The sequence below is a fragment of the Rhipicephalus microplus genome, chromosome X (genome assembly GCF_043290135.1).
Source record: "Rhipicephalus microplus isolate Deutch F79 chromosome X, USDA_Rmic, whole genome shotgun sequence".
In the NCBI taxonomy this organism is placed as follows: Eukaryota; Metazoa; Arthropoda; class Arachnida; order Ixodida; family Ixodidae; genus Rhipicephalus; species Rhipicephalus microplus.
In genome coordinates this window covers 146,605,921-146,678,009 of record NC_134710.1, presented here as the reverse complement: position 1 = coordinate 146,678,009, position 72,089 = coordinate 146,605,921, and the positions used below count along the sequence as shown (strand labels likewise).

Below are 72,089 nucleotides of genomic sequence, written 5' to 3'. Positions count from 1 at the left end.
TTGCTGCTGTGGCTCCCGCTGCTTTCGGCTGCTGCTACTAGCGCAGTAAAGCCGGGCAACATTGTCCATGGCAACAGTGACGTGAGTCGGTCCTGTCGGTTTGCTTTTTAAGGTGGGTAATTTGAAGTGCGCTAACTCGATGCGAACCACTAAAACGTGATTTTATTTCAAAATAGGTCCTTCCTTAGCACAAAAGTAACACTACGAGGTTGGCCGCTATTTTAACAATCAACTTTGACTTAATAGTTGCCTTTAGTGTCCCTTTAAGAACCTGCGGTTATCCTGCCTACGTGCTACGTGCCCAGCCCATGTCCATTTTTTCTTCTTGATTTCAACTATAATATTTCTAACACCGGTTTGTTCCCTGATCCACTATGCCTTCATCATGTCTCTTAAGGTTACACCTATAGTTTTCCTCTGCATCGCTCGCTGCGGCGTCCTCAATGTAAGCTGGACCCTCTTTGTAAACCTCCAGGTTCCTGCTCTGTGCCCCGCCGCGGTGGTGTAGTGGCTAAGGCACTCGGCTGCTGACCCGCAGTTCGCGGGATCGAATCCCTGCAGCGGCGGCTGTATTTCCGATGGAGGCGGAAATGTATGCCGATGTGCTCAGATTTGGGTGCTCAGAACCCCAGGTGGTCGAAATTTTCAGAGCCCTCCACTATGGCGTCTCTCATAATCATATCGTAGTTTTGGGACGTCAAACCCCAAAAATCAATATGCTCCGTAGGTAAGTATTGGCAAGACGCAGCTCTTATGTACTTGAGGACTTGGGGGTTAGAGGCAGATTACCATTCATGATTTCATAATGTGTGCCAAACGTGATCCACCCCATCCTTATTCTTCTAGTTATTTCACTCTCATATAGTTCAGTTTCGTCGTTACTACCTCTCCTAAGTAGACATATTCTTTTACAACTTCCTGCGTCTCTCCACCTCCCAGGCGGTCGAAATTTCTGGAGCCCTCTAGAAATTTCTGGAGCCCTCCTACGGCGTCTCTCATAATCATATGGTGGTTTTGGGATGTTAAACCCCACATATCAATCATCAAATCTCTCCACCTACCGCAAAGGGCTGTTTTATGCCGAGGCTGTTGCACATTACTTTAGTTTTGTGCATATTAATTTTAAGACCTACTTTTCTGCTTTGCGGGTCCAGTTCTGTAATCATGAGCTGTAATTCATCCGCTGAGCTGCTCACCACGACAATGGGATCAGCGAATCGCCAGCTACTAAGATACTCTCCATTAACTCTTATTCTTAACTCTCCCCAATCAAAGGTCATGAAAACCTCCTGTAAACACGCGGTGAATAGCACTGGAGAGATCGTGTCTCCCTGCTTTACACCCGTCTATATTGGGATTCTGTCACTTTCTTTACAGAGAACTATGGTGGCTGTGGATCTAATGCAGATTTCTTCCAGTATGTTTATGTAGGGTTCTTTGATGCCCTGATTTACCAGTGCCTGCATTACTGCTAATGTCTCAACTGAGTAAAACGCCTTCTAGTAATCTATCAAGGCTATGTATAGGGGTTGGTTGTATTCCGCGCAATTCTCTATTACCTGAATGATAGTATGAATATGATCTATTGTGGAGTAGGCTGTACGAAATCCTGCTTGGTCCTTTGGTTCATCGAACTCTAATTTTGCTTTAATTCTATAATATTTTACTATTGTAAATAAATTGTAGAGAACGGATCGTATGCTCATCGGCCCGTAAATTTTCAAGTCCTTGGCGTCTGGTTTTTTTGTAGATTAAGTTGATGTTGCGTTCTTTCAAGATTCTGGTACCCTTCCCGTCAAGAGACACTTCGTATATAAGGTGGCCAGTTTTTCTAACACAATTTCTTCGCCATATTTCAGGAGGTCTGTTGTTATCCGCACCAGTGGCTTTGCCTCTTTGCATCCCTTCTCGAGCTTTCCTTACTTCCCCCGTCGTTACTGGTAGGATGTCAAATTCCTCTGGACTCTTATTGTTTCGTATGACATTATTCTGGCTGTTTATGATTCTGTACAGCTCTCAGTAGAACTCCTCCGCCACATCGACTATTTTATCCATTTTGGTCATGGCATTGCCTTCCTTGTTCTTCAATGCATAAATCCGATTTTCTCCTATGCACAAGTTTGCCTTCATGCCTTTTAGGCTTCTGCCGCTTTTTACAGCTTGCTCAATTTTTTCCATGTTAACATCGGCTACCTTACGCCTATTGATCAACTCTGAAGCTCGACTAGCTCTATTTTGTCAGTTGCATTTGAGGCTTTTGTGGTTAGTGGCCTCTTAATAAGATATTTCGTCTCCTGAGATAGTTTGCCAGTGTCTTGTCTAGTGACTGAACCTCCGACATCTATGGCACACTCTTTGATGATACTAGTAAGTCTATCGTTCGTTGTGTCTACGCTAACGTCGGTTACCTCGTTTAGTAAATCGAATCTATTCTGAAGTGAAACTCTGAATTCCTGTACTTTCGTTCTCACCACTAGTTCATTAATTGGCTTCTCGCGTATAGGTTTCTGCCTTTGTTTTTTAAATCTAGGTGAATACGAGCTCTTACCATTTTATGGTCACTGCATTGGATGTTGCCAACTACTTCTACAACCTGTACAATGCCTGGTTGTGAACACAGAATTAAGTCTATTTCATTTTTATGTTCGCCATTAGTACTTCGCCACGTCCACTTACGGTTAGCTCGTTTTCTGAAGAAGGTGTTCAAGATCCGTAAGTTATTACGTTCTGCGCATTCCACTAGTAACCTTCCTCTGGAAGTTCTACAGCCGATGCCATATTCCCCCACTGCATGGTCGCCGGTCTGTTTCTTGTCAACTTTGGCATTAAAGTCGCCCATAAGAATAGTATATTATGACTTTACTTTATTAATGGCTGACTCTTCGTTTTCATTGAAGCGTTCAGCCATATGATTACCATGGCTCGATGTAGGCGCGTAGGTCCGTACCACATTCATCTTGTACCTTTTGTTACACTTAATTATTATGCTTGCCACCTTCTCACTGATGCTATAGTATTCCTGTATGTTGTCAGCAATATTCTTGTGTATAAGAAACCCCATCCCTAGTTCTTTTCTGTCAATTAGTCCATGGTAGCATAGGACGTGTCTGTTTTTCAGCACTGTATAAGTCTCACATGTCCTCTGAACTTTGCTGAGCCCTATATATTATATCCTATTGAACACCCTTCAATTCCTCGAATAGAATCGCTAGACTAGTCTCACTAGATAGTGTTCTAGCATTGAAGGCAGCGAAGTTAAGATTATTATTATTATTATTATTATTATTATTATTATTATTATTATTATTATTATTATTATTATTATTATTATTATTATTATTATTATTATTATTATTATTATTATTATTATTATTTAGTAAACCTCATTAAATAGTCCTTCTACGGAAGATAGCTAGGCGTGAAGGCATGAAGCAGCTCACAATCTATGAGATTGATTGATTGATATGTGGGGTTTAAAGTCCCAAAACCACCATATGATTATGAGAGACGCCGTAGTGAAGGGCTCCGGAAATTTCGACCACCTGGGGGTCTTTAACGTGCACCCAAACCTGAGCACACGGGCTTACAACATTTTCGCCTCCATCGAAAATGCAGCCGCCGCAGACACAATCTATGAGAGGCAAACCTTCTACGTTACATGCAGGATATACAGGTTGGTCGGTTGGTTGGTCAACAAACTTTATTCAGGTCCCAAGGAACTACAAAGTTTAAGTTGCAGGTCACGACCGCGTTGGGGCCGGAAGACTATTGTTCTTCACCCAATCGCAGCAGCAAATATACCATGGTCGAAGTTGCGCAGTTATAGGAGGTTCAATCAGTGGGTAGTTTGTGTTACAAAATGTTTCCACAATGAAGATATCCCGTGCGAATCTGCTTTTCATTCGTTGGCATTAAGGACCGCTGGAACTTTGTTCAGACCATTGCACAAAAAGAGAGAAAGGAAGAAGTTCACCTGGCCATTTATTAATATGGCAGCACTGCCTGCCTGATCGGGAGAAGAACCAGGCATCAGGGCATCAGTATGGTATGCCTGCATTGGAAACGGCACCGGTTATTAGCCCCCGCCTCTCTCTGTTAGCTGAACTTGTGACATTCGAAAAATTGTCCCGCTGCCCAAGAGGCGCAGATCGACGCCAGTATTTGTACGAACAAAGTACCACCTCTTGAATGAACGCTATTTATGTTAAAAAATGAAGAAAACACTCTTAACCATTTTTCTGAAGGGAGAAGGTTTGGGCATGTTGGTTATACATCAGTCTTTATAAAACAAAGCGCACATAAGAACGCGGGCCGAAAGGGACCCGGACAAGCTATCAGGAAATCACTTGTCCTGATCTTTCTCGGTCCCGTGTTCTTATGTGCGCTCGGTTTTATGATGACTTTTCTGGTCAGATAGATTCTTCCTTGCACGTCGCTCATATATAGTCTTCTTTCCCACAAGCATCTCTCGTGAGATTTTTTTTTTCGATCCACAAATATTTGATATTTACAAATGAAAAGTCAAAAGGCACTGAGATATGTAAACTATAGGGTGCCTATCATATCAGAATCGGGATAGCCGTGTCTTCCAACCAAGTTTCAAGCTTTCTAAGCACGTTCAGCCAACGAGTAAAGGTCGTGTTTTATATACCCCTCCGTGCTGCACTAATGCCATAGGCTCGACATCAATTCACAGGTGGCATATCACCATTCAAGGTATTTGTCGCTTCCGCTTTCATAAACACTTATGCAGCACAGAGCAAAAACGAAAGGTGTGTGCCAAATTCGTGCCGCCAAGCAGCCACCATCACGAGGACACAACGTAACCATGTTTTGCTTGCGCAGCAGTCGCATCTTTCTGATGCCACGAAGAGGTGTTCTACACCGTGAAGAGGAGGTTGAGGATACCGTACACTCGCCCAGGCTGACCCGGAAGCGCTGACATGCACTGCGAAACACCCGCTATACGCGTCCGTATACCAGTCAGACATGTACACGGTACGAAAAATAATTATCCGCTTTTATAACACTTCCCTTAAATTGCAATTGATTACAATAGTTAACTATACAGCCGCAGAAAAATGACTGAGCAGTCACAGAAGTGTAACTGGTTACTTTTGCGTTACCCTCCTTCAAAATTTTGTTGCAAGTTACTCCAACAACAACGAACTAAACTTTGCAGGTAGAAACAAGGTTGGAGGCTCGCGTGAAGGCTGGGAGTCTTATTGCGCGGCTTCTGTGATATAGCGTTACACGTCGTTAACTTTTAACGGGAGCTGTTTTTCAATGTTCCCGTCAATGATTATCCCTTGTTTCCTCGTCAAAGGATTCCTGACACCAATTTTAAAAACTCGAGATGGTTGTGTTGTTTTAGATTCCTGCGTGCGGGCGCACACCTGACCGATTGTTAGTGACGAGTGTTGCCCATAAGACATTTTAATTTGGTTTCAAATAAAGGGTGCATGCTCATCCGAGTATTCGCCCCACCGCGGGGGTCTATAGTGGATAAGGTACTCGGCGGCTGACCCGCAGGTCGCGGGCTCGAATCACAGCTACGGCAGCTGCATTTCCAATGGAGGCGGAAATGTTGTAGGCCCGTGTGCTCAGATTTGGGTGCACGTTAAAGAACCCCAGGTGGTCGAAATTTCCGGAACCCTCCACTACGGCGTCTCTCATAATCATATGGTGGTTTTGGGTAGTTAAACCCCACATATCAATCAATCATCCGAGTAATCAGGTGCAATCGACATTTTCTGTGGTTTGGCATAGACAGGGAGCCCCCTCGGGACGTTGCAGAGGCACGACTCGTTCACACCGAAGGCAAGGCGGCAAAAGCGGCGAGGCGGCAACGCGGGAAGCGGGAAAAGCCTCCTCTTCAGGCGGCGAAAGCGGGAGAAAAACCAGGCGGCAAGGCCGATCGCTCTCGGAGCCGCTTTGCCACAGCGGCTCCGACAGCCAATCAGAATGGCACGCAGCGGAAGCGGGGTGTTGGCGCGGGTGTACTTTTGAGGGAAGTATTGACACGCCAGCGCAGGAGGTGCTGGCCATGCCATAGCGACACGTGCGCATAAGCGCGAGATGCCCGCCACTTCTACAGTGTACTAGACTGTACCTCTTCTGCCGCGCGGCCAGCCGGAAGAGGCATGCGGTCTGAACAGGTTCACGCACTCGCCACCTCACCGCTTCAAAAAGCCCGCTTGGCCGCGCGTCTTCGGTGTGAATCAGCCTTTCAGTGGTAAAGCAAGTGTCTTGACTTGAATGATTGCGGGGCATGTACGAACGTTTGCAGGGCGAGGACTATCGTTCGTCAACCCTCTCGCTCTGTGGTCGGACTGCTGCCAAGGATGTCTTGGCTGTGCACGCCAGGAATGCTTTTACATTTTCTCAGGGGACCACGCTTGAAGCACAATCATATTTTCATTCCTCACGGCCCGCGGGTCCCCCTCTTTGAAAACGGCGCGTTCAGCGTTACTGAAGCTTGAGCTATGGCCTCCGAGATGGCGGCAGGCTCACTGGCTTGGAGGCCATGATTGAGCGCACGTAGTCGCACGCGCTGCCCAGCTGTGAAGCGCTAGTTTAAGCGGCTGTTTCGAATTGACACGAAATCATTCTGAATTAACAATGCTAGCACAAATATACGATTCATTAGCGCATTTACGATTTGATTTCAGCATTACTAGACGCAAAGCTACAAAAAAATTATAGTAAACATATGTCGCAAACAAAGCTCCCCCTGTTAAAGGTGGGTGAGGTCAGCTTCTGCATTGAACACTCTCAATGCATGCGCTGGAGTGAAGCGGAAGCAGAAAGAAGAGCGGTATTAATAACTATAAGCTTTATCGCGCAGATTATGCACACTGTAGCGATCGGGCTATGCCTTGACCCAGCGAGTCATTTGCCACGCCGGATTAGTGCAAAAAGGACAGTCTCGCCACGTCTGGACGGAGGAAGCTACAGAGGCCGGCCCCACGAGACGTCGCCTGCTGATTGACAGCGGCGCCAACGGGATGGAATGTCGCCAAAGAGGGTATTGGAGCCGCCACTCTATCTCCGGCCTGGGCCAGTCACGCATCGTTAGCGCGTTAAACGGCAGACGACGACAGCGCTGGTCAAAGGGCTCTCCCCAGAGGATTCCACGAACCGGGCACCTCTCAAAAGATCGGCGCTTGTTTAATCCATTGTCAAGTAGCCGACCGGCTGACTGCCTATGCCCGCCAGGCATTGTCCCGGAGTACGAGACGTAGTGTCGCCAAGACGCCACCAAGAGGACAACAGGGACGGCGTCTTCCTGGGGGAGACCGCGGCGGCTGCCGCGGATCGCCCCGCTAATTGAGCGAACATAATCGGCGGACCCTTTGAAGTATGCGGCCAGGATCATGGGCACTCTCGACTAAAGGCTCACACACGACGAGGAAGAGCCCTGCTGGCGCCACCAAAGTGCAGTGTTCACGTGGACCTTGCATGCTCGCCCCCCCCCCCCCCCCCTCACCTGTGTGTGCGTGATTGGTGGTCGACTCGTAGAGGAGGAGCCCGACAGGGCATAAAACGACGCGGCAGAGTGCTGGACGTGGCTCTAAACCTTGCTCTGAACTATGTAAAGTTTAACCACCACGCTTGTGGTTTGTGAAACCACTAGTTCTTCTCTTCTCTTCTGTCATCTCAACAACTCACTGTAAAGATGTAAATAAATCCGTTAAGTTTGCTCAAGCTCTCCCCTGGTCCTTGGCTCGATGGAGCGACGGCGATCGGCCCCGCTACCCGCAGACTGCGGTCGCCGCGACTCGCAACAACTGGTGGCAGTGGTGGGATGCCATCAGCAGCGACGTTCCTTCCCATCCTTAACAACACACGCACGCAGAAGTAGAACTGATATCACCACGCGGACACGAGGTCTCTCATTTAATTTCACCGCGCTCACGACGTATTCAATCACAGCCGCGTTGCCTAACGTGCACCTTGCGCACCAACTCGCATATTCGTGCCTAGCGCTTTCATGCTAGTGTCCATGTACTCTGTCAAGCATCGCGCTCAGCTCTTGCTGATACTCGGGCCTTAAAACCAAGCAAAAAGCGAAAAGTGGACCACTCGTCCTTCAGCCGTGTATCTCTACACAATGGTCGCATGTTTGCCGGGTCGAGAGACGGCTTACAAATTGGTCTTGAAAAAAGTTTCTGACGGTAACCAATTACAAGAAAATGTAATTGAGTTACGCGCAGTGGGCAGTTTCAGAAAAGTCAACACAGTACAATCATCATCGTCAGACTACAACCAATTTAAAGCTCTCAGCAGCAGCACGTGTTATGATGATAATTTTCTAAGAAAACGGCTTGGTGAGGTGTAGCGCTACCAAACATCGGACTTTCATATGCTCGATCGCTCACCGACCACGGCTATGGCGGAGCACTCGCTCGCTACTACTCTAACTCGGCGGGCGGAGCTCCGTAACCCGACATAGTAGCACCTCCTCCGAGCGCGCTCAAGCATAGCCATCAGGCACAGATAGCGTGCAGTTTTGATCCGTATCAAATAAATAAACAGCGTTACGGTCAACTCGCACACACAAACACGCTTGGGCAGACGCATTCAACGTTTTGTAGGCATGATCATTTCATATTACGACGCAAAAAACCTACAAAATTCACTTATCAGTCCAAGGTATGGTGGAGCCCATGAATTAAGAGAGAAAGAGATAGGGAGAAAGGAAAGGCCGGGAAGTTAACCAGATCTGGGGAATGTCCACAACTGCTATGTTGCGACTATACAGGATTCTTTTCCTTGGATTCTTTCGGTACAGCCTACCTGTGTTAACCAACGCAAGTAAAACAAGCATACGAATGCTTCAAAGTGTCCAGGCTCAAGCACTCCGGATATGTTTAGGCTTGCCCCAAAGTGCGTCAACAGCGGCAACTATCGCTATCACAAGGGACAGCCTCATCAAGACCCACATTAATGTGGAAGTGCTGAGGACACATATACGACACCTTGCTCGAACTCCTCGACATCACCTAGCCTCTCTACCAGTGGTCCGACCATGCACATCTTACTGCAAAACAGTGACCGCACATGGTGAGTCGATCCCAACTTCGTTCTCTCCTGCCGCTAGACTTGTGACTCCGCCATGGTGCCTCGCTCAACGAATGATTAATATTAACATACCTGGCGTCCAAAAAAAGGCCAATTTGTCGTCACCGGCTCTTAAACAGCTCACACTACTTCTCTTGTATGAGAAATATCAAGACTCCACACATATCTACACTGACGGATCGGTTCAGCCGGACAGCTCTACAGGAGCAGTAGTGATACCAAGGTTGGCCATGACAATTAAATTCAAGACATCTCACGCAACAACATCAATGGCAGCAGAATCGGCAGCACTTCGTGCCGCGTTGCAATTTGTAGTTGATCAATCTACACGCAAGTTGACTGTTTTCTGCGACTCGAAGGCGACACTGCAGTCTCTACTATCAGCCTTACGCCGTGGACCACACGAGCAGCTGGTACTAGAGATAGCAGAGGTTATACACCACCTGACTGAGAAAGGGCACCAAATTACATTTCAGTGGTTGCCCAGTCACTGCGGAATCATCGGCAATGAACGGGCCGATCAAGCTGCCCGTTCAGCCCACGCAGAAGATCATAAACTGCGACTACCACTTTCTAGGACAGATGCTGCACGAAAGCTCCACAGGCTTGCTCGCCAGCAAACCACATCACAATGGAATCAGCCACACTTCAAGCATGCCCGACTGTACTCGCTTGACCCTACGCTAAGTCTTCAAGTCCCGTCGAGGCTTTGCCGAGCAGACCAGACCCTGTTATGTAGGCTGTGGTTGGGCGTTGCGTGCCTACGCTTTCCGCATTGGGATGGCCGACACCGCAGCCTGTGGACACTGTGGCAAAGAGGAAACAATCCAACATATTCTTTGTGACTGCCTAGCGTATAGTAAGCAACGACTATGCCTTCGCAAGGAACTCAACAAATTAGATCAACCTCTGTCGGAGCAGGGAATTCTGCAGTATCGACATGATGCGACTTCACAGAAGGGGGCCCTGAAAGTGCTACTACACTTTTTGCGATCGACCGGCCTTACTGAACGGTTGTAGTTAGGACGCCCTTCCTGTGTGTGTTTTAGTTTTCTTACGAGTGCGCGTGCGTTTTTTTTTCTCTATCTACCCCCTCTTCCTTGCCCCTACTTCCCCGCCCCCAGCGCTGGGTAGCAAACCAGATGTTCATGAATCAAAAAAGAATATCTACTTACGTGCACTTTGTTCAACGATCATAGATATCTATAAAAGCTTACTCTGTTGGCACTGTGGCTGATGGTAATAGTTTAGATTACGGCTATTATAATTAGATATTGCTGAGTCCTTTAGTGAGTGGGCAGCTTTCAAACCAATCATTCGTTCCTAAATGCACATGGTATAATAATTGTTGGGGTCATCTCAAAACCTCCATATGATTATAAAAGGCGCCGTATAGTGGAGAGATCCGGAAATATCGACCACACGTGCACGTAAATTTAAGTACACGCGCCTCAAGCATTTGTGTCTCTATTGCAAATATGGCCGCGAATCAGCAGTAGAGAGCAGTAATTTCGTTAGACCACCGCCGCAGATTTTCTAGCGTTTCTCTACATGTGTGTCTTTTATTCCTGTTGTTGTTTGCTTTTTTTTCTATTTGTCCCTTTCTACCTTGATTCGTTGTTTCTTTTTCCATCTCTTTCTTGTGTCTGTTTTCTTCTTTCTCTCTCTCTCTCCATCTTTTTTTCCACGTCTTTCCATATTTTTTCGGTTTATTTCCCTTATTTCTCTCTATCTGTTTTTTCTTTATCTCCGTCTTTTGATGCATTTTGTATTTTTATCCGTCTTTCCGTTTGCTTTGTAATGTTACAATAAATGCTGTGCCACGTTTTTTTTTGCTTTTATATTTTATCTGATTCCTTATATCCTTCCGCTATTGTTATGTTTCTCGCTTTACTATCAGCCGCTACTCTTGCTATGAGGTGTTCAGGTCCCTAAGCCAAAGAGGGGGGGGGGGGCAGCTTTTCTCTCAAAATTTGGATTGTTTTGTGTTTTACCGAGGACACTTAATAAAAATTAGGGGTTTCTCAAAGCATTCAACAGGTGCCCCCCCCCCCAAATTTATGTATTTATTTTATTTATTTGTTTATACATACTGCCATCCAGCATTTTGGTCCAGGCAGGAGGAACATCAGAAACACCAAGTGATTCGTAACAACAACAACAAAAAACATGTATCTGTACGGTAACAGAGGTCACATGTCTGTGAAACAGCAACACAATTTATAATACATTTCAACACTTTTGTCACCAACTAGATAACTTTCTAGCGATATAGCAAAATTGTCAGCCGATAAAATCTCATGAGGCAGGGAACTCCAGTAATCAACTGTTCTGGGAAAAGAACTGTATTTGTGAGCATTATTTCATGGAAATATGGGTGCCGAGGATCAATCATGTATACGGCGGGTATTCCTAGTAGTGGCTGGCTGAACGCAACAAGGTACATTTAAGGCAACTTTCCCTCACATGTTTTTGTATAAAAACATGTGATTAAGCGATTAAATTTTCTTCTTGTTTCTAACAAAGGAATTATATGTAATTTCATTAACAAGTCAGGTGATTCTAGTCGTCGATACTTGTTAAAATAACTCTAAATGCTTTTCGTTGTATTTTTTTCAAGAAGCATAACATCTTTTCTTGTAAAAGGGTCGCATATGACTGCAGCGTATACTCTAGTTTAGACATAATGAAGGCGATATAAGCCGAAAGTTTTTTTCTAGAAGGAGCACTTTTCAACTTACTTTTCAGAAACCGTATTTTATGAAGCGCCTTTGTGCAAGTATCTGTTATGTGTGGTGTCCAGGTTAGGTTGCTGCTGAATATAACGCCTAAATATTGTCCCGATGCAGTAGTGGGATTGGGGCATAAAGTGGTAGAGGGTCTCTGCCTGGAAGAAAAGACTACGAGGTGGATAGAGACTGGTCCCAGCCCGCCAGTGTGCCAGCCATTGTCGTCGCGGGTAAAAATTGTAAATATCCGCAAATATACGTTTCCTGCTAAGATTATTGGTGGAGGTGCTGGGTACGCCTTCCTGGCTCTTCCGACAAACCAACACGCAACTATATTTATAATTATCTACTTGTAATACTGGACTATACCATGAAGGGTATAGTTAAAAGCGACGGGAAGTTTTTCTTTTTTTTTTCCTTGTAACGCATGACAGAACAGTATTTTTTTTTTTCGGAATTGAGCACGATATTCTACTTACACCATTAAGAACTGTCTGCAATACATTTTGATCAGCTGTAGACGATATTTTTTGGAACAAAATACAGTTGTCTGCAAATAATCGAATGCTTAAATCCTGGGGCACGACATCCACCAAATAACAGTGAACCCAGGACACTTCCCTGGGGAACACGAGAGCATCCTGGCCGCCTGGTCTGGAGGTGTTTGTTACCTAGCTTGGTTGCCTTTGTACAGGTGGTCCTGATACAGTCTCTCGACTATATTGCACCTTTTTCTCTATACTAAATGCCTATAAAACCTCATGCAATATATTTAATAATATAATTCTTTCTTTATATACCTTTCTTCCTCTCTATTGTCGTCCTCTTGCCCATGCGATCGAGTCATTGCATATCCTACGTGCGCCGGACAAATTGGCCCCCTTGTGAGAGCCAAGCGGATGATGAAAAGAACGAAGACAGCGCGTGCTGGCCGAGTTATTGCATTCTTATATTTTACCTGATTTCGCCTACGTAACAGCACTCAGATATAGAAAGGCTTGTTTGCACAAAGAAATAGAAAAATTATCATTGGATAAAGTCAGAGACTTCGTACATCTAAGATATTGCTGGAACAAACAGTGGTGTGTATCTCGGCAGTTAGAAATCACAATCACCAGATTACGATGCAGAATTCCGCACATAATTTTATCCTTCGGAGGGATTACATTAGGTTATAGCCACAGGGAGGTTTACTCTGCCATGTGTGAGTACATAATGGCAACAAAAACATTACCTTGTTAGTCTATTTTTATTATTTACGGCTACAAGACTACCTGAATGCCTGACTCAGCACACTTGATGATCCTGCCGCCCGGTTCTTGGCCGATCCCCCTTTGTGGGCGAGTGCCAGCAAAGCTGAAGGTTCATCATCATCATCATATGTTGATGCTATAGTTCTTTACACGCCCATAATTTCTCCTCGCGAAGAAATATGATTTCGTTTTTACATGATAGTGGAACTTTCCAATTCCTGTGGCACATACTTTACCGAGTTTTTGGTTCACGAGACAAAAAAAAAAAAGAAAAGGATTTGCTAAACAGCTTTTAGAGATGGCCCAGAAATAGTGCAATGACTTTCCACGAAGCACATTGCGAGACAAAGCACCAGCCGTCACTGGGCTGTCGTTAGTAAGCGTGCATTGTTCCTGTTCGAGCAAGTATGAGTTGTTTAAGGTGGTCCGTACGTTAACTTTTGATGAAAAAATTTCCGCTACATTACTTTTCGCCACCAACGCACTATTCAAATCACTGTAAAAAAAGACAATTTTTTTCAAAAAAAGAAGAACGATAGTGATTAGAAAGATGACATTCTAAACGATCATTTTTTATAATGTAAACGAAGATGGTCAAGCGCATTGTTGAAGACGTTTGGCGTGCAATAAGTCAATCACCAACACACAAACACACAAAATAAATTTTGCATTGCAAGCTTGAAAAAAAACGAAACAGAAACCGAAACTAGGCTCAAAGCGCCGGAAGTTCGTCATAGAACGTTAGCAACTACGCCTTTGACTTTCTACCGCTTCGCCGCTTCCTCTTTCCGCCAAGCCTCGCCGCAGCCGCAAACAGCAAGCTGACGGCAGTCGCAATTCATTCAAAAACGATACTTTTACCGAAATTCGAAGCATCGGAAGGAAAGGTTAGCCTTTCAAGGCTTTTGTAACTGTTTGTGGGAATCAACGATTTAATACAAACTCTTGAAATGAAAATCTGGACGTCAGAACACACGTTCAAGTAAGTGCGCGCCGTCTTCGACCTTGGAGAATCTGATGCAAGTTGTTTTGCATGACAAGTGCACAGCTTGGGGTCCACCTTGCTCGTTGATTATTGTGACTTATATTGTGGACGTGAAGCAACGCTTCTATTCACAAAACAAATATTTACTGTGTCTGGCATGTAACTGTTGGCATCGACCTACAGCCCATTCAATCTTCCGTGTTCGGGCACTGTCGTTCGTTGGAGTGTCAGTGTGTGTCGTTATTCTGTTTATTTGTCAATAAGTATTTGCAATCATCTGGAAGTACGTACATTTTTTAAAGGTTAACTCTGCACTTTTATTGTGCGGTGATGCTAAAAAAATGTGTGAAATGCAAGAACGTTGCTTTGCTCAACAAGATATTCAGGGTAGCCGTCTCTCATGGTAACTTCATGCGGCGTGGTGCAGTTGGCTGCGCAGCTACTAAGATATTTGTCATAATAGTCTTCCAACATCCGAATCAGCGAAGGACCACAGTAGACTGCGTGGTGGATGCGACAGCGGAAGAATTGTTGGTGCTTTGCGTCGTTGCGTGACGTCACGGCCTTGTTGATAACGCTGGGAATGTTCCTCTCGCTTGGCTGCGTGTCATCAGCTTTACGTCAACCTCTACCGTTTTAGTTCGTGTGTTGCGCATGAGTGCACAATTACTTCGACGAAGACGTGTTGCGTGCGTGATTGTCACACAACCATTTTCGATAGTCTGCACCGAATTTATCGACCGCGATTGGTAGCAATCTGTGTCTTCCGCGAATAAGCCAATTGTGATTGAACTTAGAAGTGTGGCAGCTTGGGCTAGTTGGTATGACATGACGATAGTTATAGCGAGAACAGAAGGAAAACACAGAGACAAGAAGGACACGAGCGCTCGTGGCCTTGTCTCTGTGTTGTCGTTCTGTTCACGTGCTATAACTATCGTCATGTGATTGACCGTGCACCGTGTTATTCCAACACACCATTGCCTTTCACAAATCGGTTTCCAGATTGCACTGTTCCGTTTTACCTTCGTGTTTTACCAATTCTATTTTACCTGCATGGATATACTTAGGCTATTCTTCATATATTTTCTTCAGCAAAATTAAAATTTCTGCTTAATGAGTACAGCAGTTTCAAATATATGTATCATTTGCGTTGCTTGTGCACATGTGCTGTTTTGACATGTCTACCTAAGAGGTTAGCATACTATGCATGCACAGTGGCAACTAATGCTGATGTGAAGCTTGCTGTGCCCTATTCTAAAGCAAGACAGTAGAGTTTTGGAATAGGGTTCCTAGCATTTGTGTTGCTTGAGTATGTAAGTTCATTTGGAAGCATCTTCCTGTAGCCATGCTTCCAGTTAGCAAATATGTGCGTGCATAGTGGTCACGGATGCCGATGCCAAGCTTTGCATACACCATGCGAAACATGCTGCGCCTGTAGGTGATACAACCGTTAAATGCGTCGCCAGGGCCAAGGCCGCTTCAGTTCCCACTGGCGGGCTATGAATCAGTCTCTCCGTCTACTACACCCACATTTTATTCAAGTGTGTGTGTGTGTGTGCGCGAAGGCGACATATTTGATAAAATAGGTAGGCTTTCAGAAAGTTATCAATGCAGGATTCTTTTAGGGCCTAAAACGAAAAGAAAGGACATAAATATGCAGAATATATCATGTTTTTGATTTGACAAAGCACAGACGGGCGTGTTTTGAAAGGGCGATTCATGCGGCCGGCCAGAGTAAGCACCAAAGCTTAGGGCATTACCATTAATGTTTGTATGCATTCTTTTTTGTCATTTTTTCTGCTTATTGTGGAGTTCATGATGACATTTGGTGTCTGACAAGTGACAACCCCATGCAATGGGCGCAAGTAAATTGTGCGATCGCTGACGTATTGCATTGCATTTAGTAATGCCCGACAGTTCTGCAAAGTTTTCGGTACTGTAGGTCAGCTCCGTTTGTAGATGTTGCTCGGGCATGAGTCCTTGAGTTAGTTACTTTGTCACCTGCCAGCCTTGCACGTGATATCTTAGCTGTCCCATAACGCAATAGAACAAGTGCGTGGCTTCACTTGGCACGCAGTGCTGTTAAAGGCAATGGCAGTACAAGGAGGAAAAAGTTTTCAAATTTTCACAGTCCACAACACATTTTGCTAGGCATGCAAGGCTTCTTTACCATTCATGTGTAGCAGGTTTCATTTGGAGACAACTCATATATTTTAAGCACCACGAAATATTCATAGAGCCCTGTCTTAATGTGTCTGTATGTTTCATTAGGTACTGACAAGCTAATGCTGCAGCATGTGTCTGTGCTACCAGTGTAATTCTTTTAGTCATTTAAGCATGAAGGATAATTTTTTTGTGTGTGTATAGGCCTACTTCATGTTTGTAAATACGGTAGGCCCTGAGTGATGTCACGGCGCGTTGGATCCGCCCAGTCGTCCTAGCTAAAAACGCACCACCACCCTCTATGATCAAGTGGCAACAGTGCAACAGGTGCACAAGCTGCCTTCGAGAACAGTGCATCGGGACACCTCGCGCATGTTTACAAGTGGCGGCTGAAACAGTGGAAGTTGCAGTGACTGTAGAGGGGTTCTGAAATGAAGATGAGCTATGTTGATGTGTAGCTCTAGCTTTGAGAACCTCATCAAAACATAAGAGGTATCTTAACGACGGAAATGTAGCCCATTGCGAAATGCCATCGTCATTGCTGCAGCCTACGTCACAAATGCACATTTTAATTGGTGCTAATGCAAGGACAGACCCAATTCAGCAAGAAGCTCTAGGGTACAATATGCAAATGCATGGTGCAAAAATGCATAGCCATGAATCGTTACGGTAAGTACTCACATACGACAAGTGTAATAGAAAAGTTATTCATGCAAATGGCAAGGGCAATCTCGGCGACACTTTCATCCGCAATACGCTTGTGATAATGCTTCGATAACATGCTGTAGACAATACGATTAAGTACCTGTAAGGTCCGTGGCTCAATTCGTACGCTCAAGCCCACACCGCGAAATGCCTACGAACTGCAGACAGACTCAGCAAGTTTCCCAAGTAATGTATTTCTGTGAATTCACACAGAACAGACATGCAAATCTCGTGAAGCGCACCACAGCCAGGACAGCTCTGCCCGATACACTGGTGTATCGCAGCCGCATATAATCGGAGAAAGCATTGTCTAAGTCATCCTTTCGTTCGCTGCTACTTTAATGAACTGTACCCACGCAAAAAGAAACACATGCTCGATTGTTGGCTTGATGACCGAGTGAAACCTTTAGTTCACGCGAGTATAACGATATTGTTTTGACGTTTCGAAAACTTGCAGTTATATCAGCAATGGCAACCGTAAAAAACGCTTCGCATGTGGCAATGCTACATTAATGTGCTTTGAGTTAAACGTGCTCAATGTGCCTCCACGGCTTATTTAAAAAGAAACTGCATAATTCCACGGCTTATTTCAACGCCTGAGAGAGCTAATCCTTTTTTATAGGTAAGCTGCTCCAAAATATAACTGATGAAGGGGCGTCGAAGGCACATTTTTGCGTTTCACAGCTGTGGCTGATCTGCGACAGTTTTCGTCTACAGAAAACCGGGGGAAAAACAAAAACATCTAGCCCATCTTTCTTGTGCCTTCCCTTGCAAATAACCGTGACAGCTCGCCGATACACCGCTTTTTCTTCTTTGCACGATGACAAACAGCGCATGCACCAGGGAAAACACAGCGGCAACTGCGGTAGGTCCAGCAGCTTTTGCCTACCACGCAAAACCAAACACCTGACGACAGTGCCACCATGTTTTCGTGTTGAATGTGCAGTAAAATTCGTCTAACTCAACTGTGCAGGTTTAATTCGAGTTCATCTGTATTCTGCTTACTGTTCTCAGTGGCTGCTTTATGTAAAGTTTGGTGGGTGCATTGACGTTGTGGTGCTCTTTCTGGCACTTTGCACAGCCATCCATGGGAGACTGTTGCCCAGGCTGCATGGCGGAAGTACCCTAATCCAATGAACCCTGCTGTGGTTGGCATTGATGTTGTAGACCGAAAGGTCCACAATGGTGTCCTCAAAAGTCACCGGCTCATCAGCACAGCGTGGGGATTTCCTGCGTGGGCACAAAGGGTGAGCTCTTTTGTTGTCTGCATTTGCTTTTAGTGTTTGTAGGTATGCAATTATGAAGTCTTTCAATGGGCATAGGTCAATATTAGGCATTTATTGTGACTATATAGGTATGGTGTATTGCTGTTCTTCAACTGCCGTAATATTAAACTTTTTCACGGCACACTTACCAACATCGACATTACTTTGACATGAGACTACAGTGCTAATCCTGGTGACTTCAAGCAGCAGTCTTGCTAGTTGTGATGACATCAAGTACCAAAACACAAAATATGGCAGCTTGCGTGTCGCCTTCTCGATCATCTGCTTGCGCTATGCGGTCGTGCAGTCACTGTCATCCAGCGTACCTATAAATCGAGTTAGCAGAATCTGGAATAGTGTACGTGCATGCGAATACAACATATATGCTTATAAGAGGGCAAAGGAATAATTTGATTTTGAATTTGTTGTCATGGCGCCAATATTTCGCCTTATGAAGTTTTGCATCAGTGAAACGGGGGATGATAGGTGCAAGTTTCACCGATTCCAATCTAATATGGCGCTGAGACAAGCGTGGGTCAGCTTCGTGTGCCAAGGCGGAGACTGGACGCCTACCAAGTGAAGTTCACTCTGCTGAATTTCAGTCCAGATGCGTACACGCGCTTCATGCAGATGCCGACTTCAAATTTGGAAGAACCTACGCCTTAAAGTGATGCCATCCCAAAGTTGTGCACCCTGCCGCAACAGTTGCCCCATGTGCGGTGCGCTGCAGATGACGCAGATGATTAACAAGGATACGACTAAAAACTTGTGTGTGCACATACCATGTTGTGCATGGTGGCTCTGCTCATACCATGCCGTGGCATCAGAGTACATACAATAACAACCAAAACTAGCTTTTAAAAGCATGCTGTAATTAATATTTTAGGGTGCACTCACGCTAACTGGTACATTTCCTTCGCTATCGGTGGCTTGGCTTATTTGACGAGAAAAAAAACAATAAGGCATAAACAAATTCGGCATAAAGTTTCATGGGTGAGATGGCTTGTGGAATCGATTCCCGTGAACAAGGATATATAATCTAAAAAATATCAACTGCGAATATACCATGGAAGGTATTTTAAACTAATTTTGAAGTTTACATGCGCGGTCAAGCTTCGCGGTATTGACACCCTCAAAGGTGACCCATGGGACCACCTACTTCCCGCATGTCGCCATACGGCAGTCAATAAAGTTATGATGACACCATAGCCGCCATTTTTCTTTGGCCGCCTTTGCTCCAGCAGACTACCACTCAGCAGTTGCTCGTGTGTCCGTGGCTGCAGCGGCACAGGCATTAAACGTTTTGTGTTTATCAACACTGTTTTCTCGCTTCCTGTTCAAAAAGACTTTTTGATCCGGACCGTGTGTAAGTGCATTAGAGTTCTGTGTGCTGATGTGTTCAGCGTTGCACACACTCAACACATCAGTTGCACCCGGCGGCTTATCGTTTGTGAAGCTTCCTCAAAGGAAGGGGGAGGCTCTGTTGCTATTCTCAGGGAATGTAGAGCTAAACCCAGGCCCTATGAACTCAACCGAAAAAGAGCAGATGGCGAACATTGAGAAGATCCTTTTGGATGTACAAAGTAGTCGGAAAACCATGCTTACTAAACTTGCAGAAATAGTGGCGAAGCAAGCCGATCTGGAACAGAAAATAGACAGCGTGATAGCAAAATCAAATGTAATCGAGGAGCGCATTAAGATTGTTGAAATATCCGAAAGAAAGATAGAGGCTAAGCTTGACAATCTCGAAAACAGGAGCCGCCGGTTAAACTTAGTTTTCTTTGGTGTGCCAGACAATGAGCGCAAAGAAACATGGGAAAAATCTGAGAGCCTGGTTGAAGAGATTTGCAGTAACGTGCTCAAGCTTAGTAACATTCCAATAGAAAGAGCTCACCGGCTGGGGGCCTTCACAGAGGGGCGCATTAAGGCCTATCGTCACAACCTTCTCGAAGTGGAAAGCCAGGGAAAGTGTTATGCGTAATGCTTACAATTTGAAGAACACCTCTTTTAGTGTATCCGAAGACATCAGTCATGCTGTTCACGAAAAACGACGGCTTCTTTGGAATTACGCCAGGGAAAAGAGAGATAGCAAGGGATGCCCAGTGCGCCTTAACTATGATAAGCTTGTTATCAACGGAAAGACGTTCATGTGGGACGGTGAAATGAACCAACCTGTCCCCCTGCATGCACATGCGCGATCACAAGAAGCCGACTGACATGACGTCAGTCATCGTAGAACTGGGAGAATCGATACTTCAAACACGTGAGGGCGCATACCACTGCTCCTTGTGAACTGTCGAAGTATTAATAATAAAGTTGACGTCTTTGCGTCCCTTGCGGCAACTACTGAAGCAAAAATTATTATGGGATTATGGGTACAGAATCTTGGCTGGACAGTGTGATGAGGTCTTCCCACATGGCTTCACTGCTTATAGGAAATATAGAAATCGCCATGGTGGGGACATACTTATTCTTGTAGCGAACGAGTGGACTAGCGAGGAAGTTTCTTTCCACAATTCTGCTGAGGCAGTTTGGTGCCGTGTTTTTTTACCGAAGGGAAATACTGTCGTGTTGGGTTGTTTTTATCGACCACCAGACAGTGGTGATACTCCTATGACACTGCTTTCTGAAATGGTACAGTTAATTCCATTAATTGATTGATTTGTGGGGTTTAACGTCCCAAAACCACCATATGATTATGAGAGACGCCGTAGGGGAGGGCTCCGGAAATTTCGACCACTTGGGGTTCTTTAACGTGCACCCAAATCTGAGTACACGGGCCTACACCATTTCCGCCTCCATCGGAAATGCAGCCGCCACAGCCGGGATTTGATCCCGCGACCTGCGGGTCAGCAGCCGAGTGCCTTAGCCACTAGACCACTGTGGCGGGGCTACAGTTAATTCCAGACAGTGTACTCCTGAGTGGAGATTTCAATCTACCAGATTTTGACTGGATAACCAGTGGTACACAAAACAGGTCGTCAGTGTATACTTTGTTCGGCGAATTCTTGAGAGTGTTTGGTTTTTGTCAATATGTGAATGTTCCAACGAGACATGATGCCATTCTGGATTTAATATTATGTAATGACCCAAATATTGTTTCCACTGTGTCGGTGATTCCTGGTATAAGTGACCATAAGGCCATTGTGGCAGATTTAAAGATAGAATACTGCCAAGTAGCACAGGCGATACCCCGACAAATTTTCCTGTATGAACAAGGTGACTACGATTCTGTTTCTGCAGAATTAGAGTCGTATTACCCAACATTCTTGCTTTTGGCAGAAAGTCGTCGCTCTTTAGCTCTGGTCTTATTTTCGTGATAAGCTACTTCACGCAGTTGAAACTCATGTACCAAACAGAATTCTAAAGAAGAGAACAAAACAAAAGCCTTGATTTAATAAAGACATTCGCAGGTTAATTAGGAAAGCACGAAGTTCGTACAGAAAATTTCGCGATAGGAGTACCACGTCTAATGAACAAGAGCTTAGGCATGTAAACCTGACACTGAAGTATTTATGCGTTATATATGAAATTACACTAAATACTGGAGTTGTCTCACATGAAAGTTGCAAACGTTATCCCGGTTCATAAATCAGGTGATAAAAAGCTTGTCGAAAACTACAGACCCATCTTGCTAACAGCAATTCGCTGTAAGTTATTTGAGCACATCATATACAGTGAAACAGTTAAACACCTAGAGTCAATCAACTTCCTCACTCCATCTCAGCATGGTTTCAGAAATAGACGCTCATGCATAACTCAACTAGTCGAATTTCAGCATTACATCGCACAATTTATAGACAGTGGCGCTCAAGTAGATGCAGTGTTCCTTGACTTCCGGAAAGCCTTCGACACCGTCCCACACAATCTGTTAGAATTTGCAATGTTCTCTGCAAACATAAACCTTAAAGTTATCAATTGAGTAAAGAACTATCTAAACAATCGACAGCAGAACGTAGTGCTTAACGGGTCAAAATCATCTGCGGTAACCGTTACGTCCGGTGTACCACAGGGGAGCGTATTAGGACCTTTGCTTTTCCTGATTTATATTATTAGCATAGTTGATGGTATTACCTCTCACATTAAGTTATTCGCAGATGATTGTGTAGTGTTTAGAGTGATTAAATCGCACAGGGATGCTGAAATTCTGCAGCATGATCTGTACCGAATATTAACGTGGTGCCAAAAATGGAAAATGAGTCTAAACGTCCCTAAATGTTGCTGTGTATCATTCACCAACCGGATTAGTAAACTAGACACAACATACGAAATAATTAATTCAATAATTAGCAATGAATCCTATTATAAGTACCTGGGCGTCTATTTTTGCGACAATTTCAAGTGGAATAAACACATTGACATAACTGTGACCAAGGCAGGCTGGATGCTATACTTCATACGCAGAAATTTTAGGCAAGCTTCACAGACCGTGAAACAAACCCTTTATCTCATGTATGTAAGACCTGCTTTAGAGTATGCTTGCGTAATCTGGGATCCCCATCAGCAATACTCTATTGACGCATTGGAAAAAGTTCAAAACCAAGCAGCCAGATTTGTTAGCAACAACTATATTTCCTTTGCAAGCATCACAGAAATGAAACGAGCATTGAAATGGGAGACACTGATTGATGGTAAGGAGGGAGAAACTCAGGCTTAAATTTCTTCATTGTATATATTATAATGGAAATGCCATTAACCCTCTTGATTATCTGTTCACACCAACCTACGTCTCTAATCGTCAAGACCATTCACGAAAAATATTAGAATACCGTTGCAAAACCCACTCTTTCGGTAGTTCTTTTTTTCGTAAAAACAATACAGGAATGGAACCGTCTACCGGATGATCTCGTCAATGAAACTGATAATGAATCCTTTTTTTCTTCATTGTGACAACTCCTACAATATCACTGCCACTAAGAATGGTTTGCTGTCTCGAAGCGTGTGCGTGTTTTCAATGCATGACTGTGACGTTGTTTTCACTCACCAATATTTGAGTGTTTTTTTTTCTTTTAAAATATTTTGAGTGCTGTTTTATTTGTTGAATCTATTGTTTCGATTGAAAACTATGTAGTCAAATTATTATGTGTACCTCCCCTACGTAATGCCTCACGGCGATGTAGGTGAAATGTAAACAAATAAAATAAATAAACCTGAACTGAAACAGGTCTGCAATGAAGAGTCTGTAATCAATTACCTGTTGCACTAACAGGCCCCCAGCAACACACTGCAGCGAAAAAACGGGAGTCCAGAACTTTTGTGTCAGTACCCTTTTAACTAAAACTATAATAGCTGTCACATTTCGGTTTGTTTCTCACATTTCAGCCATGGATCATTAACATATTTCAACCCTGTAGTGGGCCTTGGACGCTGTCTGTGCACTTTACTTTTTTTGCCTTGCAAAAATGGGAGGCTCATACTGTGAACTTCCAGTGCTTGATATTTTTTTCAACCCTTGCATTATGTCTGTCTTCCCATATGTTGCGTTGTAAATAATGTAGACTACTCATGTTCGTATGACCAGTTCTGCATTCCCAGAGTGCCTGCGTCACATTAAAGCTTCATATTACCCTCGCTGGGCTGCTGCTGCAGTTTCGTCCATAGCTGCTTTTCCCTGATGATAGTTAGAACGAGCAGCATTTCAAGCTGATCTAGCATCTTCCATCATGGTGTACTGCCTTGGCCTTCCCCACCTGCAACTAGGGCGTTGCCACGTGACATTTGCACTTAAATTTTTTTCGCATGTGCTGATGTGATATAACCTGTACCTTGCAAACGAACCTGGAGAAGCAGCCGTAAGGCTTTCGTCTTGAAAATATCTTTGTGCTAATGGTGATCTCTACTGATCATGCTAGTTACCTTTCAAGGAAATTTGTAAATGCAGCAGCGCACTTTTTGCAGTCACCCTCTTTGTTTCTGTACTACACAGGTATCTAATTTAGTAGTACTGATATTTTCTTTTGTTTTGTGATTGCATGATTTAGCTCTTGAATATTTAGCAGTGTAGTTTCACTAGATGATTGAGGCTAATGTTCTACAACATTTTATGGTGTGTGGGCAGATACTGGGTGCTGACCGAACCTGCTATGCTAGCGAGCACTCTGTGGTGGATCCTGCACGACGTACCATGACTATGCTGTCAAGAAATGTGAGTTCACTCTTGCTTTTTCTCCCTGAACACATTTTATGGTGTCACTGTTGCTTAGGCGAATACGAATGCTGGCATTGGTGCTTATTCGGTTGGTGCATCTTCCCAGGGTGTGTGTTGGTTAAAGGCACACTAAAGGTAAATTATGTCAAAGTGAAAACTCGATGTATGACAATGTCTAAAATGACAGTATTATCAACAGCAATGCCCTACTTACTGAGAAATTAAGGTAAATGCATGGGAACACATGTGCCACGAGTAAAACATTCGCAAGATGATCCCGATCATGTCAGAGTCACTGCGTACAATTAATCAGTAGTGATCAAACTACCTGCGATTAATAAAAAACCTTTCATGCATCAAGAGACAAATTAAAATGCTGTATGTTCGTTTCTGTTTGATTCCTGGTAAAAAGAATCGCTGCACGTTACTAAAGGGAATGGCGTGAGTGGTTGAAAAGTTCAATTTTTGCCTGGTTAAACTACACAAGTCGTGCCATATAGTGGGGCCCAGTTTAACCAAGCACACTTGCCATTTCAAAGGCCATGGCAAGAAATTTCTCAGTGGTCGTTCCTGCTGTGGCTTGCACTACTTTCGCTGTGCTGCTACTAGTTTCGGTGGCCATGTTGTAAAGTTGGGCAACGTTGTGCATGGCAAAAGTGACGCGAGTGTTTTTACTGTGAGGCAGGTTATTTGAAGTATGCTAATGTGATGCGGACCACTAAGACATGATTTTGTTTCAAAATAAGCACTTTCTTGGCATAAAAGTAGCACTACAAGGTTTCTGGACCGCTATTTCATCAGTCGACATCAATTTTATATTTGCCTTAAGTGTCCCTTAAAAAAATTCAAGAAGTTGAACGTTATTGAGAACACTCTTTTATATTAAGAACTAGATTAAAACTTTTACTTTGTGAAACATTTCCTGTATTATTCTTTTCTCTATATGTGGATATTGTTTGGCAGCAATATTTGTGGATGTCTGGTGTACAGTAAGAGCTCATCAGTTCAGATTTGACGAGAGCAGAAAAAAGTGCCTGAATTAAAGAAATTCCAAATTATTAAAAGTATCAAATAAAAAGTGTCTTATCGCCTCACCCCATTTTTCGTTATACAAAAATCCAGGACTTTGTATATATGGTACCACGGTAAAAGCTGCAATTTGCAATTCATCACTTCATTGACAGTGTGATCATAGCTTAAATTCAGAGATGCCGCCCCTGCGCCAAAGTGCGCCAAATCAGATTTACTGCGCCATCTTGATAATATCGATGGAAATTGCACCAAACTGCGGCAAAGTCTGGTTTGGAGGCGTCTATCACTGGCAGTAGTCATGCAGGCGCGTCAAGACTTGTGCATCTTGTTCTAGGGGCCACTAATGTTACAATCACATGCCTAGAATTATTCTGCTGAATAAACAGCAATCGCCCTCACGTCCCAAGTAATCCACGATGCTATCATTGGGGCCTACGTAATTTCTGTAGTGCAAGCCCGCTTAACGGTGAAGCGGGCTCTCCGCAGGGGCTCGTGACGTCTAGTCCAATCGGTGTGTGAAATTGTGGCAGCAATTCATCGGTGGACATCATCTGTTCCAGGAACCCTGCTGGTAGCTCATTTGAAGACGATAGTTATAGCTCGAGAGCAGAACGACGACACAGAGACAGAAGGACACGAAGGACACGAGCGCTCGTGTCCTTTGTGTCCTTCTTGTCTCTGTGTCCTCATTCTGTTCTCGCCCTATAACTATCGTCATGTCATACAAACTAGCCCAAGCTGCCACACTTCGTTTGAAGAGTTGCATGGTACGTACAATTAAAGAAATCTTCACTAACAACTGCACGCGTGTCGTCAGAATGTCTGTCACGTCTACTTCTTGGCATCGCGGTCCAATTTTCCATGCTTCGCGTCCACAAAAGAACACGTGAACGGTGAGAATGCGTTGACACTTTTTCTTTAATGTACTTTATTTGTGGATCTTCATTCAGGAGTTCATTGTCATAATTCCTTACACCAGCACGTCCGCGTTTGTTATCACTGTTGCAGTAAAAGCCCCTGAATCAGCCCGCCCTTTCGAACTCGCGATTGCTAGAGTGCGAATTAAAAATTTTCTCATGCTTTTTTTAACTGTCATCTCAATAATAAAAGCATGCTTCTTGGTCGGAGCAGCTGCAATTCAGTTTCAGTACATGCAGCTTTCAATAGGGAGGCTATTGTTGGCGGCTCTGGTGTCAGAAGGGCCACTATGAAGTGGCTACGCCTTCTTACACATGCGCCTCTGGCTTTTTAGGGTCAATAGCTGACAATTTAAAAAAATATTATACATAAACGTCATGTCATCGCATTCATTGTTTCGTTCTTTATTTGGGGGCGGAGGCAGCGTCGCTTGAAGGGAACATTTGCTAGCACGTGCTATCTCAAGGTATAATGAGACATGTTCGTAAACTTTCTATGCTACTAATCTCTGCTTCGCATTTAAATAACTGATAGCACGATAACCGCTTCGGCAACTGGAGTGATCATGGTCTCTTTAGTCAGTGTTTTTTTTATAACAGTTCATAACAACGTTCATAACAGTTCATAAAAGTTCATAACAACGTCCCCTTCCATTCCAAGTTCCTTCCTGCTTTTTGACGATGGGTAGCGTGTTTCTCTCTGCTTTAGTAACAATCCATGGCAGGCCTGGCACATGGGGGGATGTTATCGCATCCGCACTCTGTGCAAACGAGATAGGTCGGCTTTTTTATGTCTGCTTTAGCTGCGATTGTTGCCCCTTCTCGCGTTTTCTTACCCACTTGTAACAGATCAAGGTGCACCCCCTCTTCCCCCCAAAATTCTACCAATGCATCTGGAAATGGCGAAAACCGGTTGAAAATGTCCATATAATTGCTATCGCAATAATAACAAAAAGGCTCTCTCCTTCGAGTTGTCCTAAGTGTATGTATAAGCTACCCTGTGAGCTTTTTTTTTCTTTATTTATTGCTTTCTGGAGGATACTACAGGGGGATTTCGGGGTATGGACAGAACGCCCTAGCCACATAAATGATTGCTGCAAGGGAAACAAAGTTTGTTAAATCGGGTAGTTTCAGCACAGAGAAATAAGTGCTGGAAGAAGTCGGCTTTATGAGACTAGCTAAATAACATCATGTTACGCCCAGCAGTATAGTAATCGGTTGTGAAGAAAACAAACCTTTATTTATCCTTAGAGTCATCTTAGGAAAATGCAGATGGGACTGTGCGAGTCTCTAGCGTTGTATGTCACAGCATTTGACTATCATATTTACTGATAACCACATAGGTGTAGTTACAGTGTTATTTCATCAAGTATAACTTTAATTAACAAGTATTAACTTATTTGCTACTTATTTGCTTATTTAACCTATTTGCTACAAAAATAATCGCTCAACAAGTTTTTATAGAATACTCAACATAGTGATGCCATTATTTTTGCATCATCAACTGAAATTGGGAGATAATTTATGCTGTGAGATTTGCAATGAATCGAAATATTTTCAGCTCTTCACAAGAGCCCCAAAATAATTATTTATGTCCTTGAATGTAAATGCAACTTGCTTCTCCTCTGGGATGTGAAGTTTGCTGCTCCGAAAATTGCTCAAATTCAGAAGACCTCGGTAGCATTACTGCCTGAATCCCCCATGTCAGGACCCCTGTGCCATCATCAAGACCATAACGTGCACATAATGATAATTGTTTCGCCTGATAAATTGCCGGTAACTTTTTGTTAGTGTACGACAGTGCAGGAAGCGAGTTTTATGCCAGCAGGCAGACAGTAGAAGTTCTTCATTTTCAACAGCCTTCACTATGTCTGTGTTTTTTGACATTGTGCACATCACCTGAGGTCAGAACGAAGCTATTTGGTGCCACATTCGCTTTGGATGAAACTGTGGTCGCTAGAGACAGAATTATGTGTCTACGCAGTTATGAAGGTTCAAAACTAAACTGCTGAACACCACATGGGCTGTCTAATAGACGTAGCTCACTAATGTACATTTATGAATGGCGACTACGCAGTGCGCGTGCGCCGAGTAAAATAAAAAATGAAGCAAATTTGCTGCGGCTGCTGCCTCGGTCAGCAGCAATGTGATTGTGTGGCAATGCTGTGGATGGCGACCATGCCTGAAGGCGCATGGCCATTTCTGTAGTTTGAGAACACTGGTTCTCGTTCCTTTGCATCACACATTTTGGGAGCTTCGTGCTTGGCGCGCTCCTAGGATAATCCAAATTTACTGGGCTGTGGCCATATATGACTGATTTGATGCCATTAAACAGTGCATATGCTTGCTGGTGCCGAGGAACATGCCTAAATTATCCAATTTCCTCAATTAATGGGTATAGTATTAACAAGCTTTAACCCTGTTACGTTTTGTCTTTTGATTTACAGTCACCCTAGCACTACATTTCTTTCATGAGCGTTTTCTTATATTGACTATAATAATAATAATAATAATAATAATAATAATTGTTGGTGTTTAACGTCCCAATACCACCATGTGGTTATGAGAGACACCATAGGGAAGGGCCCTGGAAATTTAGACCACCTGGGGTTCTTTAACGTGCACTTAAACCTAAACACACGAACCTCAAGCATTTTCGCCTCCATAAAAAATGCTGCCACCATGGCCAGGATTCAATCACCTGACCTGCAGGTCAGCAGTCGAGCGACTTAGCCACTAGACCACCGTGGCAGGTTTCCTGGAGTGACAAATGGATTATAAGTGCCAAAGGTATGCAAAAATATATCGAGAAGGTTACTTTACAGAAGCATTCGTCCTGTGGTCACTGCTTGTATTTCACTGGCTTGAAAGGTAGGCTCTGCTTATGGGCTATGTTTTTCTCTATTACCATTCTTAATGAATCTTGTCTTTATTGTTGAGTGATCACAGCTCGCCCTGTCGTGGTGGTCTAGTGGCTAAGGCTGCTGACCCGCATGTCACGGGATCGAATCCTGGCTGCAGTGGCTGCAATTTCGATGGAGGCAAAAAGGCTGTAGGCCCGTGTGCTCCGATTTGGGTGAACGTTTAAGGGGGCAGACTTGTCTTAGACATTTTTTTGTTTATTTCTTCGGTGAGCTTGATCAAACTGCACAAAATTATGCAGTTTTTTTCTTCTGATTTCAAATATTTAATTAGTTTTCCTGTAATTTATCTCATTCCAGAGATGACATAAGTTTGCCTCCTGTTGTTTAAGGCCGCCGTAGGGAAAAAATTGCTTAGTTAAAAGTGACATTTAAGATATGCCAGCATGAACTAGTGACAATACATTGAAAGTATACAAGAGGTCTTTGTTTTTAGGCTTTTCTTGGTTATATTACAGCAAAATGAACTATCCATTTTGAAAAGCAGTTGGACTTGTGTTACAATTTTGATGAGTAAATAATTAAGAAGGCTTGTGCTCTAAATTCTGCTCCCATACTTGCATTCTACACACATACAGGTTTCCATTGCAAAAAGAATTACTGTTGTACCTTCCCTAGCTGCAGAGATATTGAGGCCTCAGAATCGAAGTCGTAAATTTACTTTTTTCGGGAAAAATAGAAAAAACTGAAAACACACAGTTTCTTCAGAAAGCAACAATCAAGATGCACATGTTTTGCAATTCTCATAATATAAGGTGCTCATAAATTTGTAGCACAGCTTCTAACACAGGTGCTGGCAAATTATGAAGAAGCCTTGAAGCCGGTTCCCCGTTTTTTTGCAGGTTCTGCATGTTAACAGCAAAGAATCTGGACAGTTAGAATGACGAAGAACGTACAGCGCGAACACAAGACGGGAATACTAAAGAAGGGACACAGACAAGCGCAATACCAACTAGCCCAAAGTTTCACTCTTCTAAGTTAGAATGACATTACAAAAAAATTACCACTTCCTGGTGTGTGAAAATTTGCAGAGAGATAGGAAAATACTTGCAGAAACCAAATATGTCAATTTTGAAAAATGAATTTTTTTGTCACTTTTCGGTCCCAAAGACCAGTTGGCCCCCTTAAAGAACCCAAGGTGGTCGAAACTTCCAGAGTCCTCCACTACTGTGTCTCTCATAATCATATGGTGTTTTTGGGTCGTTAAACCCTACATATCAATTATGAGTGATCACAGCTACTATTGGCTCTCTTACCTTGACTGCATACTATCCCCACTTTGATGTGATGCGATGCTTATTGTTTCCTACACTCCATGTAGTAATGTATAGTATCTGTAGTCATGCATTTTCACTTTTTCAATGTATGTATATCTCCTGTGTAATTTGGTTGCCCTCCAGCATTAGCCCCCATTGGGACTGGCTGTATGTAAAAATGAATAATTAATGTTTTCTTCATGAAGAAAACATGCGGGTTTAAATTGTAAAGGCTGCTATTTTCAGTTACAAAGTCTTGCCTTTTCTCTTTCGCTCGTTTGTTTATTCTGAAACAGCAGTTGAGTGCTTAAAACTGGCTTGTTTTTTTCTGTCCACCTATATATACTCCATTTGGGACCTATATGGGGGCGCCTTGAAAGTCACGTGCAGTGTCACTTGTGGTGCGGCGAGCGCATAGCGTGTAATCTGAGCAGACAGGAGTGCCTCATTGCTTTGACAGCTATGGTGGCACAAGTGCCTATGGCTTTAGGGCTTCAAACAAGATTTAAAGATATATGGGCGCATTCTTCTCTGGTGCCACCATGAGTAAATGGGAAAACCTGCACGAAAGCAGCCACGTTTTCCACGTTAGTGAGTGCCTTGCTGCTCATGATCAGTACTAACGGCTAAATTTCATCATTATAATGACGGCGTATGCATCAGGTGTGCATAATGCAAGATACTTCATAACTGTTGCAGTAAGCTTTCATTCTTTCACACTTTAGAATGTTATTGGTGCAAGGGTGCAGCAGCTGCGCCAGTTGCGCTAATTTGATACAATTTGCAGTTTTGCGCCGAGCTGCGCCAAAAGCTTTAAATTCGCTGAAATGCCCAGCCATCCTCAAAATTTTCTTAGGTCCGCTAATTTCAGCTAGAATTGCAGGCCACGTCCACCACTTGCAGTTTGCAGCATCCATCAAGGCGCGCTGACCTCAGTGCCTATATTGTATTTAAAATATAACCAGATAAAGTAAAAACGCTGCGTGCCCATTGCTCTGTTGACCTCAGCAAATACCTATCGGCGGAACGACGGAACTTCAAGACAAAAATGCATTGCTGTAGCCACCAACGCTTTGTGGTAAATGTAAATTTTCTGGCCTGAAAATGCAGCCATGGCTTCCTAGGAATGAAAGCTGGAAGCGTATGCCGTGTTTTCCTCGTGCAAACTAGCTTGATGTGCTGAGAATGCCAGCGTTGCCAGTAACTACGTTGGTTGCCTTAGTAGTGGCACACAAAACATTTTTTTGTTTTGTTTTGAAATTGCGTTGTCTCGACCAAGGTTCTGGCAATAGATATCCTGAACCGTCGCCAGGCTAGTGGGCGCACGCCATTGTTACTTTGCCTGGTGGAACGCACTTTACAAGAGAGCCGAGGCGTCACACTACCCCCGCCTCAGTGAAAGAAGAAAAAAGATGGGAAGTTGGGGGAGGGTGGAGGTGTAGCGTTTAGAAAATTTTTTGGATTTGGTTCTAACCCGTGCTGAAAATGCTGCTTAAGCCACTTTTGCTGCAGTACACTGGTGCCCAGCGAAAAAGCGTATTGAGATTTGAAAGGGGCTGTTAGTGCTATTCACGGGACACTGCACATTTTGCTAGGTTACTCATGCATTTGTACACCGCATAATTCTAAGTACCAGTATAATCACTGACGTCTAGACAAGCTACTGGCAATCATATGAAGCAGTGTATGGCATTTCTGCTTCCCTAAAGAAAAAAAACTCTGTGCTAGTTTTTTTTTGCCACCTCTACTCCTCGGTTTTACGAATCTCCCAAATTTCAAGGTCGGGAACTTGGCAGATCTATGTTTAAATTCGCCGAGTCTGTCTAATGATTTGACAGGCGCAGCGAATGCTAATGAAGACTTCATCGCTGTTTGCTCAGTAGGGTGGTTCAAAATGCTACTTTCATTGAGATAGCAGTGCTCATGTCTACTCTGCATAATTTAAATGATGTTGAATGGCTTATACATATATATTGTCACGGGGTGGTGACGTGAACGAAGGAAGCAGACTGCAGGTTGAATAATAAACTGCTTAATCGGGCCAAACTTATGGCCGCGTAAAAGGAAAGTCAGATTACAGCAAGAAGCTGGCACTGATAGCGGTGAGCAGGGCGTCGGCTGTCGATCAACTGACAAGCGGCGAAGCGTGTCGGCATTTAGACACTTGCCATCGAACATTCTAGCGTTATCGCTAGCGGCAATGTAAGTTCCAGAATAATCTGAAAGGTTCACAAAGTGGGCGTAATCTTAAGAAAACAGTCTACTACTGCCTCGAAACTTCTCTAACACCGTAGACGCGGTTCGCGCTGAAGATAGTGTAACGGGGCGATAACAAAGCTTGAAGGAAGGAACGTGGCATTGCCCCCCTCAGAAAAAGGCATCATCCTGATGCTGTAACAAAAGACTAAAGTACAGTAAAAAGAAAGTAAACAATAATTACAAGCACATTAACAAAATACAGTCCTCAGGTTCGTGCATGAAATGGCTTGAAGCGCACGACATGGATGACTTCAGGTTAAGCACGGCGCCATTGAGAGTTCGTAATGCCATCGGGAACAATCTCGTAGTCGAGTGGGCCGAGACGTCGAACTACTCTGTACGATCCCAAGTACGGTCACAAAAGTTTTTCAGTTTTTCACTGAGCCCACGTCGGCGAATCGGCGTTCATACCCAAACATGGTGCCCGGGCTGGTACTGCATGATGCTTCGTCGAAGATTGTAATGGCGGCTGTGAGTCCCCTGCTGATTCATGATGCGCAGGCGGGCGAGTTGACGAGCTTCTTGCGCACGCTGAAGGTAGGCAGTGACGTCGAGGTTCTCTTCATCAGGAACGTTTGGAAGCATAGCGTAGAGCGTCGTTGCCGGGCTCCTTCCATAGACCAACTTGTATGGTGGCATCTGCGTCGTTTCTTGGACGGCCATATTGTACGCGAAAGTCACGTACGAAAAGACTTAATCCCATGTCTTGTGCTCAGCGTCAAAGTACATGGCCAGCATATCGGCGATGGTTTATTAAGATGCTCTTTAAGGCCATTGGTCGGTGGATGGTAGGCGGTGGTCCGGCGGTGACTTGTCTGGCTGTACCTCGGGATTGCCTGAGTTAGGTCCGCCGTAAAGGCTGTACCGCTGTCTGTAATGAGGACCTGTGGAGCTCCGTGATGCAGGACAAGGTTCTCGACGAAGAATTCGCTACCTCGGTAGCAGTGCCTTTGGGCAGGGCCCTTGTCTCGGCGTAGCGCGTGAGGTAGTTGGTAGTTACGCTATTCATTTGTTCCCAAAATTCGATGTAGAGAACGGCCCCACTAAGTCCATGCCGATTTGCTAGAACGGCTTGCAAGATGGCTTAGTGGGCTGGAGAAGTCTGGCTGGCCTACTCGGCGGTGTCTTTTGTCGTTGGCAGTCCCGGCATGTTTTCACATAATGAGTGATGTTGGTGGAGAGGCGTGGCCAGTAGTACTTCTGTATTGTTACAAGTGTACGGGAAACACTGAGGTGTCCAGCCGTGGGGGCATCGTGAAGAGCACTCAAAACCTCTGGACGCAGCGCTGAAGGTACTACGACGAGGTAGTCTGCCCGAAGTGGCAAGAAGTTTTTCTTCAGGAGAATGCCGTTCCGCAGTAAAAACGACTCGATTCCTAGTTGAAATACTTTTGGAACAACGACGGCCTTGCCCTCGAGGTATTCAGCAAGGCTCCTGGGTTCCGGGTCAGCTCGTTGTCGTTCAGCGAAGTCGTCAGCACTTACCGTTTCCAAAAAGCAGTCATCGTCTGCCTTGTCCTTCGGTAGTGGTTCGACGGGGGCACGAGACAGGCAGTCGGCGTCAGAGTGCTTTCTTCCAGACTTGTAAACGACGGAAATGTCGAATTCTTGCAGTCTCAGGCTCCACTTTGTGAGACAACCTGACGAGTCTTACAGGTTTGCCAGCCAGCACAAGGCGTGGTGGTCACTTACAACTTTAAAAGGCCTGCCGTAAATGTAGGGGCGAAACTTTGATGTAGCCCAGATGATTGCAAGGCACTCCTTTCCTGTTGTAAAATAGTTGGCTTCTGCCTTCGATAGCGACCGGCTAGCATAACTGATGACCCTTTCCCGTCCATCAGTCCTCTGCACAAGAATGGTGCCGAGTCTTACACCGCTTGCATCTGTATGTATTTTTTTTTTTCGGCAAATTCGTCGAAATGCACAAGCAACAGAGGCGTCTGCAGGCGTCGTTTTAGTTCTTGAAATGCTTCCTCCTGGTGCTTTTCCCACTTGAATTCTACATCGTGAGTGGCTCGGCGATCTGGGTGAAGTTTTGGATGAACCGCCTGTAATAGGTGCATAATCCGAGAAATTGGTGGACAGCCTTCATGTCGGTGAGTAGTGGGAATGCAGCGATGGTGGTTGTCTTCTGTTGGTTGTCTTCTGTTGGTTGGGGCGTACTCCTGACTTGCTTATCACATGGCCCAAGAACATGAGTTGCTCATACGCGAAGGGGCACTTCTCTGGCTTGCCGGTGAGTGGAAGTTTCGATTGTTTAAGTAGAGCTTCAAGGCGCCGGAGGTGTTCGTCAAAGTTTGAGGGGAACACAATGAGGTCGTCCAAGTACACAAGGCAAGTCCGCCGCTTCAAGCCGGCCAGTACAGTATCCATAACATGTTGGAAAGTCGCGGGAGCTGAGCGAAGATTAAAAGGCATCACCTTGAACTCGAAGAGGCCGTCTCGTGTTATAAAGGCGGTTTTCTCTCGGTCTCTCTTGTCAACTTCAATTTGCCAATAGCCAGTCTTGAGGTCCATTGATGAAAAATACCTCGCGTTGTGGAGCTGGTCGAAAGTGTCGTCTATCTGTGGAAGAGAATACACATCTTTTTTTGTGATTTCGTTAAGGCGACGATAATCAACCCAGAAACGTAGGGTGCCATCCTTCTTTTTCACTAACGCCTGAGGGGATGCCCACGGACTCTTGGAAGGTTGGATGAAGTTGTCGCCTAGCATTTTGTCGACTTGCTTCCTTATTGCCTCGCGCTCTCGCGTCGAAACTCTGTACGAGTTCTCACGGGGTAGTCAGGTATTCTCCTCTGTTATGGTAGGATGTTTTGCTATTGGTGTCTGCCGAATGTTCGACGACGACTAAAAGCAGTCCTCGTATTGCCGGAGCAGGCTTTTCAGCTGTTCTTGCTTATACTTCGGAAGTATCAGATTGACATCGAAATTATCTTGGAGACCTCGATTCGTCGAAACAGGTTCTGTAGACTCGGCCAGGGTAGTAGCGTCGCTGGCTTCCACAATTTCTTTGAAATAGGTAACCGTCGCCCCTTTGCTCACGTGTTTGTATTCATTGCTGAAGTTTTTGAGCATTACTGTTGCTTTCCCCCCTCTGAGCTCGGCCACTCCTCTTGCAACGCAAATCTCGCGGTTCATTAAAAGGTGCTGGTTGTCTTCAACGACACCTTGCAGGTATATTGATTTCTGAGAGCCGACAGAGATGTTGATGCTGGAGCGAGGGGGAATGGTTATTTGATCTTCCAGTACATTCAATGCCTGGTTTTCGAGCGTTGTGTGCGGTGGTAGGGCTTGTTTTGTTGATAGCGTTATTGACTTGGATCTGAGATCTATGATTGCACCATGAAGGCTTAGGAAGTCCATACCAAGGATCACATCTCTCGAGCACCCCTGTAGTACAACGAAGCTTGCGGAATAAATGTGGTTGTTAATGCAGAATCTCGCTAGACAGAATCCCTCCGGCGTTACTTGGTGGCCTCCAGCTGTCCGTATTTTAGGGCCTTCACAGGCATGCTTGACTTTCTTCACCTTCGGCAAACGCTCCACTGATGACAGAAAAGTTGGCTCCGGTGTCCTGGAGAGCTGTCACACTGTGGCCGTCGATAAGGACTTCGAGGTCGCTAGTTGGTCGCCTCGCGTTGCAGTTAGGTCGTGGCGTCGGGTCACGGCTGCGTCGGCTTGTTCCGCTGCTTCTATGTTGTGTCGTCATGCCATCTTCTGTAAGTGAGGTTCCGTCGTCAGGGCTGTGCCTTGTTCGCGTCGTGTTAAGAAAGTTCCGTCGCGTCGTCGTCGTCGGAGGGTCTTTGGTAGTTCGGCACACAGCAACTGCACCTCCATCGGTTGCTGCCCTTAGTTTCCTGGATAGGGGCTGGGAGACCGGCCCCTGTTCGGGCCAAAGTACTGCCGGTAGTGCAGCAACATGCGGCGGCTGAATGACGGAGAACGAGAAGGACTTCGTGATGTCCATTGTGCTCTTGCCAGGTAGTCGGCGATGTCACGAGGCCTTTCACCCAGCTGCGGACGTGGTGCGTTGACAGCAAATCCCCTGAGCCCCATATGTCATTACTGGCAGCGGCAGTAGGTAGTTGTGGCCGGCCTTCCCGCAGTGGTAGCATAGCGGGCAGTTGTCAGGGGGGCGCCAAACGTCAGTTTTCTTAGGTGTGTAGCGCTGGCCCAGAGGAGAACGGTAGGGCGTCGGTGGCGGTGGCATCTGGAGACGGCGGTGCAGCGTTTTAGCGAATGCTAATGAAGACATCACTGTGTGCTCAGTGGGGTGGTTCAAAATACTACTTTCATTGAGATAGCAGTGCTCATGTTCACACTGCATGATTGAAATGATGTTGAATGGCTTGTACATATATATTGTCACGGAGTCGTGATGTGAACGAAAGAAGCAGACTGCAGGTTGAATAATAAACTGTTTAATCGGGCCGAACTTGTCACCACGTAAAAGGAAAGTCAGATTACAGCAAGAAGCTGGCAGTGATAACGGCGAGCAGGGCGTCGGCCGTCCATTAACTGACAAGCGGCGAAGCGTGTCGGCATTTATACACTTGCCATCAAACATTCTAGCGTTATCGCTAGTGGCAATGTAAGTTCTAGAATAATCTGAAAGGTTCACGAAGTCGTCGTAATCTTAAGGAAACGATCTGCTACTGCTGCGAAGCTCCTCTAACACTGTAGATGGGGTTTTCGCTGAATATAGTGTAACGAGACGATAACAAAACTTGAAGGAAAGAACATGGCAATATGTATATATTTCTCTTTTCAAAATGTTAGTCTTCTTATTGGTACTGCTCTTCCAAATTTGGTATTTCAAGATAAAAAAAATGTATGATTTTTTCCCCTGTAACCTGCTTCAAATTTGGATTTTTGTACTCCAAAAGCAACATTTCGCTGCTCTGAAAATTGCTCCAAATTGTATTTCGGCTGTTGCACTCCTGATCGTAAAAAACTGGGACTAGAAAAATATTTTTTCGGTCCTTTTTATTGGAGGCCATATTGTCGCTGCCTGTCATAGTGTTGTTTTAAGATGGTTGGTGGTGTATGTAAATCAGCATCTTGATGATATGAGCATATGATTGTTTTTTATACCTAGCAACAGTGTTTGAATCCACATTTAATAGATGTCTATATAGTACAACCTCAATAATTTGAACTCAGTTATTTAGAACTCTCACTAAAATTGAAAACTTTTATGTGGTCTCATATTTTGCTATGTAAATTTGAGTGGATAGCTTGAAAGCAGCGGTCAGCACCAGCCCAGTCAATTCGGAAATTTTGGGTGCCACGCGGCAATTCTCGATCCACAAGGCAGTGCACAAGGCAGGCAGTGCCACAAGGCAGTGCAGTGAAGTGACACCAATTAGAGGCGAAGCAGCCCAGTCTCACTGCTACCAGCACAAAAGATAAAAAAATCTGTCTTGTGGTCAGCTGACAAATGTGCCTGTTGAAAAGACGTGCTTCACTGCAGCACAGCTGTGACATGTGAACACCATGCCGCATGCTTCTCGCAATGTCACATGCTTCTTGCATGATTTACCCATCCTTTTTCGGAGAAAACAAAAAGAATAATAGGGGAAGAATGGCCTGACACAATTCGGGATGTATGAAAACCTTCAATTGGCAGTTGCTCTGGCAATTTTAACACTTGCGCTGCTGGCGGAGTTCTTACCTGCAACGCCTACTTCGAAAACTTAAATGATCATGTTTTTTCAGCTAGAATACATCACGAATTTCATCACATTGACCATTGTTACATTCTTCATTTTGTCATAAAGAATGCGCAGATGGTCGCATGATGACGCGCTGATGCTACGAGGAGCAGGTGACCTGTGTGTGATCACTGTGCTGCAATGAAGCATGTCTTCTTTATCACAGGTGCGCATTCAGCTGAGCCGATAGTGTTTCTTTTTTTCTTCTTTTTTTGCTGGCAGCATTAAGGATCGCCTTTTGCTGGGTTTGCGGCAAAATTGAAACTGGGTATTTTTAGAAAGAAATAACCATTGGGAGCCACAAACTAGCAGGCACAGCAAACGACCAATTCTGATTACTTTAAGTAATGCAGAGTTCTTTGATCCTGATTTTCGTATGTTTCATTGATTAAAAAATCTATTTAATTCAAAGATTTTTGTTAGTCCCAGTGACTTTAAATTAACAACTTTTTAGTGTACTGTATGTAGGTATGCTATAAGCTTCTTAAATGCTCCTGTGTTTTGTTCTTTCAGCTGACCTTCTGTAATGAGATTTCCATTGTGGAGAAACTTACTTACACAGAACACCCTCAGCAAAAGGGCAGGTGAGTACCCTGTACGGCTCATCACACTGTAAAGTGGGCGCTTCTTGGGATTTTTCGGGAGACTTGGGAAAGGTAAAAAAAAAAGCAACAAGTACAATTTGTCTTGATCGAATAGGAAACTTATTTTCCTTGAAGTTCTTTTTCTTCTGGGGTCTGTTTTGCTGGCTTTAAAATTTCTTCTGGATATGCATCAATAGTGTGATGATTAAGGGTCCTAACTTTGACAATATCGATGTGTACACAAATTGCTGAACAAAGACCACAAGGTGGTCGGTGGGGCCTGGATACTTTTTTGGGGTGGTGGGGGGGGCATAGAAACCTTTCCTAGTCAACATTCAGCTGAAGATCTCTTTTTGTTTTCATTTCCTTTGTACACATTCTTCAGTCATACAGAAAGAAAGGTGCAGCACATGTATCTTCAGTTTGAAAATTAACTTTACTTTTACTCAAGCTTTCATACTAAAAGCAGCACATCACCTTTTGCATTTCATTGGCAGCAGATATGATGCACACAGGTCCCAAACAAACATAAAGTAAACCTACACAAATTTACAAAATGTGTTCTGTTGCAATTTTTTGATGGCCCTGGCACTTAGTGTGACCACACTTAGAAAACAGCCCTACAGACGTGGTTTCTGCTTTGTTTTCATTTCTAATGCACAGGCAATTTTTCTTTTGCTGTTTTCGATATAGACCAACACCATAAACGTTGTTCGGTTTGTACTCAATGATAATGGACAGCACGGCGGCTCTCCCACAGAGGATTGAAAAGGCTGCCGCGCCGTTAGTGCAGTTTGCATGTGGCGAAAAAAAACAACTGTTTTGTGCTTCTATATAACCTCGCTCGTGCTCATACGGAAATGTCTTGGCATGGTGTACGAGAGGCAAAGTCAATGCTTTTGCGTATATATTCTCAAATGGTTGTATTTTTTTTCTGTACATTTGTGCTGCCCATATTAGAGCACCTATAATTGCGATGCCTTTGCAAGAGATTGCAAGAGATCGTGATGTGTTGGAAACTTGCTATACTTTGAGATTTGCAGGCTGTATACTAGCGATGCTTTTCATTGGAATTACACAATGGGACTAGCGATGCTTTTCATTGTAACACCATTTTAAGTATTCTTGCAGGTGTGCTGATGTAAGCACAGCTGGCGCAAAAGCCATGCTTGCCTACTGTATAACGCTTCGCGCTTGCCCGCGAGGCTTCCCCATTTTCCATTTCCAGCTACCTTTCATCGCGCCGCAGAAGCAAGAGACAGGGAAGAGGGTGCAGGCGGTCGCCATTCGTCTAGACTACATCTAGACTAAATGTATCCGGTTCTGAGACGACTATGGGCAGGTTGCAAACAAGTTTTAGTCACTTATGGTCGCCTATTCGCACTGTGAGTTTTCCAGTGTTCTGTGGATACGTTGCGCAGTGTAAGAACGAGCATAAAAATCTTCTGCTTGTTCACCAAGGCTGCCACATGCGTTGAGTGTTTGGTGTACATGGTATGAAACACTGTGGTATTACATAGCAGTGACGGTTTCCTTTTTTTTTTTCTTCAGTAATCTATCTCCATAAATAATCAGTCTTATTTAGACACGACGCCGTTCTGCTGCATGTGCGACCCTTTGATTTGGATGCAGTCGAGTGTACTAGCTGTAAATGAACACGATGCCATTGTGCTATCGAACATAATCGAAATACTGGTGATGAAAAAGGAGACGACAACTCAGGCACTTTCACTGTGAAAAACGGGGAGGGTATATGTAGGGCTGCTAATTGAAGCCTTCTACAATATTCCGGCAAAATCACTTATCATTGTGCTTCAGTGACATGACCAGGGCACTTAGTTATCTAGTGCATAACTGTGCTTCGGTTGATCACCTCATAAAAATCCGTACGTGATAAAATAGCAAAACAATGTGTCACAATAGCAGGGCAATAATTTTCACCAGTACACATCTCCAGAATAGAGGATGCTAGAATGCATCTATAATTCTCAAATAGAGGTATTTAATGCAGAGACAAAATGGATCGTAATGAAAAAAAAGAGTAAGAGTGCCACAGTGAATTGATTCTTTTTTACAGAGATCCATGTCAAGAAAATCCAGCAGTTGCCATGCTTTTCTTCGTTAATTGGACCAAAATACATGCAGTAACAAAAAAAATACTTCAGTGCAGCCAGAAAATTCTGACGATTCTTCTTGGCTGTACCTGAAAAAAAAAAAACAATGCACATGCTAGAATTCCTTGCACTCCGGCCAGGTAGTCCTTGCACTCTGTTGTCTGCCGCGTTCTTTGCCTGCCGCTGCTGGAATCCACAGTGCATGCACCTTCTCGTGGTAGCCGGGCCGCGCGAGGCGATACTTAGTTTTACTGAGGAGCGAGGCAATTGGGATAGCTGGACAGAAACTGCATGCGCTCGCCTTCTCAGAGGCCAAGTATCGCCCCTCACTTTACACTTCACTGGGTACACTGCCTCTGCAGAATTTGGTGTTTACTCCAATAGCTGTTGAGGGAAAGGAGTTCTGCTGACGTAACTAGACTCTGCTTGTAATTTTTATTTTGAATTATGTATTAATAAGTATACAGCTGGCTTAGGTATTTCTTATGACTATGTCTACCCATGAGTTCATAAATGTACGTTTAGTGTCAAAATTGCCTATAATTACGTTGGATATGCTGTTTTATCGCATTTCTATAGTTGGAATGATTTCTATTGGCTCTCAGTGCTCTGAAGCATCTTCTTGCAATTTGGATAGGGGTTACTGCATCACCCTATGCAAAGGTATAAGTTGTAACTGTTGGTATTTCACATTTCGTGCTTCCAAGTCCAACTTATCAACATACGCAATGAAATCGCTTTCCTACGGCTTCTTGAATACTCATTATCGTTTAGCACAACTAATGCACTTAGCGACTCGCAGTGATTGCAGCTTAGCACTGTGAGCAGTCTTTTAGAGCTCCTGCTTGATGGATGTTTCTATCCATGTAACACAACATTCCGACAAGGTTGTGCATCTACTTTGAGTGCTAGTCCGGTTCCACCTCCATTTCATACAAAGGTGCTCACAGTGCAGAGAGGAAACTTGCATCTTGAGTTATGCCTAATGCTACCAGCTGCACCCCACTGTGTGCAGAATGTTGTATCTCAAGCTTGTGAGAGCACAATCGGAGAAAGTGTAGGGATGGGGAATCGGAACAAGTTTAATATAAACTTGCCTTTTTTGTTTGTGTCTTTCTTTCAGCACGTTGATGACACAGGAAGCAGTCATCACAATCAGAGGAGTGCCTTTGAGCAGCTACTTGGAGGACTTTGTAGCCAAAGCAATCTCTTCAAATGCTGGGAAGGTAATAGATTGTTTTTCTCGCACACTTATTTTTCTCTTGATGAACTCTTGAGCTACATCTGCAGTTACAGGTTTGTTTTGTTACTTCGAGGGTTTTCACTGAAGTTGTTTGAAGGCTCTAAGCATACTGTATTTTCCAGTGTATAAGATATGGCTTTTTCAGCATTTTTGTCCGTGCATTTTGTGCAAGAGCAGGCATGCTCGCATGGGCAATATATTGACCTTTTTTTCCTCAAGTGCGATAAACATTGCACAACAGCATTCTGAACACTTTATAACCCAGGCATGACCCGTACTCATCATAGGAGTGCGCCAGTGGTGTAGCCAGGAGGAGGTGACACACTGGGCGTACTCCCCCTCCCTCTTGAAATTTTTTTTTGCCATGGCATATAGAGCGAAAACATTACCACTTCAAGGCTGTGCGCTCCCAGAAAACAAGGAGGTGCCCCTCTTCCCCCCCCCCCAAAAAATATCTGGCTGCATTCCTAAAGCGCCTACCAGTATGTAATAAAGAGCTTATACGGTAGGCTCTCGTTCATATGAAGTTCATAGGGACTGCCAAAAACTTTGAATTAAACAGAATTCTAATTACCCACAAAGAACGAAAAATATATTTAATTCAAAGCAGTTTATGAAAAAAAAAATCGGTGATTGTCATTTTCTTCTGCTTGCTAAATCTTGCAGCAGAAAGCAAGTCCGGCAGGCTGTATATGTGCCCGAGTGCTTCTTTGGTGCCGCTCTAAGCAAGGCCTGTGGCTACATTAGCAGCCCGCGGTAGTGGCTCACTTGCAACGTCGTCGTCGTCCACCTCAGTTCTGTGACTAGCCTCACTGGGTCTAACTATGTTGATGATCTCAGCATCTATCAGCGTACCGCACGTCTCTACTAAACTGTCAGTGGAAACATATTCCTTGAAAAGAATGTCACGTAGAGCTGACAGGAAACTGTCTACTTCAAGCTTACTCGTGTCTGCTTCCCCCACTGTACAAGACTAATCATCATCTGCAGCACTTGCAATTAAACCACACACCCTAAAGCAGTTCATAATGGTTTCATCTTTTACGCTACCCCACGCTCACACCAGCCAGCATGTGGATAGCACTGAGAAGGCTCACCTCATACTGACTCGAATTGTCCGTACGCAACAGCATCCACTCAAGAAGATGCTTCCGATACAGTACTTTAATATTTTTTTATAATCTCTTTGGTCCTTTGGTTGTAACACTGATGTATGTGGTGTTCACTGGCTGGTAAGCGATACGGATAGCTCTCGAGGATGGCCCATTCATTTGTGCACTGCACTGCTCCACCAGGAGCAATACCTTGGATTTTAATGGCGGGAACTTGCAATCCAATTTTATCGACCAATCCTCGAAGATGGCTGTGGTCATCTATGCTTTCTTGTTCAATGTGTAGTCAATAGGCAGCATTTTCACACCCTTAATGCCCGTATTCACAAATCAACCTCAACCTTACATCGAGTTTTCCTCATCAGTTTTAAGCCATTATTGCACTTGCTGTACAAAGTAGGCTAGTACACATGAACCAATCTCGTTGCTATATTTTACCCCGTTACCATTTCTGTGCCCTGATAACGCACGTAAAGAGTACAGAAACTTGAGGAAAATGTGAGGAAAGGCCAAGGTTTGTTTGTGAATACGGGCCTAAGACATCTAGGCTTAGCAGGTTTGCTGCTATCAGCACCGACACTTACCTTATTTCGCTTACCTCCAGTACATTCATCGTCCTTGAAGGTCAACGACTTCGCGGGCTACATTCTGTAAAGAAGTACCGTGTTGTCGGCATTGAAGATATCTTCCGCCCAATGTTCGCCCATGTATTCGCAAAGCTTATCTTTGCTCCACATAGCATATGTTGTCTTGTTGTAAACAGTCCTTTCTCTATTCACAATTCTAAACACCATATCATGGCGTTGCTTGAAGCGTGTTAGCCATTCATCGGACGAAATGAAGTTAGTTGATGCCTAGCGCTGTTGCAAGCGATGAGGCTTTCGTTGCGCCCGGTCGCGGTGGTCTAGTGGCTAAGGTACTCGGCTGCTGACCCACAGGTCGCAGGATCGAATCCCAGCTGCGGCGGTTGCATTTCTGATAGAGGCGGAACTGTTTGAAGGCCCGTGTGCTCAGATTTGGGTGCACGTTAAAGAGCCTCAGGTGGTCGAAATTTCCGGAGCCCTCTACTACGATGTCTCTGATAATCATATGGTGGTTTTGGGACCTTAAACCCCACATATCAATCAATCAATCGAGGCTTTCGCTGCAATCATATCGCAGCTGAGTGGAAGTCTGTTGCTTCGCGCTTTCGGAATCAAAGTGGGCAGCGCTTGCTTCAACACCGGGTGGGTGCTGGTGTGCATTCTCTTGCGAGACATTTTGAACTGGTCATTTTCAGGCACGTCCAGAACTGAGTGCTTGTTCTTAAGGATGTTTGACAGAGTATTAGGTGTGATGCTTTACTTACGTGCAATGTCTTGCTTGGCGTTGCCTTCAAGCTCAACTTTTTTCAAAATTTTGACTTTCATCACCAAGTCCAATGTCAAATAAGGCCCGCAAGTTGCCATTGTCGCGACTGCACCTGAAATGCATGTGGAGCTTCGTTGCACGTGGAAATGCCTAGTCGTGGGCTTTTTCGAATATCACCGTCTTCGAATTCACTTGGTATAAATTTTAATTGTTGTAAATTTCAAAGTATTCAAAATGAACGAAAAAGTGTACAGTAGACCCTCAGTAAACTGAAATTTGTAACAGAACTGCTCCTTAAATGGTACTGCCTTCAGCCCGATTGGTATCGTACTTGGATTCTCCACTGTTGTTCATCGCCCCACTGCGGTGGTCTAGTGGATAAGGTACTCGACTGCTGACCCGCAGGTCGCGTGTTCGAATCTCGGCTGCGGCGGCTGCATTTCCGATAGAGGCGGAAATGTTGTAGGCCCGTGTGCTCAGATTTGCTTGCACGTTAAAGAACCCCAGGTGGTGGGAACTTCCGGAGCCCTCCACTACGGCGTCTCTCATAATCATATGGTGGTTTTGGGACGCTAAACCCCACACATCACTGTTGGTCATCTCTCTGTAAATGCACCTCCTTTTAAGGGTAGCACATTTTCCTGGTCCCTTCAGGTTCTGTTTAATGAGCCTCTACTCTACTGTAAAAGCCCTGTATAGCCCAAGGTTTTTTTTTTCTAAATTTTAGGGTACAAAATTTTGGCCCCGTACTATATGCGAGTTCCAAGAATTTTCGGCCGAAATTCAGTTTTGTTTTCAGCATGGTGCAGTGGTATCATCATCATCATCAGTGTTTGTGCATTTATGCGCTAGGTGCTAGGTGGTGTTAGCGGCGGTAGCAGACGTTAATCTTACAGACTCACGTGTGCAACAATGGTAAGTGGCCTTTGCTTCAACTTGGTGCCCATAACGACAGCCACTATTTCGCTCCTGTGATTTTATGCCATGTCAGCACCGCGCAGGTAGTACTCCACTGCTTTTAAAAGGAAAGTTATCGCTGCTGCCGGAACCATTGGTAACTGTAACGGAGAGCGGCAGTTCGGAGTCAACAAGCGGAGTATTTGCGGTTGGCACAAGCAGAAGGATGCCCTTTTTGCTTGCAGTAGCGAGCCAAAAACTTTCCGCGAACCAAAAAATGGAGTGTTTCTGACATGGAACAAGAACTCGCAGGCTTTGTGCAGGAGCAGCGAGCTGTACATCTCGCTGTCAACATCGAGCTGCTACAAGCGAATGCAAGGGAGATCGCCCGAGAAAAAGGTATTCAGCTGGAGGATTTCAAAGCGAGCAAGCATTGGGTGTCTCTCTTCATGCGCCACGCTGGATTCTCCCTACGTCGGTGTGCGTCGATCTGGCAGAAGCTACCAAAGAGCTACGAAGAGAGTTCTGTGAAGTTTCAATAGTACGTAATTGCATTGCAAAAGGCTGTCCCCTTTCAGCTGGGCCAGATCGACAGCAGGGATACAATGCCATTCTACCTGGATATGCCTTCGGCGTTGACGGTGCGTCAGAAAGGTTCCAGGCAAGTTGTAGTGAAATCAATGAGGAACCAAAAAACAAGGGCGACTGTAATGTCCTGCACTGCTTGCTGTTCAAATGAAAAACACTGCCGGAGGGAGAGAAGTTCTTAGAAAATGTTATGTGCTGCCAGGACAAGGGGTGGATGGACAAATTTATAGTACTTGACTGGATAAAGTCTGTGTGGTGTCGACGGCCCGGAGCACTGCTGGGGCTTCCTTCGATGGTTGTGCTCGACGGGTTTCAGTGTCACCTGACCCACTCCGTAAAACGACTGCTGCGCAACTCCCGCACCGAGCTCATTGTCTGGGATGACATCACAGCTGCAGCTGCTTGATGTGTGCCTTAATAAGCCATTTAAGGACCACGTTAAGCTCTTGTACATGGAGTGGATAAGGTCAGGAGAACCAGAAGTGAGCCCTGCCGGATGGCTAAAACGGGCCTCTCCAGTGATGCTGTGCTCATGGATAGTCTAGGCTTGGGCCTGCATTTCCGAGCGGTTCATTTGCCATTCAAAAATGCTCTAGCTTGAATGCGCTTGATGGCACTGCGATGATGTGCTGTGGGAGAACATTTCCAACAAGGGAGCTTCGGGAGAGAGTGCGTCCGATGATGACGAATGAAGTGTGTCAATAACTGTATTTTTCTTTTTTACTCGGGCTATATTCAGGAGGAAACTTTTTTTCTCGTGTTCGCTATCCCCAAATTACACCCCGAACTATATGCGGGCTTTTACGGTATATTAGTCCACATGTAACCCTCAGTCAAAGTAGTTTCACCACAGTGGCAGAGTGCTAAACCATGAAACCACCTATCCAGGGGAAATTTATGGTGCCGCGGAGCACCACTTCAAGGTTAAATGAACACATTACCTTCACACCGATTCATCGTTTTATTGCCAGACCAATTATTTGGACACTTTCGGCCGATTTTCGCCATCTTGGTCTGGGCCCTTTGTCTCTACCATAACACACGAACACACAGGGTGTCCCAATTATCATGCATCACAATTTTTAAAAAATAAGAATGGCGTTATGCAAACTGAACTTACAGTATATTGTTCTCAGTATAGTGTAGTAACCACAACTAATTTTTACAGCGAAAGCTGTTTTGAGACAAGACACAGGTCGTGTGCGGTACTGTATGTGTTTGCCACCTCTGCCACCGGTGTCCATAATCAGTATTGCAAGAAATAATAAAAAAACCTCGGTAAATAAAAAGAAATACCAAGGACATAATGAGATTCGAACCTGGGTCCGCTGCGTGCCGCGCAGTATTCCACCAATGAGCCACGGTGGGGCTTGGAACTTGTTTCTAAACTGGCCTTAGGCAGGCTTGATGTGAGGAAAGGAATCGCATTAATTTCAGTAATAAAGCATTTTAGAACATCAAAGGAACAACCAAGCATCACAAATGCGAATTGCGTAACAAGTGAATCGTCTAGTGTTCCAAAGCGTTAGAAAACTTGTGCTTGATCACCCGTTGACTGTGGTGCATACCCACTTCAGGCATAATTCTTCATCGTCGCCAGCCACTGCACAAAAAATTGCACAAAATTGCTAGCAAGTGTGTAGCGAATACCGCGCTTCTTGGAAGAATGACGAAGGATACCATAGTGAATGCTGTCCTAATATACAAAAATTGATTATTTATGGCATAGTGGGTACCCAGCAAGTGTGCCTGTAGCAGTTACTCAGAGAGTGTTTAGAAAAGGCTCTGACAGGCCACTCTTCCAGCTTTCGCTGTGACTGTGCTGCGCGTTCCGTGCAGGCCTGGTATTTTTTTCGTTAGTGACAATTGACTAATTAGTAATGCTTATATTTGCAACTCAAAAATACTTGCTTATTTATCTAAATGTCAATGAGACAGATGTGTGCATGTTGAAACGGCATTTGTCTGTGCTACTTTCAACAACATACTGATTGCGTGCTCATTTTTCATGCTGATTTTTCATGCACTGACAACGCCACGCCTAGCGCTGGCGGCAAGCTCTGGGGAAATTGAGGTAGAGGTGGCAGAGGGCGCAGGCGATTCAGTGTGTTTCGCCAAAGCGGGAGCGCATGCGACACGCGCATAACACATTCTGAAGTCGGTGCGGGGAACTTTGCCATCTTGCCGTCAGCTTGGCGTTCTAAAACGAGACGCTCGCTGTGCGAAGTTGCTTTTCCATGACGAAAGAAGTGATTCCACGGAAGCGTCGGTGAGGTTCGAAGTATTGTTGTGTCGTGGGCTGCCAAAACAATGCAGACAACACCAAGGGACGCTCTCCACGTTTAAAGCTGTATCGGTTTCTTGGCAAATCATGCCGGGGAACTGAACACTGAGACGCGTTCGCGAAAGATAGAGCTAGCATGACACAAGAGTAGTAAAAAACGAGGCGAGCACTACGACTTGACTTGAAGTGGTTGAAGCTGAGCTTGCTGCCTCGCGGCGAAGTCAGCAGGGTCATGATCCCGCAGCAAGTAGGACATGACTCTCGGGCATTTTAATGTCATGACTGTATAAGTTTAGTTTTCATTTATTTTTAGTATGTCGCAAACGTTTGTACATGACAGTGCACAGCTGATACTGCTAGATACCACATAAAAACAGCAATTATAGATTTTCATAAACGTCAACGCAGCACATCAATAGAGTACGCGGCTTCATGTCGACAGAATGAGACTTGCCTCAATGCATACGTCACATACAGTATTGTCGCGGACCTGAGAAATGCATTTCACAGTGACTCAGGTGTCCTCGTCTTCTATCGTCTGCTCCATTTCGTAAATGTTACTAACCAGCTTTACTCCTTTTGTTAGATTCACTTTTTGGAACTGCTTGTCCAGCAGCTCAGAGATCTTTTTGAAGTTACACTGCAGGCAGTACATTGTGAGGTGACTCAAGCGCACCGCGTGAACTCTGCATGAGGACACAAGCGAGCGGCAGCGCATTGGTGGGAAAGGAAAATGCGCTATATACATCATCGATTTCTACTTTTCTACCAGAGATGGCGCTGCCAGTTCAGAGTCGCAGCACCACCATGCGTTGATTTGGCTCCCCATAGAAAGCACTGTTGTGGTAAAACTCAACAAAGAAGCAGTTCAGTTGGTTATCGTTTGTGTAGTGGCTACCGACACTGTTCAAACAACTGTGGGCTTTTGCTTTTAATCTCCATTTTAAAAACACAGTGCTTTGTTTCCTAGAACTGCTGCCCTTGTCTCCGCGGCGAGTGCTTTGCAATGGTGAAGTAGTACTACCCTGTGCCTCTGTAGATTGTCGTCTGGGAAAAGGGTGATAGCTTTCACAACTATCCTATTGACCCAAAGCTGAAAAAAGGGATAGGCAACACCAGAATGGGAAAGTGCCCCACGTCTTCATCGACTCTGTATAGCAAGCACCTCGCTGACAGTGACTTCTGCTATAACAGCCATACGTGCCACTCTTTGGCATAGGTCAGCGAACTCACTCATGAATCAACTCAGTAAGACTCAGATTGAAGTGTGAGTCTGAGTCTGTTTGAGTTATACTTAAGCGAGTCTGAGTGAGTGCTCTTTAGGAAAATATAGCGAGTCGGAGTTTGAGTGAGTCTGGCTGAGTAATACTTAAGTAAATATAAGTCCGAGTGAGTCATGTTGAGTTATACTTTTGCGAGCCCAATTGTGTCCACTTGAAGAAGATTTTTGTAGGTTTGAGTCTGAGTGCGTTGGGTTGATGAAAGTATTCGTGAGGCTGCATCTGCGTGAGTCCAGCTTATATTTTCATGAGTGTAAGTGAGAGGGTGCTCTCTTGAGGAGAAATTTTAATTGGTCTTGGTCCTAGTGAGTCCTTAGCCACATTTATTAAGTCTGTGTGGGCTCCATTTATTTGGCTGACCTATGGTGCCAAATATTTAAAACCTCCCATCATGGCAAGCCTTGTAATCATATTGATGTTCCAGCTTGTAAAGCACAAGAATTTATTTCTCAAACGATAAAAACTTCATTTCTCCACACCCTTAGAATTTGTTTCAGGGGAGGTCATAGATAAACACCACTCATATCTTTGAATCAAAATATATTTACTGGATAGCAACTATTCTTAGTTCTTAAAGGTACAGACTCAAGTGGCCTCACACGATGCACCGATTAGCTTAGATTTCAATATTAAAAAAAATTGCCAACATAAGTGAAAAGCTAATTCTATGCTAGCACAATAAATCTGAAATATTGATGGCACCACACCTCTAAAATCTCATGCAATGCATATAGCATACCTCGAAGACGCCACACAGTTATTTGTAGCACTGTTTGCGGTTTATTTAGTCAAGGAGCTAATGCTGATCGGGGCGGCATCATTTAAAATTTAAAGTTTAAATTTCTAACAAGACGTTAGGAGTTTCTTTCCATTAAACCCGTAATTTTGGCAAAGTAGTAGTGGTTGGTGTGCATTGTGCTGGCTCCAACATTAATGCTATTGGGTGGTGTGTTTATAGAGTACATGATTCATAAACTATGCGAAAGTGGAAATTTAATTTATACTACAAAACTCGCATAACATTTTCCCAGAGGAAAAAATAAAGCATACCAAATCGTGATACTAATAACAGGAAACACTAAATAATTCTAAAAAATTTTATTATTGTGTCTCTTGTTAAAGTGACGCAACGCAGTACATAAGAACAAGAACTGAACTGCTATTGCTTGGCACTTAGCCTTTTTAGAGACTGAAAACCACATAAGTCTCAACACGAGCTGTGGCTGAGTACATCGGGGCTTGCTAAGAAGCGATTAGGAAAATGTGCAGGTGAGTGTGGTTTATTGACTACGCTGCACTAGTCTAATTCACTAACATTTAATGGCTCTATGAGGGAAAGCAAGTGGGCTGTGCCGCATGTTAGGACTCGTGCAACTCCAGGCCACTTTTAGTATGTGACACAATGATCCGCGTTAACTTTGACCTACAATTATGTACCTAATCAACGAAGAATGAGTGCAATGTTCGGGCTTCGTCAATCATGTGGCTTGAAAGACTACAAAGAAGCACGATTCACAAGCATCGAGAGCCCCTTTTCTATCTGTTGCATTGAATCGTCTGCGTCCTCAGTTGCTACTTTGGTTTTTTCACGACTAAATGTGATTATTGGGAAGGTTTTGAGCGCTAAACAAGATATTCACAATAATAACAGAGATTGAACGGGTGCTCAGTGTGTAGCGACAAAACATAGCAAAGCCCATTTTTTTTCTTTGTATTTTTCTTTCCTTTCCTATTCAAACACTATTCCATTCATAGTCAGGTGTGACTCGCGGGAGCATTCCAGCGATGGTCTTTCAGTCATCATTGTGTTCGTCTAGTCCACACTTCAAAAAGCTATCTGGCATGGCCATTTCCCAGGAACAAGTTTCTTGCACCTAAGCTATTGTGCCTTTTGTGCACCTCTAGGAATGAATGCAGGGACAACACAAAACGAAGCAATGAGCTTGACACCCTTTGCTTGGGGCCTGCAACACAAAATCTGTATTCCTTCAATGGTGAACATTCAGCAGTAGTCTGCTTAGTTGGGATAATAGAAAACTGGAGAAAACAATGAGAGCCAAAACCAAAAGTCACTTCAAGAAACTCAGCGTATCGAAGCATGAAAGGCTTCCTAGGGGATGAGAAGTCCCAAGTTGTGCAGCACTTATATACGCGTTCTTGTTGTGTGTGAGAGGTTTGCCGTGACTTGTTGAAACCACTGGCAGTCGAGGGAGGGCAGTGTCCCCGTGGAGCGGTGAACGTTTCCTGCTGTCTGCTGAATGTGCCAGGATTTGAGGAGGAGCCACCTGTAAAGGGTTCCTTTCTTTTTTCAAGGTCACTGCGCCATCTGGACTGGTATGGTAGTCAAACCACTTGCAGTGTTCTGCAGTGTGCTTCGTTCACTGTTCAATTGATTGAGGTCATTCTTGTGCTGCTGCATTCTTTTGTGAAAGTTCTTGGTTTCCCCAATGTAGAAAGTGGGACAGTCGATGCTGCGATTTGGCACGGGATGCCCTGTGCTTTTTTGACAGGTGCGCGGTCTTTGCACCGAGAGATGAAATTGCCGATGGTGATGGATGGGTTGTGGGAAACGCTATCCCTTGCCTTTATTTAGTATATGGGCTATTGCATCGACAGGCAACGGTGTTACGGCGCCATTGGTGTCAAGTTTCCCCCCGTCTTTTTTTTCAAGAAGAGCTCTTCGAATAAACACCTTTGTATAGCCATTCGTGCCAAGGTCATGAATTATTTTCTCTTTTTCTTCTTTTTGCTGGTGTGGTGTGACGATTGGTAATTTTGGTTGCAGTTTTCTCTTGCCCCGCCGCAGTGGTCTAGTGGCTAAGGTACTTGGCTGCTGACCCGCAGGTCGCGGGTTCAAATTCCGGCTGCGCATTTCCGATGGAGGCGAAGATGTCATAAGCCCGTGTGCTCATATTTGGGTGCACGTTAAAAAACCCCAGGTGGTCAAAATTTCCGGAGCCCTTCACTACGGCTTCTCTCATAATCATATGGTGGTTTTGGGACGTTAAATCCCAGATATGAATCAATCAATGTAGTTTTCTTTTTTCCCCAGTTTTCCCATTCCTTTCCTGAGAAAGGTGATTTCGAACATCTTTGCTCATGGGAATGACCATGGATATGTACGTACGTGATTACATTTCAGGGGAAGCTCTCCCCCACACCCAAAGTATTGCTAGAGGGTATGGCAGGTGCCTACCATAAACAGCCCCCCTTCTTGGGCGCTCATAGCTCAGTGTGGGAGGGGCAGGGAGAAACCAAGTAAACAGAACTGATGCAAAAAATGTTGCTCTTTTTTGTGGCAACAGGTAGGTCTTTTCTGTTTATTCGTGCGCTTAAACTGACAGTTATACCTGGTAACAATCCACTTATAATTTTTTTTCCAAGCAGCGCACAGAAGGACACAATCATGCATGCATAATATTATGCAAGCAATTATGTACTGCAATCGATGATTTATTGTCGAAGAACCCTGCTTATGTATAACATGCACATGCACAGTGACAATAGCGAATACAATGAAGAGCAGTTTTTTTTTTTTGCAATTTTTTGCAAGAACTTTTACCCATCAGTGGCCATTACCAGATTCGAAACTTACAATAGGTAGTAGAATTTTTTAAGAATGCAACCCAGTCAAGGGCTTTCAGCTTCTTTCTGCTGATATAAAAGATTTATATTACAGCATTCCACGCAGTGACCTCATGACAAGCATGGGTGAATGTATTGCCAAGCACAGTGTTACCAAATTTCAAAATAGCACCAGTATTCACAGCAGCCAATTAATCAGTTCATCACTGTATTCAATGCTGTCAGTGTGCATGTATGTACGTATTACGAAAATCGTGTGTAATGTTAAATTTCTCCTTACTATAGACATTGACGTGAATGTGAAAGAACTTGTTTTTGTATGTTGAAAGTTAATATATATTTTAAGGTTGCCTGGCACTTCTAATTGCTTTTCATGTAGTAATCTACATAAGGTTTTTCGTGATGCTCCTTTGACATTTATTGTATGAGCCGGGCCACGTCGAATATCACTGATAATTAGTAGGAGTAGGTCTGGCTGAGAAAAAGTTTAGCGAGTCTGTGAGCCCGAGTTAACTGCTTCAGGAAAGTTTTGGTGAGTCTGAGTATGGCTGAGTTCTATTTTCGTGAGTCTGGCTGAACAATACTGCGATGAGTCTAGTTCGAGTGAGCCAGGTTGACAGAAGTAGTCATGAGTATGAATTCCAGTGAGTCTGTTTCAGGGAAAAATCTGGTTAGTCTGATTTCAGATGATTCTGGTTGATGAAAGCACCGGTGAGTCAGTGTCCGATTGAGTTTGGCTTGAGAGAAATTTCGTGGGTCTCGAGTCCGAGTGAGTTCATTTGAGGGAAAATTTAGCGAGTCGGAGTTTCGGTCACTTTGGTTCATGAAAACATTGATGAATCTGAGTCCAAGTGAGTCTGCTTCAGTGAAACTGGTGAGTCTGAGACCGAGTGAGCCCCGAGTGAGAAATATATTTATTGAATGAGTCGGAGTGAGCTCCATTTATTTTGCAGACCTATGCATTTCGGTGAGCTTTTAACTGTGTTTGAGCACCTCGCCAGTACTTCTGCCATTTATTGCACACAGGCTACAAGCATAGGGGACTGGTACCAGGTTCGTGCTGTCCCAAAACTTATCGTGAAGTATAGACAGGGAGTTGACGACGCGGCCTCCTAATTGCCTCGGGGAAGTGTGCCTCTTGGATGTGGTTGAGCGGTGCAGGATATCTGAGACTACAGCTTTATTTGGTCGGTGTATGTGCACTTATAGGCAGTTTACTGGTTAAGACGAGTGCACACCTGGTGGACTGCTTATCATAAATTCATAAGCGAAACGTACTGTCGCTGTTTTTTAGTGCACATTCTCTAAAGGTTTTCACCAGAGGCAGTGCAGACACTTTAAGCGGTGATCCTTAAGCCTTTCATTATGCCTTGGGGAACAGAAACTCTACCCATCTTGCCTTTGCCACGTTCTGTGACCCTGTGCATAGTATATATAATCAGCGATAACTGTTATACTCTGATACTCAAATGATGGCCCTGTGCAGTAATAATATTAACTACTTTGTGATATTGCTTTAACTTATCCAAAATTACTGGGACAAACTGCAGTCATTTGCATTGGCCAGGGTGTGCAACAAAGTGGCACTTTCCCCTCCCCCAGCCACACCAGCACCTCAAGACCCCTTACTAGGATACAACACGGGCTTGGGCTTGCGCCCTCAATACAAGACCCTGCTGACACCCATGACTGCAATCTGAGCATGATTGTCTCAAATTTGGTAGTTAGATACTACTTTACATTCATAGTAGGCGCTATGAACAATCAGTTGACTGCCGAAGCAGTAACTTTAACAGCTGCCCTGCAGTAATTATCTCATGTGTTGTTTGCTAATGCCAGAGTGGCAGACGTCAGCGATTATCGCACATTTCCTCATTTTCACTGCAACTAGCCTTGCACTACAGAAAAAAATATTCTAAGGAGAAGAGCAGGCGTGCCCTTCTCTTTAGGATAGTTGCATAAGCTAGCGTTCATTTCACGAGGGGACAAAGCACACTGAGGCACAGAGCAGTACTTCACCATTGCGTAGCACTTGATCGCCGCAGAGAAAAAATGTTTTTTTTTTTTGTAACACTCTGTGTCCAGAGAAACTGAATGAGGATTATTTGTCACAAACTGAATCACCACGTAGGCGTTGTGTGGCAGGTTCGCAAGTGCATTTGCTTTTAGGACCAGAGCTGTGACAGTCTTGCTATCTCTGTTGACCGCGTCAACTGCAAATACAACAACGTGGCCTGTGTCGTACACCACTACGCCGTCAATGAGATAGCGTGACGTTTCGCGAGCTCTATCTATATACTAGTAGATGCTGGAGAAAGGCACGCTTATTGAAATATCGGAAGAAACACCTGAAGTAATTATATCGTGCGGCTTAAACTCCAGATGACGAGCGAGAACACTCACATATGGTTTCCCTTTCTTATTAGCGTTGCGGTCCGGTTGGATCGGCATGCTCGTTGGCCATCCCGGTGATTTCTTGGCCCTGTCAACTGGGCTGTAACTAAAACATGTTCATAATTGCACTCAAGAACATTTGTTGCAGGTGTTAGTTGACACTTGTGAGGCTGTTCACACAACAAAGTTTCCACTTGAAGCAGACGATCCACGTACAGAAGCAGCGACTGCAGCACAGTTGAAAGTGGAGTCTCCGCTCGGACGTCACACAAGAGAGGGCACCTCTCCAAGATCTCGAGGCCGATTCTTTGGCTGCTACGCTAGATTATGTTTACATGTGAGATGTAGGACTATTCTTCAAACCTCTGAGGGTATTATATTGCAGAAACATAAAAACATTGAGTTACCAAAATTTTCTATATATAGCAAAGTTTGGGGCTGCAAGTATAACATTGGTGCTATAATGTTTAACTGTGTTTTTTGTATCCAGCCTTGTGTAGCATCAAGCTTAGGATGAGTAATGGCTTTGGTCCAGGCAATTTCTCATGCCCTTGTTTGCACAATTTTTGTCAAAAAAGCCAAATGGCAGCTTCTTCTTTCTCTGACAAACTCTGTCGAAGGGGCTTCCACGTCTAAAACATGTTTCCACATGCCAAGAAAGGCCTTTCTTGTTCCTGCGCACACATAAAAAATTAGTTATTTAACAGCACCTATTGTTCTCAGAGATGACTTGTTTTTGGCTCATCGTGTACATCTCCTCTGTTTTAGCTTCCAGAATACCTTTACTCTTGGTGAAATGTAACTACAGCTTCCAGAATATTTTCACTCACTCTGAAGAAAGCTCGCAAATAAGTATTGCATAACTTGACAGCTCACATACATTCTCAATCAATGCAAAAATATCTTGACAGAGTAACTGCACAAACACATGAGATGTACTTGTGCACTCTATAATGCTAGGCCTAAATTTTTCAGTGTTCACTGCTGTTATGATTGGTATTCATGAATTGGCACCACTTGGATTGACAGCTTTGCATAGCATTTGGATGAAGCTCAAAGTGAGCTTAAGCCTTACTTCACCACGGGCAGTGAAGTAAGCGCCTTGCCAAATAAGCTCCTGGATGAGGCTATGCAAAGCAGAAAGTGATCTCCTCTTTGTTTGGCGTGGTGTTTTTCAGGCAATGAATAGGTATCAGCATCACTGAACTTATGGGGGTAGAAGAACATTGCATCAAGCTGTGTGTGTCTTTAACGCTGCAGGTTCAGCCTCAAGTTTTAAGAAATTTTCTACGTTTTTGTCAAGTGAGAAGCCCCTCAACATATCGTGAAGTTCGTGGAGCTGTTAGTTGCGGAAGTAACCATTTACGCCTATAATGGTGTAGCTCTAGCAATTCCCAGAACATTGGCAACTATCATGAGAATGCTGCTGCCATAAAAGTTCTCAATATATTGCTGCAAGATCTAGCATTTCTAGACTAAAGAAAGCCAAAGTCCTTATGGTCTTGTGATGTTTGTCAAACCAGTCCGCAAATTCTTAGGCTTTTTGTGGAGAAACATGGCTTAGAAGTGAAAAAAGGACGACACACTGTGCCTTTGAAGCTTACGGAAAAGTGTGTTGCCTAAAAGTTGTGGTGTGAAACTTTAGTGGGGTGTGTTGTGCGTTGTTGGTCCCTTATTCGTTCACCCCCTAAAGGGGCCTTACAACACGTTTTGGTCATGGTCAGAAAATGCTCATGATCGGCAGTCAAGGCTCCTGAGAACATGTTAGCCCAACGTTATAGAGCTGCACGTGGCCTAGATTTTGCAATAAGTTCTCAAATTCAGCTAAAAATCACTATATTTGCTCTTGACAGATGATGCTACAGGCAAATTTTAGTGAAATGCGGTGGCACTGTCATCGGGCATTTAGTTTTGCGTGGTTGGCAAAATCCGTTGTTTCTACCGCAGTTGCTGTTGTGTTATCTCTGGTGCTTGCTCTATTTGTTGTCGTGCGAAGAAAAAAAAAAAACGGTGGATCGACGAGCTGTCACGGTTAGATGCACAAGAAGGCACAAAAATAATAGGCTAGCCCCCCTCCCTTTTTTCTCCAGTTTTCTGTTTACGAGAATCGTCGGAAAACATTGGCTTGCAGCTGTAAAACACAAGAACTTGCCTTCGATTCCTGTTCATCGGTTATGTTTTGGACCTGCTCACCCAGCAAAAATATCATGCGTTTGTCAGCAAAAATGTCAGCTCTGTCATGCGTTTGTCATGGTAATGTGCTGCACCACATTCACTGGAATAAGCCATGTGTGAAGGCATAGCGAGCACGTTTACCTTTAAGCACTTTAATGTTGTAAATAGCATTGCCATGTGCGAAGAATTTTTCGCGGTTGTCATTGTTGATATAACTGCAGAAGTCTTAGATGCATCAAAGGGATTTCGTTATACTGTAGAGTCTCATTAAACTAAACTTTGTTAAATGAAATTGCTGCTTAAATAGAACAACTTCCTCTCACATAATTGGTTTCGTACTTTAATTTTGTACCCCCATTTATTTTTCAGGAAACAAAACTTCTGTTAAACAAAACATTTTTCTGGTCCCTTCAGGTTTCATTTAACAGGAGTCTGCTGTACTCACGTGAACTAAAAGGGTTACTCGCTTATTGAGCATGTGTTTATTGCAACTTAAAGGGGCCCTGAAACACTTTTCCAAGTAACCATGGAATGAACTCTCTTGAAGAGCTTGTTGCCTCGCGAATTAAACAGCGTAAAAATTTTGCAAATCCGCCCAGTGCGAGTGGAGTTACCAAGATTCATCGCATGCTGCAATTGCATTCTCTCTTCTCTCATCCCAACAAAAGCGCTGCAAGCTAAGCAGGGGGGATAGCAGACACAAAGAAAAACGTCACGCGTGCCTCATGACCTTGAGCACTTTTTTCTTTTTTTTTTTTCTTCGAATGCACAGCTTTTTCAGTATGATCGCGCGCACATGCGCGGACAAGTCGCGGCCTCTCGCTGTAATCTCTTGTAAAGACTGAGCGTGCCATGTTCAAATCAGCCAATGGCTGATAGATGGGCTTACTACGAGTGATTTTTGGGCTTATTCCATGATTTGGCGAGAGAAGAAAAAGCAATTTTTAGTTGAATATGATAATTTATTGTCAATTCCAGGCCGGGTTCTGTGCTATAATATTTGGCTCGTGTGTTGCTGAGAGCCTCTACTACCGATCGGCAGCGTTTTCTGACCATGCTCGAAAAGTGTTGCAGGGCCCCTTTAAGGACGGTTCACTAACCCATTAGGTACCAGCGTTACGATATGGTCACGCATTTCCCGGTGAAACATGTGAATTTATGCAGCTTTAGAAAACCTCTCCATAATACCAGTAAGATACTTTGCGATAGCTTAGGGTGCCCCTTACAAATAATATGCGGCCAACGTTTTCTATGTTTATTGGGGAGGTGCTAAAACAGGCACGAAGTAGTGGTTCTACATTTCATCGCATCAGCATGCAACGCACCTTCGTGTAAACGGTTGTTTTTTGTATTATCAATTTTTCAATAGTGGGCCGCACATGATCCTGAAGATGACCTGCGCTGTGGGATCTCCAATGAAAATACGAAACAGATTAAGCAATGTCTTCCTTGTGAACAAGCGTGTTATTTACGAGTTACCATTTGGTCACACTAGGCTTTTAGGTTCAGTGTTTTGTCCAAGTCCGTTACATCATTTTACGCTTCTTGTAGGGTGATTGCATGGTGCTCGTGCACCGATTTCCTGTATGTTCAGGTTTACTGTAAAGGATATACCTAGAATACCCCAAGAGAACGATAAATATGTATTGGCTGTCTACACTTACTAGCTATCGAAGGCTACTGCATAGTTAGATGATGTCACTGATGAGGATTCCAGTTGTCTCATGGGAAATTTAAATATAATAAAGAATGAATATTTGATTTTAACATTTCAAAACCACGATATGATTATGAGGGATGCCATTGTAGAGTGCTCTGGAAATTTTTTCCCCTGGCGTTCTGTGCTCCTAAATCATAGACAGCCTTATAGGCAGCTTAAAGCAGGTGCTAATCATGGGTTTGCTTACAGCCATCGCAATGGTGGATGTGATTGTGATGAAGATAAAACAGAGTATTGTGACAGAGATTGTGATGAAGAAAAACAGAATAACGAGGTGAGGGATCACCAAGCCAATGATTTGCTCAGGTGTAGTAGACGAAAGCTTTGACGTGAAGTTACCTTTAAGTGCTCAGAAGACAAAAGTTCCTTGCTGTAATGATGTTTCCCGGTATGACTGATTCACGGAAGTATTCACCAGGTCGATGCTAATGTAAGCACCTACTGGATTGCAACAATAAAGAAAAAAAGTACTAAATTGCAATTCATCGAAAAAAAGTGGTGGTGAGGGACATTTACTCTGGAGGTAGCCATAAGCAACAAGTAGTGCTTATTTGCAGCACATGATGCAACGTCAGTGAACTTGAATTTCAGATGTAAATCCCTCAAAACTACCAGATAAGGTGAGATAACAAGCGAAAAGGAACTGGCCATCAAACAAGTCGATGCATGCTGAAAGTGTGTCTTGTGGTGCACTTTTTGAATGAGAAAACAGTCCACTTCGTCGGAACTGTGCCTAATGGCAAAAGGCGCAGGTGCAATAGAGAGAACCGCAATAGCATGGTGACTACACAGTGCAGTAAATGCGACGTCGGCATATGCATCGAATGCTTCATACCATTTATCATTGAGTGGCCAATGAATCCCTAAATTTATTTTCCACGATGTGTCAAGGCCCAAAATATAATTTAACGTTTTTCCATTTTTGCTGTCACCTAAAAGCCCAGCGTGACCATATGGTTATGGGCCATATCTTGTAAACTAAAAGTTCATTCATGATGGAATTTTCAGTGGGATCTATACAAACACAGATGCAATTAAAAATCGCATCTGCTTTTAGGATACTCATAAAAAAGAACTGGCACCTAATAGGTTAAAGCATCAGCAAATGAAAGGATATCTTAGACTATGGTTTACCTGATTATATGTGGCTGCTATGACACAAGTGTAATGGGTAGAGCTGTTGTGGCTGTGGCGCATTTCACGAGAATATTATATCTGTGAGAATTCACAGAAAAACTGCAATTGGGGAAACTTGTGATCTCCACATATTTCACGGCCTTGGCTTGAATGGAGCCGCGGACCTGACAAGTATGTAATCGCATTGACCACAATATGTAGTGAAGCGTTATCGCAGGGGTATTGCAGATGCAAGTTTCGCCGGGATTGCCCTTGTTTGCATGAATGACTTCTCCAATACATTTGTTATACATGAGGATTTATTGTAACGATTTGTGGCTATGTATTTTTACACCGTGCATTTGCATATTGTACCCTAGAGCCTCTTGCTGAATTGGGTCTGTTACAAATTTTAAGATGTACACATGTGATGTAGACTGCTGTAACGGCAATGACATTTTGCTAATGAGTCACATTCCTGCTGTGAAGATACTTAATGGTTTGATGAGGTTGTCAAAGCTAGACCTACACGTCAGCAAGGCCCATTTGTTCATTTCAGAGCACCCCTTACAGCCACTGTAGCTTCCTCTGTTGTGGCCGCCGCTTGTAAGCATTCGGGAGGCACCCTAACGCATGGTGCTTGGAGGCAGCTTTTGCACCTGCTGTGTCAGTTTTCACGTTATCGTAGAGTGTGGTAGTGCACTTTTAGCTGGGGCAGCTTGGTGGAGCCAATGCACCGCAATGCAACAAACCTCAACATATTGACAGTGCCTGCGGCTGTTTACAAACGTGGAGTAGGTCTGTATGCTCAGAAATCATACCGTCATAGGCCCAAGTATCACTCCATTGGCTAATTTGAGCATGGCACGCCCAGGAGTTACTGGGGCCAAGACGTGTCCGCACGTGCGTGCGACCGCACTGAGAAGTCGTGCATTCAAAGGAAAAAAAAAAAAGTGCTCAAGGTAATGAGGTGCGTGTGACGTACTGTCTTCCCCCGTGCCATCCCTCTTTGCTTAGCTTCAGCACTTTTGTTTGTACAAGAGTAGACAAAGCAATGGCAGCATGCGACAAATCTTTGCAACTCTGCTCGTACTGGATGGATTCTAAAGATTTCTGTGGCAGTCAAGTTGTGGGGCAATAAGCTTCTTTAGTGAATTCATTCCATGGCTACTTAGGAAAGTATTGCAGGGCCCCTTTAAAGGTCATCGCTTATGATGCTTTGTTGATTTTGTACCCCTTCCTAGGTATAGCAGATTTTTCATTATATCGTCTTTCCTTGGCAAAGAAACACCATACAACTGCTGCTACACAACAGATCGGGCAGAAATGAGATCACTGATTTCCGTAGCAAGTGATTTAGGGTAAACAGGACTTTGAAAAATTTTTAACGTTCTGGACACACACTATAGACTTGTGCATCTGTATATACATTTGTTCTTTGTTTTTCGTCAATGCCAGACTCTGATCTCATCTATTTTCTTCTGTGATGAGGCCCATTTCACTTGGCCTGAATGTTTCACCGCAAAGCTTCGTGCTGTTTGGTGTCGGGATTATAGGTCTTTACCAAAACAGGAAGTTCTGAAAAGATTTTATAGTAGTATATAAAATGTTTAAAAGTCAAAACAGCCATAAACTATGAAATTAAAATTTTGTCTCTGACAGTTTTCCATAATAAAATTCAAATGGAAGACCTATGCTTTGTGTGTGCCTTGTGCCAACACGTGTTCTTCATATGAAACAAAACAGAATGTTCCAAGTGCTACAGCAAGCTGTTTTTGAAGACTTCCTTTGCCTTTGACATTGCCTTTTTTTGATGTCTGGTGTGTTTCCCCTATAGTGGGTTAATACTGAAGGCTCAAGATAGTGGTTAGCTCAGACTTGTGATGCATCTGCTGCAGTCATCCTTTAAAATTGAGACCAAAATATGGCATCATCTTTTGTGCTGTTTTTGAGTTATCGAAAGAACAGAGTCGCAAGATGTTGTCGGAGAGCAACACTACTTGGGAAATTGGACCATTTTCATTTTTAAACTCCAGCGTCTTCTGAGCCCATTCAGAAATCATTGCCACTCTGTAAACAGAATGTGGCATAGGAAGTTAAATCATAATTTTATTTCAATCACGCCATATGCATGCGAGTGTGGCTGATCTTGAAGACAATGCTCAAAACCTTTGTTAATGGGCTGATAATGCTAAGTGGGTACAATAAGAAAAGAATTAAGTGACAGTGGATTTTGTTGACTCAGACTCCAAAATGATCAGTGCCTGTGCTACTGATGAATTCTGAATTTGGGGAGCAGCATATCATACTGCTGGGATTGGTGTGCTGTGAAGGCGTGATGCTAACCATAATTGAAGTTTATTTTGTCATCTGCAAGTGCAACATTTCACAAAAGTGAATTGAACTCTTTTCATATACAATAACTGTTAGGGTCGAACATCCCAAAACCATGATAGGGTTGCGAGAGATGCCGTAAAGGAGGGCTCCGGTAATTTCGATTGTCTGGGGTTAGTTAACATGACCCAAGTCTAAGTACATGGGCCTCGAACATTTTCGCCTCCATCGAAAATGTCACCTCCACGGCTGGTATCGAACCCGCAACCTGTGGGTAAGCGGTCAAGCGCCATAACCACTAGGCCGTCGTGGTGGCTTGAATTCAACTGTCTTTGAAGCCAGTGGGATAGTAAAAGGTGACATTCTGCATCTCTTGTAACACTCCCGAGGCCAAAATTTGTTTTTCTGAGGAACACATTAGATATACCAATAGAATCTTTCACATAGGCACAATGTTCATAAGCTAGTATATGCATTTATGCGTTCGGCTGTTGCTGTCTCTTATTGGGTGGATCGGCCTTATTCTTTCTGTGCAGGGACGTTTAGCTATGGAATGGGTTATAGGTCGTATGAGCCAAGAGGTACAAGAACTGACAAGCCGGACTGTGAAGAGTGTTGATGGAATCATCACATCAGCTGCCAAGAAAAGTATGGATGACTTGAGCCACTTGACTGCATCAGAGCCACATTACCATTTCAAGAACTGACATTGGGCCTTAGCTAACTGTATGTTTTTAAAAGGAAGGAGCAAGACACCAGATTAGGAAACTTAACCAATTGAGGGCAACTGGCTGAACAGCCATTTGTTCTATTTTTGCCAGTGTGGGTGTGATGATGGAAGAACTCATCTCGAAAAGTTAGATGTTTTTTAGGTTTACACTGTTTGTAAAGGTTTTTGACCAATTTCTATCTTAATGTGCCCACGCAAAGGTTGTGCATTTGTCATACACGTACAATGTTCCTGACGTGTGTCACATTCAAGGAAACACATTGCGCACATGTACAGCTGTGTTACATTTTGGCAGGAACTGTTTTGTTACTGTTAAAATGGCAGTGCAGACTGCTTTGCTAGCATTAGTGCATGTAGTTCAGTGCATTTTTGTAGCTCTACTGAGTGTCTATTTATATCTGTGGATTTGCAACAGCGACTCTTCTTTTGAATCATCTGGGAGTTGAAGGATGCTGTTTTAAACAGGCCTCACATTTTTATTGCTTTATTTTTTTAGCAACTTAGTCCAATAAGATTCAAGTTTCTCTCAATCTGACTTTTAGCCAGTAATTATTATTTGGCTGAAAGGTGGTTTCTTGGAATATGAAGTTTGAAATTTTGATTAAAGGTTGCTCATAAAGAGAATCAGGCTTGAAACAATTGGTATATACTTTTACTGTAACAGCACAGTTGTAGCCTCAGGAATAGTTTCACTATATCAAATTGATTAGAAACGCACTGGTCTTTTGTCTGTACTGTAATGTATGCTTTGTGTGTGTGCTGTACCAGCTTCATGTTATTTAATGTTTGTGAACATAGACATTTAGTTTTATTATGTAGTAGAATACACATTTTCTCCGCACAATTTTTTGGTTTTCACTTGGAAAACCAGTTCGCGTATGTAAACCTTAGCAGTCCACTTGTGCAATATTTATGCACTAGAAATCCTGGTATGTTTTTCTGCCATTTGCAGAAATACTGCTGTTCATGCATATTGCATTTTTTGTAAGTACCTTCAGGTAATGCATGCTGCCACATATTATGTGAATATGCTCATACCTGTGAACTGTGCTTCCTGTGGCAAATCATGTAATTTTGCACATTGGTTTGGGTCGTGTACTAGTCTTTTCATTTTTTTATATAGTATGTGCTGCAGTTCTGAAGCCTTCTTGTAACTTCAATATTATTGTTTTCAGTACTGAAGAAACTTTCCTTACTTACAAAATTAGTTACTAGCCTCTTTTCCTTCAATGTATGCTTGTTATCATGAGAAAACAATCGTGTTATATACAAGCAGGCTTAAATATTTTCCTTAGCTGTATACGGTAGCTTTCCATTAAAAGTGTAGACAAGTTTGATGGGTGGATAGCTTGAGTATTGGAAGTTTTTGAACTCTTGCATCTGACTCACATTCGACTATTTGGGGATTCAGAACATCCTTGACCATGTCACAGGCCTGCAGAAGCGAAGTAGTACGTCTGCAGCTTGATAGTTCTTGTCTAAGACCTGTGTTGTAAAGAGTCTCATAATGCAGGATTTACATGCCACAGGTTGCATTCTGTCCACAAGATTTAGTAAAAATCGCAAAAAGTCTCTGTGGAGAGCATATAGCCAAATAGCGGCAGCAAAATTTGTGGACGCAGTTATGCTGTCAGTCAGAAAAATGTGCCAGAGTGTTGCCATGTTCAAGCAGTTTTTACGGGTGAGAAGCTTTTGTGAAAGCCTAGGCATGCAAATACAGAGCCTCACTTTTCGCCAGAAATCCAGGGAAAGGTGTGCAGGCATAAGAATTCAATTTGTTGCAATTGAAGACACAAGTGCGACTGCCACTTTGACTAGGTCTTTCAAATGTGATTAAGTCGTCCAGCGCACAACTGCACTCTTGTCAGCTGTTGGATTGTGTATACATTTCTCGTTCGTACCTGTCGATTGTGTGGCCTAACGCTTTTATCATTTCGCTCCTGCAAAGTTGTCAGTCTTGGAGCGTAGTTTCTAGTATTTTGGTTCCTTGGTGCTGACGTGTTCGTGTGGGACATGTGTTGCTGCTGTGTAAAGTTGCGTCCAGTGTCTTGACATTGGTTGCTTGAACAGCCTTGAATTGTACCTTAGCATAAGTAATGTGGGATCAGCCAGTACCTTGAGATTCTTCCACTCTTGCTTTAGCATACTAGATATAGGATACCAAGAGTGTGCGTGCAGGCATTTGCTCCGGGAACAAAATAAACAGGCTATTTTTATAATGACCTGAACTTTTCAACATTTGGTGCGAACTGCTCCTCGATATGTACTCTATGTGGGAGCAGCCATGTACTGTAAAATATTTAGTTATCCGGATTAGGGCTTTGTCCACCAAAGGCAGGTTTAAAAAAGCAAGTTAAATGCTGTAAACGATTTGGCATAAATAAAATGGGAACATTATCATTGTCTTGCACTGTTTTTTCAAAGTTAGTAGAGTGTTTTTTTTTTCCTTCACCAATGATACTCCTGTCGTACTGGACATTTTAATGTCTGAATTAGATTCAATGGACATTCGGTGATATGACTGCCATTCGGTCTGTGGTGTTTCTGCACAAAGAAAAAGTAATGTCATTCAGTCATGATAAATGTGGAAATAATTCAAGAAGGGTAGGTCAGAATAGTAGTGGAAGGTAAATGTAGAGTGGCTGAAAAAACACATTTATTCATTCTGAAATGGGGGTGTTGCTTCAATGTCTAAACACGTACACTCAAGCAATCACATCGCACTTGTTTGCTTGCACCGTGTCCAACTAGTAAAACAGTGGCTGCCAGATGCTACTGTGGGTGAGATTGACAATTTTATTATGGTAACCTGCTGTACAGAGGTTTTCTTGTTAAAATGATAGATCTCTTGAAAAGTAATATTCTTAACATATTTGCATGAACACTTGCCAAATTAATAATCCTCAATGCCGCATTCTACCTTACTGCGAGACAATGCTTAATAGGTGCGATTTTGCGCAACAGTCCCAGGCACTACTAACCCTGTGACAACCGGGCGTCGGGTAAGAGGGATGCCTGTACTGAGACGTCTCCCGCTACGCCACCGATCGCCAAAGAGAGGGAAGAACACTCAACCCTTTTTATCCGGTTCCCTCTTGGCTACTTGTCTCAATCACTTTCCACATACCGGGATTCGTGCTGGGGCTTGGAAGTAAGAGACGCTACGACCGGTTTCTGTTTACTGGTTCATTTAATTTAATACTAACTGCAAACATCGTAGAACCGTGCACATCAACCACTACACAAAATTATAACACATGATTTATACACTCGCGACATTTGACACAGGGCAGGCACATAAAGGAAGTAACTGTAACAACACAAGGTTATGCATATATAAAGCAAACACGCGACGACACAGATGATAAAGCCATTAATTAACAAAACTGCGCAGTGTCTCAATATGCCGCATCCCTACCCGCAAAGCTCATTTAAGTAAGGGAAATGAAGTTCGTCTCACAGACTGTCCATGTTGACGGGGGCCTCGGAGCTGGCTGTTCGAGTTGGGGCTCAGGGCTTCTTCCTGGTGTCATTGTCCGATTCGTCGGCGCCTTCATCGTCTTCGTCATCGTCGCCTTCGTCGTGCCTCTCAGAATGCTCCATTCACTCGCCTCCTATCCCCAACTTTCATTCCTCATCGTACCATCTTTGCCCTAGTCATCATCTCATCGCTCCTCATCGCTATCTCTTAGACTCTGTTATCTTCCTTTTCCGTTCCGTCTTTCTACCATCTCAATCTCAACGCTCCGTCTCTCTCCGACTCTTCACATCGTATCCCGTACTCCCAAGCTCGTCTCGTAGTCCCCTTTTTGTAGGACCCGACTCCGCCCTACCGGGGCACCAAACCAGTCCGCCACTCCACGCGGCATATCTTTTCTTCTCCGTCCGAGTGTATCCTCTTCGGCGGCCGCCCCCGCGGCCTACACCAGTAGAAAACCCTCTCCCAAACAAAGCCGAGCAAGTAACGATGTACAAACTCAAGCCTCAGGGAGAGTGATGGGCGAGCCGTCCGAAGACACTTTAATTACGGGCGAACAATGGTCCCGATGCTTTCGGCACTTGGCGAGCCGATGTCTAGACCAAGTCTCAACATGCAGCTCGGTGTCTCCCGCCAAATTCTCCGTAGCCGCCGCTTCTTCGTCGTTCACCGCCGCGGGCGGCCATCCGCGCAGAACACAGTAATAAGCCCTGGAGCCATGGAGGTTGACGGAAAGGCATACTGGACCCGGCACAGTCGCTTGTCGCAAAGGTCGCATTCCCCGAACCAACAAAAGGTGTTCTGCTGCTCCCCCATGCCACAGATCTGAAGGGAGCGCGCCGATTATCGCCACTGTAGGCTGGCACACGGTCTGCAGACAACAAGGCGCCGCCCAGTCCTCGTGTTTGCGCGGGGGAGCCCGTGAGAATAGTTGAGATAATCCTTCTGGTACTTCACTCCGGAATGCCCCTTTATGCGTGGGTTTGAGAAACGAGCGTACACATCTTGAAAGGAGCGGGGTTCAGTCCGTGTTTGCGGGGACGTCACAATCCCTTCATCTTGCAGAAGAATTTTCCCAGCGGGGAAATTCAAACACGAGAAATGCGGGCGCATAACGCCTTCGGGTTGCGTAGCGAAATTGAGACACTGCGGCAGCCTTAGGAATACGATACGCGAACACAGTACACTTGTGATCCAGCCCTGGCGGTAGCACGTCGCTGAGAGGAACCAATCTGTGATTGTCGCTGAATCATCACCCACCACGAAGCAGTTTGATTCCTTATTTCTACCGCGCACAACACACTTGAACTCTTCAGAATCACTGCATAAACTCGTGGATGACGCGTGGACAAAACGCACACTGGTCACAGCTGCTCGTCGGATGGTTTGGCACGCAGCGTTCAGTCATGAGTGCGGAAGGTTCACTACCATGCGAGCACAACACACACTTCGCCTGCACTGTCCACTCTCGGCACAACCAAACAGAGTATACACACATTTCATTACGCTTTCATTCCACACATGTACAAAATTTTAAGACCTTATCGAACATTTCAAACCAAACGAAAAGCGGGGTGGCGGGAGAACACAGGTCATACAGGCAGCAACACTGAATTACCCTCGCGTACCATCTTCTGCCTCGCCTCATTTCGAAACACAATCAACAAAATAAAACAAGTGTACAAGCCAAAGCAAAATAATATAAAAACTTAAACATCGACAGAAGGTCTTTACTAAAGTAACATGCACAATGACCAAGTAGAAATTATAAAACATAAAATGGCACACAACATTGCGGACTCTTATGACCCTAGCTGATCCCCGAGCGCTCAGTGGCTACCCGTATGCAGACTTCTTCCCCGACTCCGAGTCCCGTACCCTCATTAGATGGTCCGAACTTCAACCTACTCAGCTCAGTCGCGGACTGGGGCATATGCGAAGCTATCTTATAAGGCCACCGCTGCGCATGCCCGGGTTTGGTGCGGTGTACATCGAGTGTGCTGCAGTTCCACTTTGGCCCCACAAAAACCACCCCGTTGCGATTTAGGCATTCGTCAACCTCATCTTCTCCCACTAACGTTCAGTCTACCACCGTGTCGACCAAGACTCCGACAACTGCATCCTTAGAAAACCCATTCTCATCCAACTCCATATCTGCTACTCCTAGTGGTAATGCCTCATCGTCTTGTGGGACCTTCGTGGTAGAAACCGCAGCTAAACCGTCTGTATCCGCTCCAGCGACCTCGACAACTTTTGTTTCACCCAGTGGCACCGGCGTGCCAGCGTTCCCCCCAAACACACACTCACCCAATGGCGGAACATCCTCATCGATCACGGAAGTTACATTAACCAAATCCACACACGGTGAACCACGACTCATTTTTACGGAGCTTTTTTCGTCGCAAATATTTACGGTCGCGATTGACCTCTGTGCGTCACCGTCATGAGGGGGAGTTGCGTCTAGATTTTCAGATTTAATTTTTGTCACCATCTCCTTGTCTTTGTGAATGCGGCTGTCACCCATCGGATTCCAATTTCGTCGCCGGTACCGGTGGCATTCTCGCCGAATGTGACCAAACCTGCCACAGTTATAGCACCGGATAAGGGAGTTGATTCGGGAATTCCTGCCAATTTTGTTTCGCCTTATTGCATACTGCCAAGCTCTCCACAAGTTTTTCGAGGTGGTCAAGGCGGCTATGCATCTCATGAACATCCGTGTCCTCTTCTACGTATCGAATGGGTAACGAATGGCTGCTCGACACTTTCTCATTCTGCTCATCCTTGACCGCTATGGCAATGGCCTCGTCAAACGTTTTTGGGTCTCGAGAGAGAACAAATCTGCGGACCGGATCCTTCAGGCCTAATAAAAATTGCGAGAGCAATTGTTCGTCTAGAATTTCGCGGTGCAGTGAAGCTTTCATCGGATCCTGACCATCGGAGCTTGCCAGGGTGGCGGTCCCGAGAATGCGCAAGCGACTCGCAAATGACCTCACCTCCTCATCTGCCTTCTGCCTCGCGTTTAAAAACCTTTCCATTTTGGAGATAAGGGGCTCCGTATCGAACCTCTTGAGGGCCAAACATTTGAATTCAGAAAAAGTTGAAGCCGCAGCGACGCCATCATCCCACCACGCAAAATCGTGCGCCGCGCCTACCATCTTGCATCGTGCTATGCAGATCAGCTCATTATCCCGCCATCCACCCAAGCAACCAACCTGCTCCAAAATTTTCAAGAAAACCCCAGTATCCGGACCCGTATCACCTCCCGTAAACGATGGAACCATGTCCGCTAACATTAACGCGCTCATCTCGAGTAGGTCGTCTCTGTCGGTCATCTTATTAGCCTGCTCGCTCATTTTGCCGCCTCTCCATCCCTAGTACGAGGGTGAAATCTCGCACCGTTGCCCCAGCAGTAATCCCACCACTGCCACCACTTGAGACGTCCCCCGCTACGCCACCGATCGCCAAAGAGAGGAAAGAACACTCAACCCTTTTTATCCGGTTCCCTCTTGGCTACGTGTCTCAGTCACTTTCCACATACAGGGATTCGTGCTGGGGCCGGGAAGTAAGAGACGCTACGACCGGTTTCTGTTTACTGGTTCATTTAATTTAATATTAACTGCAAACATCGTAGAACCGTGCACATCAACCACTACACAAAATTATAACACATGATTTAAATACTCGCGACATTTGACACAGGGCAGGCGCATAAAGGAAGTAACTGTAACAACACAAGGTTATGCATATATAAAGCAAACACGCGACGACACAGATGATAAAGTCATTAATTAACAAAACCGCGCAGTGTCTCAATCTGCCGCATCCCTACCCGCAAAGCTCATTTAAGTAAGGGAGATGAAGTTCGTCTCACAGACTGTCCATGTTGACGGGGGCCTCGGAGCTGGCTGTTCGAGTTGGGGCTCAGGGCTTCTTCCTGGTGTCATTGTCTGATTCGTCGGCGCCTTCATCGTCTTCGTCATCGTCGCCTTCGTCGTGCCTCTCAGAATGCTCCATTCACTCGCCTCCTATCCCCAACTTTCATTCCTCATCGTACCATCTTTGCCCTAGTCATCATCTCATCGCTCCTCATCGCTATCTCTTCGACTCTGTTATCTTCCTTTTCCGTTCCGTCTTTCTACCATCTCAATCTCAACGCTCCGTCTCTCTCCGACTCTTCACATCGTATCCCGTACTCCCAAGCTCGTCTCGTAGTCCCCTTTTTGTAGGACCCGACTCCGCCCTACCGGGGCACCAAACCAGTCCGCCACTCCACGCGGCATATCTTTTCTTCTCCGTCCGAGTGTATCCTCTTCGGCGGCCGCCCCCGCGGCCTACACCAGTAGAAAACCCTCTCCCAAACAAAGCCGAGCAAGTAACGATGTACAAACTCAAGCCTCAGGGAGAGTGATGGGCGAGCCGTCCGAAGACACTTTAATTACGGGCGAACAATGGTCCCGATGCTTTCGGCACTTGGCGAGCCGATGTCTAGACCAAGTCTCAACATGCAGCTCGGTGTCTCCCGCCAAATTCTCCGTAGCCGCCGCTTCTTCGTCGTTCACCGCCGCGGGCGGCCATCCGCGCAGAACACAGTAATAAGCCCTGGAGCCACGGAGGTTGACGGAAAGGCATACTGGACCCGGCACAGTCGCTTGTCGCAAAGGTCGCATTCCC

At 44.4% G+C, this 72,089-nt stretch overlaps 1 protein-coding gene across 1 annotated transcript; it reads left to right on the top strand.

Annotated features, from left to right (window-relative positions):
* Positions 1–13,863: 13,863 nt before the first annotated feature.
* slmo (PRELI domain containing slowmo) lies at positions 13,864–64,564 on the top strand. Its single transcript, XM_075877961.1, has 6 exons — positions 13,864–14,048; positions 18,001–18,166; positions 24,243–24,329; positions 38,948–39,018; positions 42,256–42,358; positions 63,747–64,564. The coding sequence occupies exons 1-6, from the start codon at positions 14,017–14,019 to the stop codon at positions 63,915–63,917; spliced, it is 630 nt and encodes a 209-aa protein (XP_075734076.1). The 5' UTR covers positions 13,864–14,016; the 3' UTR covers positions 63,918–64,564.
* Positions 64,565–72,089: the final 7,525 nt, after the last annotated feature.

Coding starts and splice junctions, on each gene's coding strand:
- slmo (XM_075877961.1), top strand. CDS start 14,017: ATGAAAATCTGGACGTCAGAACACACGTTCAA. Junction 14,049..18,000: donor ACGTCAGAACACACGTTCAA/GTAAGTGCGCGC, acceptor CACTTTGCACAG/CCATCCATGGGAGACTGTTG. Junction 42,359..63,746: donor TCTCTTCAAATGCTGGGAAG/GTAATAGATTGT, acceptor CTTTCTGTGCAG/GGACGTTTAGCTATGGAATG.